This window comes from Nycticebus coucang, chromosome 19 (genome assembly GCF_027406575.1).
Source record: "Nycticebus coucang isolate mNycCou1 chromosome 19, mNycCou1.pri, whole genome shotgun sequence".
NCBI lineage: Eukaryota > Metazoa > Chordata > Mammalia > Primates > Lorisidae > Nycticebus > Nycticebus coucang.
The window spans coordinates 70,121,429-70,193,517 of record NC_069798.1 but is presented as its reverse complement, the minus strand read 5'-3'; the positions used below and the strand labels follow the sequence as shown (position 1 = coordinate 70,193,517).

The 72,089-nt window shown below is 45.0% G+C and overlaps 1 protein-coding gene across 1 annotated transcript; it reads right to left on the bottom strand.

Annotated features, from left to right (window-relative positions):
• Positions 1-24,432: 24,432 nt before the first annotated feature.
• GALR1 (galanin receptor 1) lies at positions 24,433-41,678 on the bottom strand. Its single transcript, XM_053571963.1, has 3 exons — positions 41,009-41,678; positions 36,820-36,885; positions 24,433-28,120 (listed from the first exon to the last, which is right to left on the bottom strand). Exons 1-3 carry the CDS (start codon positions 41,672-41,674, stop codon positions 27,803-27,805), a joined length of 1,050 nt encoding a protein of 349 aa, XP_053427938.1. The 5' UTR covers positions 41,675-41,678; the 3' UTR covers positions 24,433-27,802.
• Positions 41,679-72,089: the final 30,411 nt, after the last annotated feature.

Sequence of the window (72,089 nt, the reverse complement as noted above, 5' to 3'; positions counted from 1 at the left end):
ATAAGGGGGGTTCGGAAATAATGATCTTCATGACGGTGAACTGAGGAAATCTTTGGTGGCGAGCACAGAGCCTGCCTGGTGAGAAGATCTGTGAGAAGCCCTGGAATGAATCCACAGCTGATACCAAAATTGGTACATAGAAAAATGTATGTGTTTAATAGTGCTGCCAATTATTTTTAAAAATGATTACCCCCAGCTAAAGATCAGTAATTTGTAATCTCCAACAAAAAGAAAAATCTCTTACACTTTTTCTTAGTAAAAAATCACTATCTTTAGGAGGTACTTCACACTACCTACAATGTATCTGAGTTAAACTTCTGTAGATGCCAAGGAGCTGCCATAAGAAAATTATCCCCCTAGCTGTTTTTTAATATTTTGAAGTCTTTTTCCCAAACATGTATTATTTTTCCTATCTGATTTTGCAAAAGCAATAAACAGAGAAGTCAATTAAAAACCAGCCATTAAGTGGTCCCTTCCCAGAGGGCCTTAAGGAAGAGTGTGATTGCTCATCCTGGGAGAGAGCTTGTTTCTTTACACACATGGTTTCTTCACCCCCACAGCATTATTGATCAATTCTCTGATATAAAGTTCTCCCAACCCACACTCCTGAAAATAAGCCCAGAAGCAGTTTTTCTTAACATTGGCTTTATAAAAAATGGCAAATCATCGGGTGCTATGTTTTAAAAGAGCATTACACAATTCCCCCAAAATAAAATTCTTTGAAAATATACACAAGACTCAATAATAAAAATGCGTGTGTACAGCAAAGCGAGGAAGCAAGCCAAAGAGGAACTTAATGTCTGTAAAATGCAGAACATTCTGAAACAGCAGCAGATACGTGACCTTCAATGCATGGAAATCCCATGTACCTCTCTAAATTATTGTTATAAGATAAACAATTCTGCAGAGATCATGGCCAGAGAGCTATGAACAATGACAGACTGCATGGAAAGGAGACGGGAAGCAACCCTGCTCCACGGTGTTTGGGTATTCTGTTCTTTTTTTTAATCTACTCTTCAATGGAGCAGAGAGAGGGTTAGGCGGTGCGATCCATCTACCTGCACAGGGGTGGTCACGGCAGCCCTGAGGGGAGCCCCCGCCGTCAGGTAGAGCCAAGGAGTGAAGAACGTAAAACAAGCTGGTCTCTGAAGGTGACTAAGAGGTAGCTAAAGGGTACAGCTTTCTCTCTAGAATCATCCTTTGCTTTAAAAACATCAGTTCTGAGCCCCAATTTATGTTAGATAAATCCACTGGGGCAGGTAATGGACAATTTGTACAGTTGTAAATTGAGTATTTGCAAGCATCAAGGAAAAGCTGGCCCCTGCAACAACTCCAGGTGGAAGCATTTGTATACAAGAGGAGAAACTCATGTTCTCTATATTCCAAGTAGTTACATCTGAAAGGAACCTGCTTCCTGGTGCGTCTGATTAGTAGTGAATTAGCTGAGTCATCACGACCGCTGGAGCTCTGACCGACAATACACAGTTTGTTATGCCTTGAGTGATGATCTATCTTTGACTGGATGTGGACATAACTGCGAAATTGTCCCAGTCAGGTGGGTTAACATGATGCACCTTAACTTATATGAATAATGCTCATACCAGGACCAGTGGCGCTGGTGTCACAGTGCCCACTACCTCACCAGACCCTACGACAACCTGTATGGTGCACACTACCTCACCAGCCCTAGGACAACCTGTCCGGTGTGCCTACCTCACCAGACCGTATGAAAATCCATACGGTACACACTACCTCACCAGACCATACAACAACCCATACGGTGCACACTACCTCACCAGACCGTATGACAATCCGAGGTAGCTTCCACAGACTGCAGGGACTCGGTAACACTGACGTCAAACAAAACTGAACATTGCTTTCCCCAACAAAGTCTCATGCATCAACAGGGGAGACTTCCAGAACTCAATGTGCATTTCTCTTTGGTTTACACATTTAGCTTCAAGAGTCAGTGTGTCAAGGATTATATAACACAAAGGGGTGATCTTTTTCCTCTGAAGCCTTTAAACAAACAAAAAAAAAGCAAACAATGGCGGGAATCAGTCAAGAACCCCATTTTCATTTTCCACCACTACAGGCCTGGTGTAACAAAAAGCACCTCGCCTTTCATTTCAAGGCCTCTAGACTCAATTATCTTTATCACAATGCCTGTATTTAACCTAAATATTCACGATACATACATAGTTCAGAGGTGGGACAGAACATTTCTCTTTATCCCTTCTTGGCTAGTTCTGTAACAATAAATCTTGTATCATTATAAAATAAAAACAATTGATAAATCTGGGTTCATTGATAGAACAAATGTGATAGAAGTCAGAGCTTCTCACTTGAGCGTTTCCCCATTTTTTAAAGTCCAGCATGGAATAATACACAAAGCACTAAGATTCCAGAGACAGGTGTAACTTCACGCTGGTCGTGGACATGAGAGCTGTGCGCCCATCACTGTCTCCTCAGGAGCAGCTGCGGTGAGTGAGCCCAGCCATCCGCCTGCTGCTCAAGATTGAGCCCAAGCGAGTTAGATGGTCAGAAGAGAGTCAGTCAGAGCGTCTCTCCCAGTAACCTACAATCCAGGACAAAGAGACCCAGAGAAGGGAAACCACTCTGGGGAGCTTTATTAAGGGTGGCATCCTAGAGGCAACAGGCATGGAGAGTCCCCCTCCGGTGACCGAGACGTCCAGTGACTGAGACATTGAGACATCAGTTTCTCCTACCACAGCCCCAAATCAATTTTAATTGGATTAAAGAGTTCAATGTAAAGGGAGGACGACAGACTATAAATGTACTAGGGGGAAAAAGCAGAAAAGACTGGCGGACTCAACTGTGCGAAAGTGCAGAACTTCCATCCTCCCAAAGACGACGCTCAGGCATCACCACGTCAGGGACAGAATAATGGACGTCATCAGGAAGCAGGTATCTGAAAAAGTCAAAATGAAAATACACAGACAATCTCAAACCCTTAACAAAACATGCCCTGAAAATGGCCAAAGGATACGACATGCATGGCCGCTTGCAGAGCATGAATTGCAGCTGGCAATCGTGTCTTCAAGAGAAAGCCCTGCGGCCAGGGACATGCAGGTGCCCGAGGACAATCAGCCTGCACTGCGGCCGCAAGGTGGCGCGATGCAGAGGGAGACGGTGAGGTGGACACATCACGGATACCCTTCAGAGGAGTAGAGAAGTGACTATCTAAGGTGGTGATGAAAAGCAGCCTCGTTCAGCCTGAGCCCCAGACAGGGGAGGCAGCATTTCCTGGGAAGAAGATCGGGGGCGAGAAGAAGTGTGGGTGTTGGGTGTCTCTTGTTTATTTTCAAATACTTAAACTGAGATGTTGTGATAAATACGTGAGTGGGGGTTAGTTTTAGTCTGCCTATCCTGGTGGTGTTAGCAATATTTGAATTATTTTCATCCAGAATACATCCTCCAAAAACCACAATGGACAGTGTACAAATTAGGATCAGCACCAGAGTTTACAATTAGCAAAACAGATGCTAGAAATAATTTTCCATTGGCAAAGTCAAGGGTGTTCAAGATACACAATTGGATAGACATATTGCGGGCTGCCCCCCAGGGCACAGCCAGGCGTGAGAACTGACGGCTGCCGAGGCCGTGCCCTCGCAACGGCTCCCCGGGCTCAGGGTTCCTCGCCATGCTGTGTCTGCCGCTCACAGAAAATGCTCTCAGCTAGCCCTGGTTAGAAGCAAGAAATCAGAAGCTCACTGAATTCTGCCCCTAATTTAAATTCTGCTCCATCTATCTTGAGTAAATCTATCACCCAAGGACCTGCCAATGAGCCTGAAGGAACACAGAGACCTTGACTCCCTCCAGAGCAGTCTGGTGCCCACCAGGCCCTGCTGTCAGAGATGTTTCCAACTGTGCAGACTTCAGCTTAGTTCTTGCTTCCATTGTAGCCCACCACATGACAGCTAGTCGGGAGAGAGGAAAACTATAGCCATCATTTACTTCTAAATTAATAAAAGTAAGCAAAACCAAAGAACATTAAGTTTGAGATGCTCTTTAGACTCCCATTAGGCAGGTACAAACAGGCAGCCGTATACACAGATGTAAAGTTCTGAACATACAACCAGGGCCCTGTGAGCTAATATTTAAAGCGATAGGACTGGTGAGTTCACCAGACCAGTAAGTACAGAGAGAGAGAGAGAGAAGGGAGAACAGAGCCCAGTTCTGAAGAGCTCCAGTGTCTAAAGACGATACAGAATCATCAGTAAATGGGCAGTGTAAGGAAGCCACAGAGACTCAGCAAACACCAGGAGAAAATAATGGAAGCAAAAAAAGAAGAGAGGAAAAAAAGAAAGGAAATGCTTCAAAGAAAAGGCATGGCCAACTGTGCCAACAGCCACTTTTTGGTTTCTGTGAGGGCTGGATGGGGAGAGAGAGCAAATCTTGTGCAACCCACAATGTCATGGGCACCAGGTCTGTCTACCTGTCAGCCTCTTTGCTGTCTGTTACATGGCAGATGACCAGTACATTATAACAGAGCGAGAGTGACACTTAACAGTCACAGAAATAGACTTGCAAATCAATATCCTTTGGTCTGTGCATGAAAATGCCCTGCCATAGGCCATGCTCACCTTGTTGGCTTCTTAACTGTGTGCATGAATCCTGCTGAAGTCTTTGCAATTAAAGATCAAGCTTCTCAAGTCAAAAAGAAAAGATAAAATAAAGGGAGTTGAAATACATGCCGTGGCTCAAAAACATCTCTAAGAAAAAAGTAAAAAATAACAAGATGTGAGATATAATAGTACAATATCCATCACATTAAAAAATAATTACGTGCTCTAACTGTGAATGGATGTGTGTGTTTGTTGTTGTTAATGTGCGCAATTGCACAGAAGAAAAAATGTGGAGTGACTTTATAAACCTAGCTGCAACAGTAACAACTACGGGGGGGGGGGGAAAGATGGGTATATGATTTAAGATATATGATTTAAGAATATATGCAGGGCAGCGCCTGTGGCTCAAAGGAGTAGGGTGCCAGCCCCATATGCCGGAGGTGGTGGGTTCAAACCCAGCCCCAGCCAAAAACTGCAAAAAAAAAAAAACAGAATATATGCAATGTCTACTTAGCCTGATGACTACTTATTGAATAAATTGTAGAAAGAAATATAAGTATTAAAGTAATCCATAATCCCACCACCTGAAGATAACTCCAGCTAGTGTTTTTGCATGCTATATAGTCAGTCTTTTAAAAATCAGTGCCAATATTTTAAATATAATTGAATCATACTATACGTATATGCAACCCTTTTTCCTTTATCAGATTAATTTTTGACTAGCATTTTATTTTCAAACAAAAATGCGCTCGGTGATTATAAATACTCCTTTGTAAGGATTTCTCAAAATGTATTTAGTCCCTGTGATTAAAATTTTTCAATATAAGTAATATCACTGGAATAAAAACCTGCGTGTATAAATTACTTTTGGCCTCCAGAACCAGTCCTTCAGGATGTATTTCTGGAAGTGCAACTATGGAATCAAAGGACAGGATTATCTCTGTCTTGGTAATGTTTTGAAACAGCTTTCAAAACAGTGGTACCAATTGATTCTCCAGTGGCAACAGAGGGAGCCACGTCTCTGGCCCGATCAATGCTGAATATTATTTTGGTTTTTCATTTTTGTCAATTTATCATTGACCGGTATTTCTTTGGTACTGCTGAAGTGTGATAAACCTTGTTGCCTATTTATCACACATTTCCATTTCCTGCAAATCACTGGCAGAGCCTTCCTGCTGTGGTGTACATGTTCTGGGAGTTTGAGGTTGTGCAGGCAAGATCTGTTACATTTGTGACAGTTTTCTCTGGCTGTCATATGATTTTTTACTTTGTTTATAAAACCTTTTGACAAAATTGCTTTTTTATGTCCTCAAATAAGCAACAGAAGCAATAGAAAGTCACAGATAAAAATTCCCACTGTGTGTGGGTGGGGGGTGGCCCTGGCTCCAGTTTGCCTGTGGTCCCCCCATCAGCCAGGTTCTCCAGAGAAGCAGACCAGCAGGGCCCGAGGTTGTGCAGACAGAGGTTTATCATGCGAGGCTGGTTGTGAGATTCAGAGGCTGGTCAGCCCCTCCTCGATCCACAGTCCTCAAACTCAGACCCAGGAATGCCGGTGTGGTGTCAGTTCCAGCCCTGGCCCGTAGGCCTGAGGATCAGGTTAGCCGACACCCTAGGGCAGGAGACAGTGGACGTCCTAGCTCAGAGGGCAAATTCACCCTCCCCTACCTCTCTGCTCTCGTGGGGACATTAGAGAATTGGGTATGGCCCACCGGCATGGGGAGGGTGATCATTTTACTCTGCTGATTCATGGCCTTCTCTTCTGGAAACTGAGTCAGGCTCAGGCACGGCAGCAGGAGGAAGGCAGCTCCAGGGAGCCCCAGAAAGCAGAGCAGGCAGGTGCAAAGGGCAGCCTCTCGAGGAATGAAGCTACGTGGTTCCAGTAAGTCACCAAAACACCTGGATGAACAAGGTAGAGATTTAGCAAGAAGGAGAAAGCTTATTAACGACCTGTGCAGTGGGCTGGGCACATCCCAGTGACTGCAGGCCCTGTGGGAAACAGTCTTTAGATTTTATGCACAATTTTGAGAAAGTATCAAACTGCTCCTTGGAAAGTCCCCTACTTTTTTGTTCATTTTCTGATTTGTCCACCCAGGGTCTTGATCAACTCTATTCCTAAAACAGCCCAGGGCAAGCTGACCATGTCTGTCTGACCATACTAGAAGTCCCCAGGGCATTGACCAACCTCTTTCCCAGAACAGCCCAACTGCAGGGTCTTATTCAGTCCCATTCCCACAACAGCCCAGGTCAGCCTGACCGCGCCTGCCATGCTCACGTCTAGCTAACTGCCAGACAATGTCCATTTATCTGACTCTTGCTGCGTCCCTCTTTCTCAGACTAAATACTCTGCAGGTTCTGTGCTTCTTTTCCTGGGGAAGATTATTTTCTAAAACCTCAGAACATTTAGGAAGAATGAATTGCATCTGGAAAAAATTCAAGAGAGACTAACAGCAAGACTTCAGGGATGAAGAGAGGGGTGTCCTGGTCCCAGGGACCCAGCGGCCCCATGTACCCAGCAGAGTGTGGGGGGGATGCTAGTGCAACATCTCAGGAAGCTGGATCTAGGCTCTGGGCTAGTGACTTGTCCACTGACCAGGTGACTGCCAGCATGAGGCCCTGACAGTGAGAGCCCTGTGAGTGACCGTGCAGCTACCCCACCTACTTAGTGGGATGGCGTGGGAGGAGAGAGGAAGCAGCATCAAGTAAGTGGGCTGAAAAACTTACCCACCTGGCATGCCAGTCTGTAGACAGTTCATCAGTCCTCAGTCAGACCCGATGCAGCCTCTGAAGCCAAGTTAGGGACTTAGGACTTCCTCAGGGTCCAGCTCAAATTGGGGCAGGTGAAGCTTCATGGAGTTAATGTCAAGCCATCTGAGAGGTTACGTTCAGAGTAAAAGCAGAAGTGAGTCACATCACACAACTTGCAGTCCTGTCGAAGGGCCAAGGGGAAGGGCGTCCTGCACAAGCCAGCACACCCAGGACTCCGTGCAGGGAAGGTGCCAGAAGCGGGCAGCACGGAGCTCCCAGAGGCCCCTGAGAGGCAGCAGGTGCAGACCCCAGGGTGCTTCCTTCTCCCAGAGTCTGCTCTCTGGGCCGGAGGGGGAAGTTCCAACCATGTGCCATGAAAAGCTGGGCCCACAGACCCCAGAGCTCACTGGGACAGTGGGAGGTGAGTTCCTGGGGGCTTTGAGGCCATAAGTGCCAATGACAAGAGAAGGGCTGGAAACAAGTGACAGGGACTTGTGCTCTGAAGGGAGTGACAGTAACAGAATGGGTGCCTTGTAGCTGGCCCCTTGTACACACATCCTGACTGCACAGATAAGATCGATGTGTTAGTGAATTCCCTGGTAGACTCCATCACCCCCTTTCCCAGCCCTGGGGTGAAGTGCCCAGCTAGGAGGGGAAACGACTCCCTTCCCAGCCATGTCTGCCCAAGAAAGGAGTCAGCACCACCATCGGCTTTGCCCAGCCCGGCATTCCCCACCTGCAGCTCTGGAGCCACGTAACTGCCTTCCTCTTCCTACCTTGGCTGCCAGACCCTCGGTGGAGGGAACGTGGGTCGTGCTGGGCAGCTCCACATCAACAGAATCAGTGGAGCCCCACCAGGTGCCCCAGGCGCCAGCTGGCCTCTGCCCCACCCAGCCCTGGCCCCATAGTGCCACCTAGCACTGTGCTCCAGACGTTTGGGTCCCAGGCTGCCCAGCACTGACCACAAGCTCCCTGCCCGGACCCCCACAAAGGCAGCGGGCTGTCCTCCTGGGGCTCTGCCCAGCTGTTGGCACCAGGATCCTCTGATACTGTCCTTGCAGGCTCAGTCCAGGGCCTCTACCTGAGTGCCCCTCACTGTCAGCTCAAGCTGCCGCCTTGACACATCTCCTGCCACCAAGGACACAAACTTGATAGCTTGTGAAAGATGGTTGGTTGGATCTAAATTGTTGACAATTAGCCGGGCACTGTGGCGGGCACCTGTAGTCCCAGCTACTTGGAAAGCTGAGGCAAGAGAATCGCTAAGCCCAGGAATTGGAGGTTGATGTGAGCTGTGATGCCACAGCACTCTACCAAGGGCTATAAAGTAAGACTCTGTCTCTAAAATTAAAAAAAAAAAAAAAAAATTGTTGACAAAATCGGAACTTGTTTATATAACAAACCTTTAGTTTTCCTGATAGGAAATGAAATGAAAATTTTAGACCAAAGTTGTGGGTAAAGCAGTTTTTAATGACAGCTTGAATTTTTAAGAAAAGTGTCTTCTATCTATTTTTTTGCAGTGGGGGGGTATTTAAAAGAGTTTCTATTGTTAATAGTTGAGCTAGAACAGGCTGCTTTAAGTGGCCTTTAATTAATTAGTGGTAGCCTAGAGAGTAACTTGGTAGCAATAAATGCAAAGTAGGTAGAGAGAAATGGAGCATTTCAGAGACTCTGTATTTGAACTCTATAGTGGCAGGTTGACAAGTTCAGTTTTTAATTTTTTATAGTTTGTCTATTAGGTTAAACATGTGTACAAGATTAGCCAGGAAAGTAACCAGTTGAGGTCTTGGAAAACCTGGCATGTCTTTGAACTTTCGTCTAGTAAATTTAAGAGGTTTTAAAAGCCTCTAAAAGTAAAGCAAGCCTGCAGGGCGAGGTTGCTCACGCCTATAATCCCGGCACTCTGGGAGGCCAAGGAGGGTGGGTTGCCTGAGGTCAGGCGTTCGAGACCAGCCTGAGCTATAGGGAGACCTCCTCTCTAGAAACAGCTGGGCATTTTGGCGCGCACCTGTAGTCCCAGATACTTCAGGGGCTAAGGCAAGAGAATCGCTTGAGCCTGAAAGTCTGAGGTTGCTGTGAGTTGTGATGCCACAGAACTCTACCAAGGGTGACAAAGTGAGACTCTGTCTCAAAAAAAAAAAAGTACCAGTCAAAATACAATTAGATTGATGTCTTGATATTATAATAGATATCAACAATTAAAATAATGGAGTAAATGTAAGAAAAAATGCTAAAATTTTAAAATATGCACAAATGTGGGCCTCTTACTTTTATATTTATCCTAGGGTAAAAAGCAAAAATTTGATTAATTATTTGGTTTTAATGCACTTCACTGTGGTTATGTCTATAAAAGAAAAAAAGACAACAAATCAAGAGAACAAACAGTAGATTGCACTAATTATGGTAAACCCATCGAAAGGAGCACTATGCCATATATCCATTAATTACTTAGAAAGATGATCAAAATTTCCATTGACCAGGAAAGAAAACACAAAGGAATGATGATGACACTATGAGGAGCTGTCAAAGTTTCCATTTGTGCCCTACCCTTATTGTCTTACTTCTATAATTATATGAAAACCATCAACGTATTGAATTAAAAACCTTACTTTAAGTCACCAGAAATAAGCATAGCCCAAAATAATGATGGAATTCTCAGCACTTAGAATAGAATGAATTATATTTAAATAACATGTTTTCTTATTCGTGCAATTAACTATTGAAATCTGGGAAAGTAAAAGTCACTTAAATTCAATGCTCTTTTGAAGTCATGACCGACTTTTCCAAGTCTACTTTCAAAGCTAAAAAACATTCCCAGCAACAAAGAAAGAGTCATTCCCTTTAGCATGAATTTGACACTTCTCTTCAGACACTGAAGAGCCATTTACTCTCCAGAACCCCTTCAGGTCACTCCACAGCGACAGTTATGATGTCCTTTGCAGAAGCTGGCTCCCCAATCATGGTCAAAAACCCAAGACACTGATTCAACTCCGTCTCTCTCCTGTGCTGTGTCTCTGGTTCTCCACTGACCAGTAACACCCTTATGGGTCCAGGAGTGCATGTGGATCTTGGGTGCACATTGAGCATTGAAGTTTTCTTGATTTTTGGTTTTCTTTTGTTTTAATCCTAGAACTTTCTTATGAAGTGTCTAACACAACAAGTATTCTGCAAACAGGCTTTGGTAAACTCAGCAATAAACAAACAATTTTGGCTTCTAAAACTGCAAAATGATTGTTGGCAGGTTAAAAATTTTAAAATAGGCGGTGCCTGTGGCTCAGTGAGTAGGGCGCCGGCCCCATATGCCAAGGGTGGCGGGTTCAAACCCAGCCCCGGCCAAACTGCAACAACAACAACAACAAAAAAAAATTTTTTTTAAATAACTCCCTGTATGATGTAGTCCCTCCTATTTATTTTTGCTTCCGTTGCTTGAACTTGTGGTGTTATGCCCAGAAGTTCCACAAAGACCACACCACCAAACGAGCCAAATTCACAGCAGAGTCTCTTTATGCAAGAGCTGGCTGGCAACTGCTTCACACCCAACACAGGGGTTCAGAGAGCAGCCCCGAGTGCTTAAGGGGTTAGGGTTTTTTTTTTTATTATTATTATTAAATCATAACTGTATACATTGATATGATCATGGGGCATCATACACTCACTTCATAAACCATTTGACACATTTTTATCACAGTGGTTAGGTTTTTAAGACTGGTCTGCATCCTGGTTGGCAGGCAGGCTGCCCAGGTGCATTCGGGTAGGTTAGCAAGCATTGTACAGAAGCAGAATTTTGAAGTTGGTTAGTCATATATCTTTGTTTCAGTACTTTTCCCACCTGGTATTTCTCAAAGCTCAGTCTGGGGACAGTTGGTACTTCCCACTTCCTAGTCCATTTCTCAGGGAGTTTTAGTCAAACAAAAAGTCAGTGGGCGCTTTCCCATCTATCTTGGGAGTGAACCAGACTTACTCCATTTTGTTGAGGGCTTGTGGCCCAGACATTTGCCAAGAGTTAACTGGTATTTTTCCACCTCAGTCTAGGCCTAATAGTGGTATGATGATCAAAAAATCATTGCCGAGGTTAATATCATGGAGACTTTTCCTTCTGTTTCTTTCTACGAGTTTCACAGTTTCGTGGCGTGAGTTGACTTTTGTGTATGGTGTGAAACAAGGGTCCAGTTTCATTCTTTTGCAGGTAGTTACACAGTTTTCCCAACATCATTTATAAAAAAGACTGTCTTTTCCCAATTGTGTCTTCTTGGAAGCTTTCTAAAATATCCATTGACCACATCTGCTCTTTGGGGGTCTTTCTTGGCTCTCTGTTCTGTCCCATTGATCTCTGTGTCTGCTTTAACGCCAGGACCACTCTGTCATTCTGACTAGAGCTTTATAATATAATTTGCCATCCGTAACTGTGATGACTCCAACTTTGTTTTTCTTTCTCAAGATTGTCTTGGCTCTTTGAGGTCTTTTGTGATTCTATACAAATTTCAGAAAATTTTTTTCTATTTCTGTGAAAAATGCCATTGGAATTTTGATAGGGAGTAGGTTGAATCTGTTTATCCCTGAGGGTAGAGTAGACATCTCAGTGATATTAATCCTTCTAATTCAAGGCATAATAATGGCCAGGGGGTATATGAAAGTGTTCAACATCACTGATCATCAGAGAAATGCAAATCAAATCAAATGAAGTGTCACCTCAAAACTGTTAGAGTGGCTGTGATTAAAAAGATAAGAGATAACAAATGTTGGTAAGGGTGTGGCTAAAAGGGAACGCTTGTGAAATGAAATTTGGTAGAACCATGAAGGAAATTAGTATGGCACATTCTCAAAACATTAATAACAGAACCACATGGTCTAGTAGTCCCACTCCGGAGACACACCGTAAGACGTGGAATCGGCCCCTTGTAGAGAGATCAACACTCCCAAGTTTATTGAAGAATTTTTCACAATACCCAAGATGTGAAAGCAACCTAATCATCCACGGACAGACGGATGGATAAAGAAATTGGCGTATTTATATACCAGGGATTGTTATTCAGCCTTTATAGGGGAGACCCTTCCTGTGACAATACGGATGAACCTGCAGGATATAATGCCACATGAAAATGTGCCAGGCACAGAAAAATACAGAAAAGTATTGTACAACCTTATTTATATGGGAAATCTGAAAAAAGATAAAAGATCAAACACACAGAAACAGAGAACAGAAAGTGGTCCTGGGGCAGGGAGGGGATAGGTCACAGAGGATGACCAGCCCAGAGCCTGAGGACTGGAGCTGGTACTGTGCCCGGAGTGCTGAGAGCTGAGCGAAGGTGAGGTGCTGTGACCACACGGGAGGTGGGAGGTGAGGGTGTGCTGCTTACAGGACAGTGGTGATCTAGATGGATGAATGGATAGATAGATAGACAGATGCAGCATGATGCATAATTTAAATAGGTACAATTTTTTAAAGAAGACTTTCTGGGTTGTATGAGCCCAGGTTCCCAGCCCATGCCTGTTCCCCCAGGGAACCTGACACACACACAATAGAAAAGCCACATTGCAGGCTAAAGATTCTTCTCATGGACAACAGCCTGAAAGTGTTCTGCTGATAAAGTCAGAAGTGGAGATTTAATTTATACTCAGAAATTATTTTGATTCAAATAAGCCTTCTTTTCCCAGAGCTGCTCACCAACCCAGGGCCCAGCAGAGCAGGGCTCACCCACTCCACATCCAGACTTCTCTGCTGCAGTGACCTGGCTCCTGGTTTCCAATGGACAGTGACAGCTGCCAGGGCTCTGCAGATGTGTCCAACGGCAAATGCTCCAGGTCCTGCAGCCTTCATCAGGGCTCCTCGGCGCTGCCAGGATGGCACCAAAGCAAACGGCATGGCTGGGTTCCAGTCACCTTGTGTTGGCCAAAATCTGAATTCCGTGTAATTCTCATGTTTGGCAAAATATTCTCCTCCTGCCGTTTTGCAACCATTTGAAAATGTAAAAGCCATTCTCAGCCCGATAACTGGCAGAGGCCCACACTTGAGACTCTAGCTGTGGTGCTGACCTGTGGGACATGGACTTGCTTGGAAGCATTATCTCCATCACATTTTAATTCCTCCTAATAACTCTTCTGATTTAGAACAAAACCTGACGTTGTAATTATCACCTTTTCTTAAGTGCAAGGGGACTACTTTAGTATGATTTGGAAAGGAATACACAAAAATAAAAAGTAAATTTGAGATCTTCTCATAGCCATTACATTATAGCAGAATTCTTTATAGAAACACAGTAATGTTTTATATTTACTCCTGCAGTTCTTATAAAGTAATTATTTAATAAGTAGAAACTGAAACCAAAGCATACAGTTATAAAAATACACACAATGGTGTCAAAGGGAACAATTTAAAAATTTTAAGTATCATAAAGTATTAAGATGATGAAAAAATATTTTATAAAAAAGACACACTAGAATTTTTTTTTGAAATACAATTTAATCTATTTAAAAATGAATTACATATATTTTTTAAAAATAGAACTGTTTTGTTATTTGGCAATTCTAGTTACTTTAACAGACTCTATAGTAATGTGTTTAGATCTGTAAACACTTAGTAGGGTCACAGTATCTGCTTTGATCAACTAATTAGAAAAAAAACTGTATTCAATCAATTGATAAATTAGCTCTTTATATTATAGGAACACAGCCAAAGTTTTAAGCAGCATTTTAAGAAACAGATGAATTCGAAGGTAAAGAATTATTCATTTTATATTTTTCACACCTGCAAACCCAGTGGTTCTATACCAGTAACTGTGAAGGACCATGACTACTCCATTTCTGTTGTCACTTGGGTTTAGGTTGGTCTCTTCTACAGAATATTAGGGGTACATGTGTTTTGTTTACGTACTTTTCTTTTTGCGCAGATTGAGTCAAGGTTATGAGCTGAGCACGTGCCGTACCCAACAGGTGTGAGTTTATCCACCCAGCACCCCCAGCTTGAGTCTCACTGACTTTACTTCCCGCACGCACTTGGGGTTGACCAATCGGTTTCAACACAGTATTGAGGACATGTGTTTATTTTATTATCCCTGTGAAGTTTTACTTAGAATAATGGTCTTCAAAGGGAAAAAAAGTCATTTTATTTTATTATTCTAAATTGATTTATTATTAAATCATAGCTGTGTACATTCATGCAATCATGGGGCACCATACTATATACTGGTTTTATAGACCATTTGACATATTTTCATCACACTGGTTAACATAGCCTTCCTGGCATTGTTAAGACATTTATAGTCTACATTTAGTAAGTTTCACATGTACCCTTGTAAGATGCACCATAGGTGTGGGTAATGTTTAAAGCAGCACACTTCACAATTGCAGAGATATGGAACCAACCCAAAGGGCCATCAATGCATGAGTGTGTTAATAAAACATGGTCTGTGTATACAATGGAGTACTACTCAGCCATTGAAAATGACAAACTATAACCCTTTGCAACAACCTGGATGGAGCTGGAGGCCACCCTTCTGAGCAAAGTCTCACAAGAATGGAAAAACAAACATCGCATTGGAGCGATCATTTATTGGAGCTAATTGATCAACTGTCCTATGCACATCTGATGGTAAAATTCAGTGGAAACTAAGCAGGTAAGAGTCCGGGGGAAAGGAAGGATAAATTCACCCCTGACAGGTACCATGCTCACTATCTTGGTGGTGGACACACAACTTTGCCTCAAACGGCACAAACGCAACCCAGGTAACCAAAACATTTGTACTCCTGTAACAGATAGTACTTGCTGGGAGAACGGGTACCGAAGATCTCATTCTTGGCAAAGGAAGGCACCCCCAGAAAAAGAGGAAAACTAAAAAGTAAACTGAGTGAGTCGGAACAAAGAAAAGTCAGCTGGTTTATGTTTCAGCCAGCCATTGTTAGCAAGCTTCTTGCCTTTTCTGAAATTCTAGCCTGTTGGGGATACAGCTTACAAACATCCTGCTGGGTCTGTGAGCACTCTGAGGAGAATAGTGGTCATAGAAGAGGCTATGACAAGTCCTAAGAAAAGATGCATCTTCTGGGGTGTTTCCTGCCCATTGAACAAGCAAAGCAGACACCCCTTGTGGAGATTTGCATTTGCCTGGGGCAGAGACCAAGGGGGTAGCTCGAGCTCTGAGATATGAGCAGAAGAGCTTATATCCCTTAGAGCAGAGGAAGATCCTCTGTGGTGGTGATGGGGGGAGTATGCCTCCCTCCCACCCATCCCTCAGAGGAGATTAACACTCGTGGTGGTTTTTCTCCACAGAGAACTAGCGGAGCTTAACACCTCCCTAGAAATCTGTATGCGTGACCTCAAGCAGGGGGCTCTCCCGATCCAAGGCTCAGGTTTCAGATTTCTGAAGGCAATAGAAGCTGATATGATCAATCTGAGAAACTGCTGATGTCTTTGTTCCCTCCCTCATCTTACCCTCTGGGCAAATAGACTTCAATGAAATCAGAGTGGAGCAAACCCTCTGGGCCATTGCCAGAATCCCACTACGGCCGAGCTCCCACTTTTAATTCTGCTCTATGTCTCTCGTCTTTCTTTACTGATGCTTCTAACTCCATATTTCTTCAGTCGATGGCCACCAGTTTCCACAGGTCTCAGCAGACGCTGCTCTCAGGGCGGGACCCTAATAGTACTTAGAAATTTTTTTTTTAATTTTTAAAAATTCAAATAGAGGGCAGAAAAATAATATAAAAATAAACATGTTATGGCCCTATAAAAATCAGTAAAAATAAATAAAAGTTGTGGTCAACACCTCTAATACACTATTCATGGCATGGTCTTGGTTTCTTTAGTTGCTAGTTCTGCATCACAGAGTTCATTTTCATGAGAATTGTCCCACATTTTTTGCCTACTCAAAACTCTGGATGTTTTAGCTGTGCTGCTGTTTCGTTGTATTTTGTTACATTCAATGGCCAAATGTTTTCAACAGGAGATTTTTTTAAAATGTTCTCAAAGTTTCTGCTGAGATCATAACAGTTGTTTATCAGTCAGTCTTAACTTTGAATAGGACATAAGGTCATCACGCGTACCTCATTGATGCGAGCTTAAACATGGAAAACTTTTCCTGACTACTTCAAACGTTTTAAATATATTTATTAAAATAAGCAATTTTTTTCTCAACACATTTCTCTCATTCCTGTGTACCTAAGGTGCTCCAAACCGCACCAAGGTAGGTGTGTCCTTAAACGCTCTGATGAGTTTTCCACCTGGACTTCAGGAACAGATGTTTGGTTGTGGACACAGCCCCTGCGCTTGACCATTTGCACTGACCGTGGTGCACTGGGCCACAGGACACGACTGGCTGAAACCTGCCCTTTGGGGGATATTTGGGGAGGTCCCCGAGCTCTTGCTCATACACAGTGTCACCGTGAATATATCTAACTCCATAAGGAGTTACGTCCTTGACATTCTTTCCCTGAAGTTGAACTTCAAGTCAGAAAGTACAAGCAGTTTCAGCTTACAGCTTATGTAGCTGTATAAAGTGTCTCAAAATAGTTTCAACCACCTTGAGTTTTCGTCTCCCATTTACTTTTGCTGTGCTGATGTGTACGGCACGTTGATAGTTTTTAATTCGCATTTCTTTTTTTTTTTTTTTTTTTTTTGTGGTTTTTGGCCAGGGGTGGGTTTGAACCCTCCACCTCCGGCATATGGGACCGGCACCCTACTCCTTGAGCCACAGGTGCCGCCCTTAATTCGCATTTCTAAATTAGCCACACTTCAGGAGATGATTATTTTGCTTATTTTGTGATATGGTCAAAGTCCCCTCAGCAACTGACAGTGTTGCAGAAAATATATGGAAACACTTTTTAAAGAGCTATTGGGGAATCACAGCTTCCAGTACAGAGGGTTGGAACTGAAATGCTCCTTTCCCGCTGCCAGAGACCAACTGAGTGCCAGATTTTGAATTTCCATTTAAGCAGCCCATTCTTCCTACCTTCACCCAGCCTTTCAAGGGCACAGCAGATGTCGTCCTGCCAGGCCAGCATCCTCTCACCTGTCTCTAAGCCTCACACCACAACACGGTTCACTTACTGCTAGTGGCACCTCTGAGCGTGTTCACTTGGCAAGTGTGAACCAGAGCTGTGGTCCCACCTCTCATAAACTTAAATTCTACTAGAGACTCACTGACTACACACACATTTAAAAACTCCAGTGACCTCCTGACCTCTGCAGAGAGGACTATGGCAGAGCACGGGGTGCCCACATGCTCTGAGACATTTAGATGTGACCTGACCTGTGGGCGGCCGACGGGTACCAGCCCATGATCTGCTAGGCACTGGGCCACTCCACGGGAGGTGGGCAGTGGGCATCTGTACTTACAGCTGCTCCCCATCCCCCACATCACCGCCTGAGCTCCCTCCACCTCCTGTGAGATCAACAGTGTCACTAGATTCTCAGAGGAGCGTCACCCCCACTGTAAACTGTGCATGTGAGGGATCCAGGCTGCTCTCTCCCTATGAGAATCTAACACCTGACGATGTGTGGTGGTCCTGAGGTGGTGATGCTGGCACCGGGGAGCAGCTGCAGATACCGATTATCATTAGCAGAGAGTTCTGGCTGCACAGAAACCCCAATACATCACCCCTTGTCTTCCATGAAACGGGTCTCTGGTGCCAAAAATGTTGGAAACCACTGCTGTCAGGCAGGCACTTCTCAGTCCTGCCTTCCTGACAGCCCTGAACTACCCTCTCTTATGGAAACCGGCGCTCAACTTGGCTCTGGCCACCACACTCTCCCCGGGTGCAGCCTGCCCAGAGCTGTTCCCTCCTCCTTCTCCCTCCCTCCTCTGTGCCCCACATGGCATCCCATGACTGCAAATGCAGTTTGTCCCCATGGCGCCCTCTCGCCCCTCTAGTCCCCAGGTCCCTGCTGATCCCCAGACTCATTTCCTCCACCTGCCCACTTGGCATCTCCATTCCGATGTTTAATAAGCTCGTAAAATTGTAACATGTCCAGAGAACGTCTTTGTTCCCCTCCCCAGCCTCCAATCTGTCCTGCACCAGTAGTTCAGACACGGTGGCGGGAAGTTGCCGTGCGCCTCTTTTTCGCTCCTCTCGCAGCCAGTCCTGTTGCTTCTAACTTCTTATCACATCCCAAATAAACCACTTTCCCTTGCCCAGGTCACCAGCATGAACGCCTCACCACCGTTATTTATCATTTGCCTAAAATAAGTTCTCTAACAGGGCTCTGCCCTCCATGGGCAGCGAGAGTGATCAGAAGGATTCCCGTCTGACTGCCACATCTATTTCCCACTGTCAGAGTGATGCTCAGAGCAGAACCCAGAGCCCTGTGATGGTCTTGGAGCAGCGCAAGCTCTGACTGGCAGAGGTGGGTCCTGGCAGCGCCATCCCCTGCCTCTGGGCCAGGCGGGCGACAGGGTAAGGTCTCCCGCCACCTTGGGAAGAGCCTCTGAGCCATGGCTCCATAGCAGGTATAGATAGGCTGTTCTGTTTCTCTTTTTATACTTTATCAGTACATCTTCACTTAAAGAGAAGAGTATCTGGGGAGGTTTGATGGAGGGTAAGCGGTGGGACCACACCTGTCAAGCATATTGCAAGGGTACAAGTCAAATCTATCAAGAATAGAACATAAATGTCTTAACATAATAATTAAGTAAATGAGGTGAAAGCTATGTTGATTAGTTTGATGTAAGCACTCCAACTGTATAAAAAAATCAACACATTGTATCCCACAAATGCATAAATGTATTCATGATCTATATGTGTATGACTTAATAAAAGGGAAAAAAGAGAGAAAAAATAATTAAAAAAGAATATTTATACTCTGAAAGATTAGGAATCACCATGCTTAAGGATCACTAATGTTTTTTATCACATTTATAGAACCACGATTTTACAAAGAGTACTATTTTCTGATGGAAATATCAGGCTTTGATCATTTTAAAAAGCAAGTACATATCCAGGGGCAAAAAGCTAATTATCTAAAATGGAAGAACAAGTTAGACCTTCCAGATTCTTCCCAATAACATTCAAAATTCTGAGCTGGGTCTAGTGATTATTAGTAAAAATAAAGTCCAATAAAATAAAGGCTTACTTGACATTATTTTCCAGGTATAAAAGGAACAAATTAATATTTTTAAATATCCGATAACTTGGGCATACAACACCTCTGCGAACTTTTTGGAACCAAAATTTGCTTGGTGAGATAATTCCAAATAAGGAATCTATAAAAGGAGAAAATCATTTTTAAAAAAATGGTAAGGAATGTATTAGTGTATGTATAGGATTAAGACTTACAAAAGAGAATTTTACATAGTATAGAAAAATGATATAAAGATGGAAGCAGAAAGAGGAAGGTGCTCTAATCTTTTATGAGTAAATAACTCCCATATGAATAGTAAATAGATACTGTCTGAAGCTAAAGTGTGTCTGTAACTATAAACATAATGACCACAATTCCCTTCAACTTTTCATAATCCTTTTTAAAATCGCTGGTTATCAGCTAGCAACTCTTCTGATTTCACTTTATTCAAACTCGAATGACATTAATGGTTGTGTTTATAGAGAATATGTACAGTGTGAGCCAATTTTATAAAAGCCCTTCTCCTCCTCCATCCTTCCTTCGACCTTTTGTTTCTATTTCTGCTTATTGGAGATGTATCTAGAATAATACTCAGAAGACAATGACGGTGGCTGTTTCTCGGTAATGAGATTTTGGACGATGTTTATTTTCTTCTGTATAATTTCTTGTCCTGATGTTAGTCATTTTAACGAAGACATAGACATGTGTTATTTTTCTAAATAAACAAGGGGAAAGATAAAAGGAGAAGGATTTTTAGAGCGTGTCAGTTTGCCACCCCTAATCCACATTCCCCGTAACAATGGAACTGATTTAATTCAGCAACTCTGCGCTGTGCCCTCTGCTTAGGGAAATGCCTTACACAATGGCACATTTTGTATTTGTTTCGGGGGGAAAAAGCAAACTCTTAAATTAGAATACTTTGAGGAACAAATTTTATTTCCAATTAGAGAAAAATGATTCCATTCACAAAGTCCAGAAGGATTTCATGCAGAGCACAGACGGACAGTGACTGATGAGTGCAAACAGTGATTTTGCGTGTTTGGCTTTGTAACTTTACTGAGACTCAGGCTAGAGTTACACATGATGAGTGAGATAAACTTTACAGCCAGCTCTTCTGAGAATAATTGTAACAGCATCAAACATAAGAAAATCCATTCTCAACGGTATTTGCATATCAGTGTTTAAACAATTACATCATTAAAATAAAAAATACCGTACGCCCACTATTTTTATTCCTTTTACTACTTGTGCTACCGGACATATTTAACTGAAAAACTTTAAACAGAGAAGCTTACATTTATCTCTTAGAGATAATAACTTAGTTAAAAATCACTTGTCACGTAGAGAGACATGCATATATTTAATGTAAACATCGAGTTAAAATGAAGAGTCCAGAAGTTCACATATAACGATTTCGAGTACTATTTTTACCTTCTGTGTTTTGGAGAGTGAAGGGACTGTCCAGGTACCTGTTGACACCAAGCAGTTTTGCTTTATTCTTTTGACAGAAAAACTATAATAAAATGCTTACAAGTTAACAAACTCCTTCAAGCCCTTTGTAGCTAGGGTACTATAAGAGTTGAATAGATACTTTGTGAATCTAATCAAGGTAAACAATAAAAATGTGAACGATTTATATTCTAAACCATTTTTTCCACAGAACTGTAGAAATTTAGTGAGGGAGCCCCCTACTCAGCTCTGCAGTTAGCATCTCTGCAGGGGCACCTGGGGGCCTCAAAAAACCAGAAAGTGAACTCCACTTTCACCTCCGAAGCAATTAGATTAGCAGTTCTCAAAATGAGGTCTCTGAGGCAGTAGCAACTCCTCAGACACCACCCCAAATCTGTTGAATGGGAAATTCTGGGGTCCCCCACAATCTGGGTGTGACAAGCTCTTCAGGCAGCTGTGATGTTCAAATCTCTGCTCCAGGGCCAGAGCACAGGTTCTCTCCGGAAAGCCGTCCCAGCTCATTCAAATGTGCAGTCAGGTTTCCCCAGATTCTTCGTTTACATACGAGGGCACCAGTGATAGTGTCTCTGAAAGCAGCTGCCAGTAGAATCCAGCCCAAACCCCAGTGTCCTAATGCACCACAACCATCCCTGCATTTAGGCAGATAAAACTGTTCAAAAATATGCAAAAAAAACCTTTGGATTTCTATGCCTCATTGTCAAATTTTCGATCTTTCTGTGCTGTATGGCCATCAAACAGGACTCAGAAAATGCAAATGTGAAACATACCACTTACACGCACATTTCTAGTTTGTGAATGTTCCTAAATTATCTGATTTTATTTCAAGAGAGTTGCTAAATTTAATTCTTTAAACATGCTAGCCCAGTTTTGAAAATATCCCAAATCTAGGAATCCGTTTACTCACTCAGTGACTACCATGTAACAGTTCTGGGCATGGTGGTTGATGTCTGTGATCCCAGCACTCTGGAAAGCTGAGGCAGGAGATGACTTGTGGCCAGGGATTGGAGACCAGCCTGAGCAAGAGCGAGATCTCATCTCTACAAAAAATAGGAAAATTAGCCAGGTGTAATGGTACACCCCTATGGTCCCAGCTACCTGGGAGCCTGAGGCAGGAGGATCACTTGAGCCCAGGAGTTTGATGCTTCTGTGCGCTATAATGACGTCACTGCACTCTAGCTGGGGGAACAGAGCAAGACCCTGTCTAAAAAAAAAAAAAAAAAAAATTCCTCTGTAGGTCCCATGAGGCTGTGAAGATAAAGACAAATAGGGCATACATATACCACAATTTATTAATCCATTCGTGGATTGATGGGCACTTGGGCTTTTTCTATGACTTAGCAATTATGAATAGGGCTGCAATAAATATTATGCAGCCTTAAAGAAAGATGGAGACTTTACCTCTTTCATGTTTATATGGATGGAGCTGGAACATATTCTTCTTAGTAAAGTATCCCAAGAATGGAAGAAAAAGTATCCAATGTACTCAGCCCTACTATGAAACTAATTTATGGCTTTCATATGAAAGCTATAACCCAGTTATAACCCAAGAATAGGGGGAAGGGGGAAAGGGAGGAGAGGGAGTGGGGAGGTGGGCAGAGGGAGGAGGATTGGTGGGATTACACCTGCAGTGCATCTTACAAGGGTACATGTGAAACTTAGTAAATGTCTTAGCACAATAACTAAGAAAATGCCAGGAAGGCTATGTTAACCAGTGTGATAAAAATGTGTCAAACGGTCTATAAAACCAGCGTATGGTGCCCCATGATCGCATTAATGTACACAGCTATGATTTAATAAAAATAAATAAATAAATAAAGACAAATAGGGCACAGAGCCTGGAGACACCAGGGGACCCCGTGTTGTCACGTCACCCTGAGCCTGCACGGTGAAATTCACTTCTGTTGCCACACGTTCCTACACATACAGCAGCATTCTCTTCAGAAGACAACGTGCCTTCAGTTTTAAAAAATACTTTCTCACAGTCAAAGCTAGATGGCTCTGACAAAATGTTCCAAAACAGCATTTGCTTACACCAATGACTTTCTTCCTCACGAGATGGGAAGATTTCCGCTGTAAATCAGCGTGTCCTCCCCGCCCTGCTTCTGTTTAGCGGTGAGTTGAGCAGAGGGACACCTGCTTATCATCCTGATTCTCGCAGGTCACGCAGACACGGACTGGGTCTTCCGGGATGGTCCTCCCTCCAGAAGGTGCCAGGGGGTCTGATGCTCCCCACACTGGGGAGCACAGACAGACACTCCCAGGTTGGGGCCCAGCCCCGGGACCGTCACCCACTCTACAGCCAGATGGCCCAGAACAAGCTCACTGAAGGACAAGGCAGGGCTTGATGGGGCACAGTGGTCCTCAGAATGACACTAATAGTTTGAGTTTAATAATCAATATCCCATAAGTACCCACGCTTTCGTAATACAGTCGTATAGGCATCACGTAGGAAACCTGTAGAGACACAAGTTCACTCCAGTTCAAGGGCTGTGTACTGACCACCTCTGCCTGAGAGTCTCACGCATCTAAACAGTGGACCCGAGCTGCCCCAGCCCTGCAGAGCTCTCCTTTACTTTGGCTTCTGAAACTGCTGAAAACGTAGAGCCATACACTGTACTTAGAAAGACACAGAAATCTGTTCTCCAGCAAAAAACGTTAAGGGATTCCACCTAAGAGTGCCTTCAAAATCTGTTATCAGATTGGCCCTTGGTATAACTGACTAACCAGGGCAAACACACACCCACATTACACAGGAGAGAAAATACAGCTGAGGTTATTTCTGCAATGTCTCCAAAGTAACAGCCTCGGCCTTGCCCGGGTGCTCACCATTCACTGCCCTGGCCACTGCCACTATTTCTGCAGGTGGACCTAACGTAAGACTCACCAGAGGCTTGGGGACAGCACTTCAGAGGACTCAGGGGAGCGCCCAGCAGAAGCCAGCACAGGGCAACACCCAGGACATCAGAGAAGCAGGTACCTGGACCTATCGTGTGCCCGGAGCTCACTAACGCTGACCGCTGTGCCCACCTCAGGATCCCAGGACAGCAGCCAACGTTCAAAAGGGGAGAGTGCATGAAACTACCACACTAAGGACAGAAGCCAATGTCTGTGACACTTTCACAAGGAAATGAACCAAACATCTCCACTAAAGCCTTACAGTGACGCACACACAACATCCTGACGGAAGCCTTAGAAAGAGCAGCCACTCTCCCTGGACATGCTTGCCTTGTGCAGACACAGCCCACCTCCAGGGTATCTTAAGGATTTAAAGTGTTGCTCAGGCTCAACTTTTCCACTTCCAAAAGAGAAAATATTTAAATATGGTCAAATGAAAATCAGATATAATTACACAATTTGGTAAGTTTTTCTTTCTAAGCCAACAAGTAACTATCAGAATTTTAGGCCACCTACTTTTATTATAAATAACCTTTTAAAATAAGTCATTAAACAAGTCATTAACATCTGCTTGAAAAACAGCCTGATGTGCAACATGTGCAATGGATAAGAAGAATATGCCTTTAATAGAAAGCCACTTACAAATTTAAAACATGGGAAATATTTGCAACCAGGGTAGATCAAAATTTACACTTTTTAGATACTAAGTTTCCAAGGAAGCAGCCACAGTCATAGGTTTTTCCCAATTCACATGATTATATAGTTTTACAAACATACATCAAAAATAGTTTAAAACAAGGACAAGAGGATCTGTACAGTAAGTTATTTTATTCAATGTAACATCAACACAAGCATGCCAGTCCTCACAGGCATCTGCGGCCCTGTTTGGAAAGGAAGTTGTTGCTTGGTGAGCTCCCACCTCCTGCTCAGAACCAGGCTGGTGTTGGCTTTCAAGTAACTTATTGGAATTACCACTGCACTGTCTAAAAGCATCCGAAGGGGCTGAGCAAATGCAATAACCTGCAATGTCACAGTTAAAGCTGAGTCACAGGAGCGCTGAGCCCTGCATGACTCACGCAAGTCAGCAGTCACCACCCTCTCCATGCTGCCTCACTGCGCCTGGGTTGAAGGAGGAATTTAACTATGGTAAACAGTCAAGTGAAAAATTCTTCATGGAAGCGACTTCAGGCAAAAAGGTAGACGCACAAGAGTTTTGGATGGAGCAGGAAATGGTGCACTTACTCCCAATGTGTAAAATAAAGCAATTTTGTTAAAAGCAAAACTAATTTCCCTAAAGGATGCAGAATGTGGCCTCAGCCTCCCACATTGCTGAACATGAACATGGGCAGAACAGCAAGGAAGAATCTGTTCCAGGGGTGGGACACGAAAAGTGCTTCCCACCCCGTCCAGGGGTGCTGCGGAAGACTGGAGTCACTTACACATTGAAGCAGCAAGCGTTTCAGCTACTTAAATATTGCAGAGCCTGGGTCCTTATGTGAAAGCAAAAAGCCCAGAAAAATAACAGCTGTCTGCAGGCACTGAGGCACTGAGACCACGAAATCTAAAGAGAAAGCATCTATTTTCTTTGAAGTAACTTGAAAACATTGTTCTCAGACAGTCTGACGTGAAAGGCACACTCAATATTGCTCTCTAAGCCTGGCTGCTGGACAGAAAGTGTCTACCTGGGAGGCCATCTTTAATTAGTGACAGAAACGAAGGTGCTTCCAAATGGTCATGTTGATTGTACACTGGGAAAGCCACACGGGAGCAGGTGCGAGGCAGCCTCTACACGGGAGCAGGTGCGAAGCATCCTCCACATGGCTCCGGGTAGTTTAAATCTGTTATGAGTTCTTCTGGAAACTTCTTTCATAAAATTTTTTGTTAGTTTAGATTTTTGCAGGATGTAAGTTATTATTAATATCAAATTTTGCTTCAAAAGACTTGACCTCAATTCTGATTAAGAGAAGCTGATAAGAATGGCCATGTGTGGAACATGTGTTCTATAGTACTATAAAATGTAGCAATTTGCATTTTCACTCAGCAAAGACGGGGGTTGCAAGGACCAGTCATGCTCTAGTGCTGGGTCTCTGGCTTCTGCGGTGCCCACAGCGTCTGGGCAGGACCCAGGGAATACACACGGGCAAACGCATTGTGCCCAAGCAGTTTTAACAAGCTTCTTAGAAAAGCAACATCAGTCAGTATATTTATATCGCTGCTTCCATTTACATGCTTACGAGTCAGGGGTGGCCAGGGCACAGCCAGGGCGGAGGAAATCATTCTCATCCTGCAGGTTCAGATGCTCCCAGGAGGCTCTGCTTTGCACAGTGGTACAAATTCACACACAAAGATGTTGTTCCAGCATTTGCAACAGCAACACCAAGCCCCACAAACCACATGAGGTTATCATTTTCCAGAATAAAATATTTCTGCTCCTATATTTTAATAAAGTGCAAGAAGTTTTTTTTGTGCAAAGGACTTAGAATGTTTTTTAAAATACTCACAGATACGCACAGCTTCTTTCTCACCAACAAATATAAAAGCCCCTGAAGGTTCCCATCCTTCCTAACAGTTTTCTTCTGTTCTGTCCAGAAAGTTATTTCTATCATTGCAAATGTAAACAGTTTTCCTGAAACATAATGAGCGAAAATAAACTGATAAGCTAGAAAAGTTAACATCACAAAGGCTACACTGAGTTTATTTTACCTAAAATTTGATATTTCATACGGAGTCCCAAATAGACACAGCTGTGTGCTTCACAAAACCCTTTTTAAAGAAATCATCTCGCTTTCATGTCCTGAAAAAAATACATCAAAGCACTGCAGTATAAAAATTACTTTCCTAATCTGGGGTAATTTAATTTTTTCATGCCACTTCTCATTGTAAACACAAATCAATATGAAGTTGTCATAAAAACTACAATTGAAGCTCAAGTGGTAATGGTTCTAACCCCCAATTAACATTTTCAGAGTGAACAATATTTGGGAGAAACGTGAATTAAATATTAAATCACAAATTTAAAAAAGTAGCAAATGAAAAAGCATGCATTTGTACAAGATAAGATACTTCTGGGTGTATTCACTCACCACATTTGTTTTCTTCACATGTTATCAAAGTCAAGCTATTAGGATGTTTTACTCACACCCCGTGACATTGCTCCACGTGACTTACTGAGTTCTGTCTGGTCTTTGGCCCCTGAGAAATTATTACCCACATGGCATCCTCACTGTCTCCTTTTTAAACTCTCTCTTTTGTGCAGATTCCTGTCAAGGGATATCTAATACCACTGTCAGGTACATAGGTAAAATTTCAGTACCTAGTTTTATTTTCATTTTTGGCTTCCTGTATCAGGGTAGTGGCTTTCAGCACTTTCTTCTGCTCAGTTTAGTTTACTGTACAAGGTCTCAGGTCAAAGGACAGCTGTGAACTGAGGGTGCCTACTGCTGTAGCCAGGGGTCACTGTCCCAACGCTGAGGGTCACTGCTGCAGCTGAGCCTGATCCTAGGGTAAATTCACTGTATCTCAAAGGCAGCGTTGTCCTGAAGCAAAGCACAGCTCACAGCCGGACTGCAGCAACTTTCCTTTGCCCTGAAGAGCTGTCTCCACATAAATGGTCAAAAGTTAAAATTCCCATTGTGTGTCCACAATCATATTTTAAAACACAAAGTTTATAATGGTAGTTCTTCTCTTAAAATTGGAGAATTAAGACATACTTCTTTTGTCTGAATGGACTTGCTTTAAAATGTAGATTTGCAAATATTGCTGACCGTGTGTGTTGAGGGAATCCGTCCTCATTCTAGGAAGAATTGAACTTATCCACAGACTTCTGTTGAACTTTCATCTTTTAAGAGATACAAAACTATACAGTATTTTTGTTTCTGAATATAATTGAGAAATGAAATAAAATTCAAAACCATCTTCACTAAATCTAGGAATTTCCTAAATGAATGAGAGCACGTTTTAACAGAAGGGAAATCTGATTGAAATAGTGTGCACCGTGGCGCTGCGCTCAGACGCGGCCTCCCCACCGCGGGACTCAGCCTGAGCGGCGCGGTCTCCTTCACACGTGAGTGCAGTTGGTGGACGGCGGGGTGTCCATGCGGCTCTTATTCTCCCGGTTCTCATTGACAGACAATTCTTGGCGAATGTGACACTTGAACACTTGCTTGTAGGCCTTCCTGAAGTTTTCCGAGAGGAACGCGTAGATGATGGGGTTCACCGAGGAATTGCTGTAGGCCAGGCAGTGCGCGGCGATCCTGAGCAGGAAGGACGCAGGGGTCAGCGGGAAGGAGCCGAACTCGGCCCAGAGGTGGACCACGTGGTGTGGCAGCCAGGACACCCCAAAGACCACGACCACCACCAGGATCGTCTGTGCGGTCTGGGGGGAAGGATGGGGGAGGAAGAGGAGGGGGATGGAGAAAAGGGAACAGAGGAAAGGGAGGAGAGAGCGCATGAAGAGGAGGAAGTGGAGAAGGGAGAGAGAGGAGAGGGGAGGGAGAGGGGAGGGGAGGAGGAGGGGCAGGGGGAGGGAGAGGGAAGGGGAGGAGGAGGGGCAGGGGGAGGGAGAGGGAGGGGAGCGAGATGGGGAGGATCAAGGGAGGGAGGAGAGGGAGGGGAGGGAGATGGAGAGGAGCAGAGGAGGGAGAGGGAGGGAAGGGGGAGGAAAGGGAGGGGATAGAGAGGAGGAGAGGGGAGGGAGAGGGAGGGGAGAGAGGGAGAGGAGGAGGGGCAGGCGAGGGAGAGAGAGGGGAGGGAGAGGAGGATGAGGAGGGAGAGGGAGGGAAGGGGGAGGAAAGGGAGGGGAGAGAGAGGAGGAGAGGGGAGGGAGAGGGAGGGGAGGGAGAGGAAGGGGAGGGGAGAGAGAAGAGGAGAGGGGAGGGAGAGGGAGGGGAGGAGGGGGAGGGAGAGGGAAGAGAGGGAGATGGGGAGGAGCAGAGGAGGGAGAGGGAGGGAAGGGAGAGGAAGGGGAGGGGAGAGAGAGGAGGAGAGGGGAGGGAGAGGGAGGGGAGGGAGGGAGAGGAGGAGGGGCAGGCGAGGGAGAGAGAGGGGAAGGAGAGGAGGAGGGGGAGGGAGAGGGAAGAGAGGGAGATGGGGAGGAGCAGAGGAGGGAGAGGGAGGGAAGGGAGAGGAAGGGGAGGGGAGAGAGAGGAGGAGAGGGGAGGGAGAGGGAGGGGAGGGAGGGAGAGGAGGAGGGGCAGGCGAGGGAGAGAGAGGGGAAGGAGAGGAGGAGGGGGAGGGAGAGGGAAGAGAGGGAGATGGGGAGGAGCAGAGGAGGGAGAGGGAGGGAAGGGAGAGGAAGGGGAGGGGAGAGAGAGGAGGAGAGGGGAGGGAGAGGGATGAGAGGGAGAGGATCACGGGAAGGGAGAGGGAGGGGAGGGAGAGGGAGGGGAGGGGAGAGAGAGGAGGAGAGGGGAGGGAGAGGGATGAGAGGGAGAGGATCACGGGGAGGGAGAGGGAGGGGAGGAAGAGGAGGAGGGGCAGGGGAGAGAGAAGGAGGGGAGGGAGGGAGAGGAGGAGGGGCGGGGAGGGAGAGGAAGGGGAAGGAGAGGAGGGGTGGGGAGAGAGGGCAGGGAGAGGGAGGGAAAGGAGAGGAGGAGGGGCAGGGGAGGGAGAGGAAGGGGAGGGAGAGGAGGAGAAAGGGAAGGGAGAGAGAGGGGAGGGAGAGGAGGAGGGGCAGGGGAGAATGCATCAGTTACAACAGAACAAGAAACCAGCATTTTAAAATACACTCTAAACAATTTTTATATATTTTATGAGCTTGAAAAGGATTCTAAAATCTGCTTTAAGTGTTAATTTTACCTTCATGTGAAATTTTGGTTCTTAACTCCTTCAAGACCTGTGGTTACCTTGCATAGCAATTATCGTAGGATGGATGTGAAATGCGTGTAGACTATAGAAAGCATGCTTTGAGTCAGGGAAAGAGAAATGTATAAAGATTAAAGGCTCGCTTTTAAATGACTGAAACATGTCCAGCCTGGACACACCCACGAGCAACGAGCCTCAGAGAAACACTAGATTTGGCTGCAGAGAGTCACCTCCACAGACAGTGTGCTCATTTCCCCTCATTAAAGTTTGACCCATTAAAGACCAAGTTAATTGATACACAGATGTGTCAGAGTCTGTGGACTCATCAGCCCCATTTGTTTTCTTTTATTTTAACCATTTACTTGCTGTTCCTAAATCAGAAATACTTGGAAATCACAGGAAGGTCCTAGGAGATTTCCACTGAGCAAGTGACAGGAGGATGTGGCCTCTGATGAAGGACCCCAGCACAAGAGGACGGTCACCTCCTATGCACTGGGATGCTCTGCATGTGGGTGCCACCTCCATGACAGGCGCAAAGCCCAGGCCTGGTGCTAGGCCTTAGGACACCCACACCTGTCCCCAGGTACAGAAAGGCCACAGCCAGGCAGCCAACTCCGTGGTAAATTGAAAACTCTGTCTCTAAGGGTTCAAACAAAAGACCATGTTCTATTTTTTAAAACACCTAATTAAAGGGGTCTAGTAATGTTTAAGCTACAAAATACAGAGCAATCGGTCAGTTCCTTCTTTAAAGGCTTTGTTGACCTCTGAGTGAATTTCAGGAGCTGTGCAGGGCCACCAGTGCATCATTTCTCAGGGTGCCCTCAGCCCCTGTGAAGCAGGTCCTCCCATGACCCTGGGGTGTAGGTGGAGGAACAGATGTCCACAGCACCAACAGCTGGGTCCACGTGCTGCCTGTCCACTCGCAGAAGAGCCCAGCTGCAGGGACAGAGCAGCCACAGCCTCGAGCTGTGGCCAGGAGCTGTGTCTCCACTCTGGCAGCTGCATGGGGGAGTGAGGCCCCTGGGAGCCAACTTCAGCTCGGTTCCCTTCTTGGGTTAGACAGGACGCCCCTCACGCTCCCTGTCCACTCTACTGAAGGCTGAGTGGCACCTATGTTCAGCCTCTGTACAGACTCAGTGTTAAGTAGCCTGTTTGTCATCCTCCATGGGTCCACATGCGCAGAGGGCACAGTAAGGTCCACCGCGGCCACCAGTGCACCTTGCCTCCTCACAGAAGCAGTCTGACCAAGGTTGATTGGGGGGAGGGGCAGAGAGAAGGGAAGGAGAGGAGGAACGGGGCCTGGCCAAAGTCTCAGCCTCCTTGTGACCCACCAAGGGAAGACTGAGGTGCAAGGCAGTGACTTCCTAGGAAGCCACTGTCACCATGGATTTCCCCCAACAGGACTTTCATAGAGGAATAACAGCCCATGCTGCTATGGGGGACAGGCCCATGGCAAAAGGACACATCTCACTGCCTCCCATACACTAGAACTCTCATGGTGTAGGAGACACAGCCAGAACACAGTGTGAGGCCCAGCTCTTCAAGGACGGGCAGGCACCAGGCAGCACACTCAGACGTGAGTGCGAGTGTGAACTTAACAAAGAGTGGGGCTCAGGAGACAGACGGGACTGCAGAGGAGACAACCAGATGGCAATCAACTCCAGGACAAGTCCCTGCAGCCAGGAGGGCAGAGGTGAGAGCTGAGCTCACCTTGGACTCCCTGGACTGGGCCTGCCCCCCGGCCTGGCCGGGCGGTAATTGGCTATACAACCTGCAGAAGGGCGTGAACTCCCTGAGCCCAGCTCCTCGTCTGCAAAGGGAAAAACCATTGCAATGCTTCCCAGAATCTGCCCATCCACTTAGACACTACAGACAGCTCAGAAATAGCAACCTGAGTATAGGTTTTGTAGGGTATAAACTTACTTATTAAAGCCACTTACTGCATGACGCACATGCAGAAATTGCTCACGCGTACTAGGGGGGTATCTGCTCCCCATCTGCTTATCCATTAGCCTGTGAGAAGTGCCATTCTCACATGACTTTGTCAAAACAATCCAGATATAGTTACACTGACAAATAGAACTGAAAATATTGTCTTCTCTTCCCATGACAGACCATCTCTCCACCTCATAAAATGATTACCTCCTGAGTATTCCATTTCGTTGCTCCTTTTAGGAAATTTCTACTAAGCACAAAGCTTAGGGCAGAAATCAGCCCCATTAGCTTATGGATAAGACCCACAAGCAAATGGCAGTGTGCCCTGAGTATGGAATACGGCAGTGTCTGTGACTTTGTGTGTCTCTAATTCATTCAAAACTGATCTTCTCGAAGCATAAAGAGTCAAGTTCTTTTTCTTTTTCTACTCTTAGCTTGAAATGGGGAGGATTACAACTCGTGGGGTAGCACTGGGAAAGAATACTTAACAGTTGTTCTCTAAGCCGTCAGCACACATCACATCACAGACTGTTCCCGAGGGAGTGTAATGGGGTATTTGCCGCACGGGCTATGCTCCCAGCTAAGCGTCTCTGGAGATCACTATTTCTCTAGTTTTTTCAAGCGTCCCTGCCTACTGATGGTCTCTCAGCTGGAACACAGTCGGTGCAGGCACACAGGCCCTGCAGTCCTCCAGCAGACACCCTCTCAGTCCCAGCTGCACCAGGGGAGCACACCCCCCCCATGCACAGCTGGAAACAGCTGGCCAGCTTTGCCTTCATTGTCCCTGTGGGCCTGCAGGCCAGGAGAACCAAGAAGCTGGGGCAGGGAAGAAGTTCCATGTGGTAAGAAAACCTTACTTCTGGGCTCACTGCTGCCTCCAGCCGGTCCAGCTCAGAGAAGGAGCCTGACATACACTAGCTCAGACCTGGCCAATTAATAAGGACCATGCAGGAATCCCAACCCCGGGATTTCAGCAGGTAACTAAATCCCCATTACCTGGCACGAAGCTTTGTCAAAAATTCAGATATCCAGGCCCATTAGAGACTGTTAGGTAGTTCCCCAGGGAGCCACCTTTGCAAAAGAATCAAGAAGGTATTTGGAAAACCACTGATGAATTACACAGAAGCCACAGGAAGGCAAAGTTACCTCACCCACCTCCTGTTAAAGACCATCAAGGCTTGGGACCCCAGGCTGAAGCAGCCCTTGTCCATTCTCAGAAGGATGGGGTGGGGGCTGCTTCCACCTGCCCCTTGAACTCAGCAGATACCCAGCGAGAACTCCCCTCTATGGAGAATGAGGCTGATCTTTTTCATTTTTAACATTTTTTCCCTTTTTGATAAGATCATTTGTCTCCATCAGACGTGGAGTTTTGCCCGGAGTGTGTGCTGCTCTCCTTACGTCCATCACAGAACAGAGAATCTCAATGTTATCTTTGGTAAGAAAAAGCCATCATTTAAAATTATGTCCTAAGCCTCTGTACTAAATCTTACTATTCTTGAGAGTAAGTCAGCCCTTTATCGGCATGGTTTCTTTTTGCTTCTTATGCTGAAAACATCTAAATAATATCAATCTCTCTGCTATTGTGAGATGCTCTTTTCAAGTCATCTGAGACATCTTTCTTCAAAGAACTTTACTCACAAATAACGTCTAATGGAACTTGGTTGGGAAGAAAAAAGTGTCTAAAAGATGAGAATGATAAAAAGAAGCATTTCATGAATTAGATAAATGACAGCCAAAAAGCTGGCGGAATTACTTCAAGCAGAAAAAAAAAAAACTGACTAATAAAAGAATCCAGTGGCTGATAGGACATACAGAGATCATTTAATCCAATTTTCCTCTGAGAAACAACCACCCAGTACAGTAGTCTATCCCATTTTTAAGGTTTCTAAGGATTATTTAAGAAATTTGTTTTAGCATCCAGTTAGCCTTGTGCCAGAAACATTTCTTTATGTCTAGCAGAGTTTAAGTAACGCATATTATAATCAATGACAGGGCTCTGTGCTATTATTTATGCAACAGATATCAGATGCCTCTTTGGCACTTTTCTTCAAACATGGAGAATAAATATGCACCCCATTTATCATGAAAGGTCAAGTTCCCTGTCTCATAATAATTACAAGTATTGGGGCAGCACCTGTGGCTCAAAGGAGTAAGGCGACGGCCCCATATGCCAGAGGTGGCAGATTCAAACCCAGCCCCGGCCAAAAACTGAAAAAAAAATAAATACATACATACATAATTACAAGTCTTAACAGGAAAACTCTTAGGGACAGAGCCATGGTCTAAAGGCTCATGCCCCACCCCCAAATCATACTTTGAAACCTACTCACCAAGGCAATGGTATTAGGGGTAGGGCTTTGGGGAGGTGTTTAGGGCACAAGGGTGGAGCCCTCAGGAGTGGGATTAGTGCCCTCATGAAAGAGACCCCAGTGAGCTGCCTGGTCCCTTCCACCCTGTGGACACAGAGAGCAGAGGCCACCTATGAGCCAGGAGAATGCCTCTGAGTCTGTTCACACTTCATCTTGGGCTTGTAACCTCCAGAGCTGTGAGATAATAAGTCTCTGTTATGGATGAGTCTGTGGTGTTTTGTTGCAGTAGCCTGAAAAGATGAAGGCAGGCAGACACAGCAGAGAGACAGGGAGCTCTGCTCAGCCACTGAGAGGATGTGATGGCAGCAAATGGGACTGAAAGGAGCAAAGCGTCTGAGTCAGTATCACGTCCATCCACACCTGTCACACCAGGGACTCGTGTGCTCCGGGAACAATTGTCTGTGCTGAGACCAGGGACACACCACACAGATGGATCCACTGCTGGGCTCCAGGCTCCTCCCGCCAGTTCTCACTGTCTGCTCTGCGCCTCTCCCCTCCTCTCCTCTGCCTCCCTGCTCCCCACCACCCTTTTCTCTCCACCCCTCCCTCCACTCCCTGATCTTACCCTCCCTCCTGTCTGCTTCTTAGACTCACACACACCACAAGCCCCACAGCGTTTATTTGTCCTATGCAAACAAGCAGGCAATTAAATATATCAAAAGAGAAGCGACATCTGTTCAATGGCTCTTAAGGGTCAGAGCCTGCAGGAATAGCAAAGAAAATCTCCCCTCCTTCAAATGCTAAAACCTCCTTATATGCTAAGAATGATCAAATGATAATTTTATATAAATATACATTTATTTGATATAGGAACACAGACATTCATATACACACATAAACCTAAATATTTGTGTAGTGTGAATCTGTGTTTATGTGCATATGACTAAACAAAGTAAACTAATCACTAATCTTTAGGTTTTTATTACAAAATAGAAAGTTTTCTAATTATTTCTTATAAGACCTATTTTCCTTTTTTAGCATTTTGTTCTTCTCCAAGAGCTATGTCATGTCTTCCCAATACTAAAACGAGCTATGGACACAAATAAGATTCAGAACGTGTTAAAGAAATGCTGTGCTTCTTTTCTTGTGGCAAGCAGAAAAGTGTTTTAAATCATTCATGGACATTTACCTCCTATCCGTGGTGTTTTCTCTATTAAAGCTCAGCCCCTCTCTAGGAAACTGACGGCTCCCTCCTCTGATGCCCCAAACACCCATCTCGCTGAGCTCCTGGTAGGCCCCCCAGGCTGTCTCTTCGGGTACAGCGTCGGCTTCCAAACCAAGCCAGTTCTTAGAGTCCCTGGGTCCTCTCAGTCCTACACATGGTAGGTGCTCTGAAAACAGCTGTCCAGGGGAATGTTATAAACTATCCTTAATTGCTTTAGTGAGTCATTTTCTTAGGATGAGAAATGTGGTTCAAGGGAAAACCAAATACATAGATTAGAAAAATGGACAAATTTCACCATAGCAGCACAGTATTGAACACAGAGGAAAACGACAACTTTTAAAAGTTCCTCCACTCATACAACTGAACTCTTGGTCATCTCTGATAAAGATGAGCCTGGAAGCTTCCACGAAACATACGTAATGATTGTTCAGACCTGAGAATAGATGGACAAAGCAAAGCAGAGCACCTTTTACTCTCAGGGGGTTACCCTAAAACTGTACAGCTAATACAAGGCAACTTTGTGCTGCCAGGAGGGAAAATCGTAATGCTCATGCTCTCTAAGCAGTTCTCTGCCACTGCCGTCCACTCAAGAATGAATGCATTTTCAGCTACTCTGTTGTTCAAAAATAAGAAGAGTCCTGAAGAGGATCAAAACTATAATATCTGCAAATTACATATGTCATTGATCATATATATATATACATTTTTTTTTTTTTTTTTTTTTGAGACAGAGTCTCACTCTGTTTCCTGGATAGAATGCCATGGCATCATCACAGCTCACAGTAACCTCAAACTCCTGGGCTTGAGCAATCCTCTTCCTCAGCCTCCCAAGTAGCTGGGACTATAAGAGCCTGCCAGTATGCCCAGCTAGTTTTTCTTTCTTTTTTTTTTTTTTGGCCGGGGCTGGGTTTGAACCCACCACCTCCGGCATATGGGACCGGCGCCCTACCCCTTGAGCCACAGGCACCGCCCGCCCAGCTAGTTTTTCTATTTTTAGTAAGATAGGGTCTCACTCTTACCCAGGCTGGTCCTGAACTCCTGAGTTCAAGCAATCCACCTGTCTTGGCCTCCCAGAGTGCTGGGATTACAAACGTGAACAACTGTGCTCAGCCCATAATAAATATTTAGAAGAAAAAACAAGGTATTTCAAGACATTATTAGTAACATGTGTGAGTCAAAATATCTTGTTATAATCTCTTCTCTAATCCCATTGGCTAATAAACTCACTCTACCTTCTAAAACCAGAAATTACATAGGGATTATTCAAGTCAGAGTTATTTTAATCCAGATTCATGAAGTATTTGTTCCACAGATGTAAAATATAATGCTCACCAGTAAGTGAGGTGTTTTCATGTTACTCAAAAGCTTCATCAGGCTCGGTGTGTGAAAGGACAAAGGACAGTGGTGACGTGCCTTCTGAGCATTCTCCATTCTATAATTCTTGGCCCTCTGGGCAACAATTAGGGTTACCTGAGCCTCTGGAATCGTTTGGGAGATGATAGTAAATGCAAGAATTATACTGCATGCAAACTATATAGGCAGAAGCCCTGCACTCTGTCCCAGTCAATCCAAACACACCTCCTGCCGAGGCGCAGGATCAAAGACACACACACACTCGCCTCTCCAAACCGGCAGCAAGTGTGATGCAGGACAGTCACTCAGAGCCGCCTGCTCCCACCTGCGACTGCCGTGGTGAGAGGCAATGACCCTCAATGCCACAGCCTTGGGGATGTGAGGACAGTTACAAAGAAACACAAACTGAGCTCTAAAGACGGCATCTATTGCACACGTTTGTGAACTTACTTTTTTCTTGGATGCTTCTGACTTCTTTGATATATTCTTCAACTTTTTATGCAAATGATTAAGGACCTGAAAAACACAGACTAATAAAATCAGTTTGCACCTCTCATCTCACATTCAGAAATGGCAATGTACGCTTTGTAAAATCATTAAAATAAGAAAATACATCAGGGGACAACACAGCGGTGAGTAAGAATTGCCAAGTGCATCTGCCTTCCTAACAATCCGGAGCACCCAGGAGGACTGGCACACTTGGGTCTGCATGGACGGCTGGGCGTGAGCTCCAGAAAGAGGTGTGCCTCCCCTGCCCCGCACGTCCACTGGGCTCTATCCCACCTCAGCTCCCCCCAGCAGTCTACATGGTAACAATCGCCAGGTCCCCACTAAATGTTAGGCACAAAATAGATCCCAGATGGGTCAAAACTGGAGACCTTCCCTCTGGGCATTCACTGTCCAGTGTGGAAAGGAAGCAAGTGATCAGGTGTTCCTTCCTCAACAGCCCCACCAAATGTCACCAACTTCATTGCAGATCTCCGTAAAGCAGATCACCACCCGCCGCCCTACTCCTCCCACTGCACTGTGCTTTTAGGCCGCTTACCTTTTGGGAACTCAATGTCACTGATGGTGTATGGTCTGTTTCTGTTTGCAGAAACTCACATCCCTGTCAGGTTTTCTCCTTGAGACACATTCACTTCCTTAATGAAAGAAACTCTTTTTATATTCTCTCCAGTGTCAGACTTAGGAGAAATGATATGGAAATGTTTCCCATAGAGGAATTTATGATACAAGTCGGTCTTACTCAACAGCGCCACCCCTGCCGAACCATCACTTGCATTTCTCTCAATATCCCTTCTGGGGGGAAATCTAGAGGAAACTTAGCCTCTGATGACTTAAGGGACAGTGTCTGCTGAGTGAGGCCACTGTCCAGCCGCCACGGGCTGCTGAGTGAGGCCACCGTCCAGCCACCACGGGCTGCTGAGTGAGGCCACCATCCAGCCACCATGGGCTGCTGAATGAGGCCACCGTCCAGCCTGTTCTTTGCTCCCTCCTCTTTGGTCCCTTTGCCTTTGCCCAGTAGCACATACATTAACAGAACTGGACTTACTGCCACAGCCTCTCCACTCAGCTGGTGGCGGCACTCCTGGGGTAATTAGTCATGTCCTATTCGAGAAGCCTCAAGACATATTTCCTAGCCTTCCAAGCCCTGTGAGGGCTACCAGCCTGGATTGGGTGTGTTCTGACACAAAATTCCCACCCGACTGGACTCCTTCTTACATTCTGAAGCAGTCTAGTGCCCTTTACAAACAGACAGGTCCTTACTTGCCGCAGGAGCACTGGGGACAGCTCTCAATGCATCTGCAGCATGTCAGCTCACTGTTCTGCCAAAAGAAAATAGGGTACTAGCAACTGAATGTAAGGCAAAGAGAGACAGGATCTTCTTTGCAGGAACAATCAAGAATATCTTGCAAAGGAAAAGGAAAAGGCTGGGGCAGGCTGGTTCTGCCTGAGAGCACAGGGCTGGTGACAGTGAAGGACAACCCCAGCCACCGAGGGCAAGGGACACGAAAGAAACTAGAGAGACAGACAATGACATCAGAGAGGGATCAGAGCACATTCCCCAAATGTCACCAGCCTTGTTATGAGGCCTAGGACACCTCATTCCTCCCAACAATAGGTTGGATAACAGCTCAGTGACCTCGTAACAGCCGCAAATATCGAATACTGTTGAACTGGCAATGGAGAAAACACTGGGGCATATTTTTCTCAACTCTGTTTCTCTTCAGTAACTCACACGGTAAGTACACAAGATGACACACTGTGATACGTCCCATCTAAGGTTTTGGCATCAAAGAGGAAAGACTGCAGGTGGCCATGGGAGGTCCTGACTTCTGTGACTGCGTGTCTTCAGAAAGTGGTGACAAGCAGTGGTGCACTGCCATCACTCTGCAGGTTTTAGGGCATGTGAGGTCCTGGCTCACACCAGGTCATGTTGGCCACACCCTGGGGGTCAAGAGCAACTGAATGGGGTCAGCACCTCAAGAGTTTATCCCCATGGAGACTAAGAAACTTATAAGATTTGGGAAGCAGAAGGCAACTCTGGAATGCCATTCTCTTATTGACTTTCAAAAATAAAGAAAAACCACACTGTAAGGTCAGGTGCCTTTTTGACTATCTGTCCTTTTTTGTGTGTTTGCCATCAGACCTGGACCTTGGATAAACAGTGAGTTCTGAATCTATCTCTCAAGTACAATGTCCTTAACTGGACAATGAAGACTTATAACCAAAGCAAAGAGAAGGAACTTGAAAGATCGTGTCACCCCTACTCATTTATGGAAGCTCTAGAATGAATCTGCAAATATTGCCTTGAATTCAAAATATTTCCCAGCTATACTTAGAAGCAAACTATTTCCCTATTGTAAAAATCCAAATGATGATGTTTTTATTAAATTTTAAAAACTCTTTCCAAACTTTGTCTTCTATATGACTTATATAAACTCTGAAATGACAGAAAGATAGCCTAATGTACCCCTCCAAGTTCACCTGGTCATTTCTGTGGAGAGGATTTAAGTTATTTTCCTAAAGACTCTGGGGACATAAGGAAGAGTAAGCAATGCCAGAATTAGGAATTTAAAAGCCAAATGTTTTCAGAATCCCTCCATCCCCTTCGGGAGATTGGGAATACCTTGAAGCCCTTCCACAATCATTCCTCAGCTTCATTGTCTGGCTCAGTTCTTTTCAACTCTTTCTTTGTCAAAGAGACAGGAGCTCATAATCATGGAGTGCAAATTAAACTGTGCAAATTAAATACAATGGTGCACACATCATACAACTGTGCTGGGTACAACAGTCTTCGTTTTGCATATGCAGAGGCTAAATAAATAAACCGTGCACTTCCCAAATAGCTAAACTAGGGTTAGTTTGTAAATGCCCTACCTCCACCTCTCTGGGTGGGCATTCTGTGAGATAATCCCCAAAATGATACTATTCAAAACAGACACTATCTGTATGAACGGCACAGGGGGAGCAGGTGGCACTGGTTAAGCATTTTGCTGTGGGAAACTACCTTAGAAATGGAAGATAAGAAACTGTTCTGCAGAGGCTGGCTGTTTATTTATGCGAAACAGGATGAGAGAAAGAAGCTGGGTGGAAATTTCAGGCCCTGCTCAGGCACATGCTTCCTACACAGGGGAGGGCACTCTGGGGAGGGCATGCGGCTGGGGGGGTCCGCCCCATGAGCCCCACGCCACAATTATTAAACATGTACTCTATTCACTCAAACATAAATGAGTTAAGTCAATGGCTTAAGACTTTTTGATCTGTAGAAAATCTTCAGATCTTGTGTAATTAATGAAAGAGAACATGAGCTTACTGGGGGCTGCCTGTGAGTAGAAGGGGAGGACTCCATTTCCCCAAGAAGAAGACCCCACCCCACCCCCCAGGAGGAGAAACACCTCTCTCTAGGGCTGGGGATGTAGGTCCTGCACCTGAATCACTCCATGCTGTTTACAAGACCTTTCTAGAAAGGATTGAAACTGGGAAACGCAACAGCTCGAGTCCACTCCGTTCAGAATTCTCTGCAGATTCGATTAAGACTCTGGGAAAAATACTTTCACCATTTGGGTTTGTAAAGCTAAATTTCAGAGCAAAATAAAATCGGAAGCTCTGTCCCTGAGACAGTCTCCCCCAGAAAGCACAAACTGCCAGCCCGGGGAAGGGGCGGCACCCAGGGTGGCCCGCGGAGCCTCAGCGGAGCGCAGGGACCAGGACCGACCCCCGCTCTCTGCGATTCCTGCGTCGACGCCGCGCGGGCTGCCCTGGTCCGAGTTGCTGAACAGAGCGTCTCATCCGCGCGGAAAAGTAGGCGTGGAGCGCTCCCGGACAACCTGGGGCGCTGAGGGCTGCCGGCGAGGAAGGGGAGCCACGGGCAGAGAGGGGCGCGTTGTTTATCTGACCGCTAGAACCGCACGGCCAAGTCCCCAGCATGTCTCAAACTCCAAGTAACTTTCGCGCAGCAGGAACCGGACAAGGGCGAGCTGAGGCGAGGGCAAAGGGAGTGGGAAGGCGCCCCGTGCAGAAGCATCCCGAGCGCCGCCGGGCTGACGGCATCGGGCTTGGGACACAGGGATGCGGGGTCCCCGGCGCCCCTCGGCCCCCTCCCCGCCCGCGTCTCGGCCCCGCGCCCCGCCCCCACCTTGGCATAGCAGAAGCAGATGAGCAGGAGCGGAAGCAGGTAGCCGAAGACGAAGGTGCACACCACGTAGGCCTTCTTGTGCCGGTGGTTGGGCCACTGCTCCCAGCAGAAGGTCTGGTTGCTGGCCTCGGGGCGAAAGAGGCGCTGATGGTAGGCCACGGGCGAGGCCATGGCGATGGACAGCGCCCAGATGCAGCCCACGCCCAGCAGCGCGTTGCGGGACACCCTCAGGGAGGAGGCGCGCCGCGAGTGCACTATGGCCACGTAGCGGTCCACCGACATCGCCGCCAGGGTGAAGATGCTGACCAGCATGGACACGGTGAAGAAGAAGTGCACGAACTTGCAGATGAAGGCGCCCAGCACCCAGGTGGGCAGCGCGTACACCGTGGCCTGGAAGGGGACGCAGAAGAGCAGGTAGGCCAGGTCGGCGACGCTCAGGTTCAGGATAAACAGGTTGGTGGTGCCGCGCGGCTTGCCAGGCTTGCTGCGCGCCAGCACGGCGATCACCAGGCTGTTGCCCAGCACGCCCAGCGCGAAGATCAGGCCAAACACCACCAGCGTGATGAAGTTCTCGACGCCGATGCCGAACAGTGGCCTCTGCTCCGCGGCGGGGGGCTCGGGCCCGCTTCGGTTCCCCTCGCTGAGGTTCCCGGCCGCCAGCTCCATGGCGCGGGGCGACGCGGCGCTACGGGGAGGGGTGCCTGCCGGGGAAAGTGGGACCAAAGGGCGCCGGGGGTCCCAGCCCAGATCCCTGAGAGCGCGAGTTTCAGAGCCCAGACTCCCCTGCTGGGCACGACACCGGGCGCCGCGGCCGGCAGCCTAGCCTGACGACACCGTCCCTGTGTGGGGGCCTTCCAAGAGAGGGCGGGGACAGGAGCTGGGAGCTGGACCTTCTCCAGAGAGGGCAGCGGTCTTAGAGCACTGGAGTCCCCTGCCCCTGCGCCTCCCCCCGCTGCGTCGCGGGGAGCAGGGAGGTGTGGAGAGCCCCCTCTCGTCCTTACAGGCTCCGGGTCCTTGCAGGCGATTTCCCTGGCTCCTGGAGCGGCTCCGGGCTGCACCTGTTGCTCCGTGCGGTTCCTTCCCGCGCCGCTCCCAGCGCACCGCGAGCGTGCAGCAGCGCACCGTGCGGCTCCTGTGGGGGCCTCGCCCTGCTCCCCGCCGCCCGCTGCCCGGAGGCCCGGCCCCTCCGACTCCCCGCGGTGCCCACAGGGCGAGCGCTCTTTTCTGTGCTTCCCGGCGGAGGGCAGAGTCCAGCGCTCTGCTGAGGGCCTCGCTGCTGCCAGTGAGAGGTGGAGACAGCCCAGCCGAACCCCCCGCCGCCGCACTAATCACAGCGTGCCCGCAGAGGCCGGCCGGATCCAGTAGGCGGGTAGCCGCCCACCTCCCTCCCGGCTGGAAGCCGCGCGCTCCCCGCGAGGTGCGGCCCTGCCCGGTGCGCGGGGCGGGGCAGTGGAGGGCGCTCCGAGGGCCGGCGACCGACCGGGGCGCAGGTCTCCCCTCGGGTCGGTGAGGGCGGGCGCGTCCGGTCCCAGGAAAACAGCTTTGGCACCGCAGGCTGGAGTTTTGTAAAATTCGCGGCCTAATCCCCTCCTGCGCCCTGCAGACCACTAGGGATGAACCCAGAGCGAAACGGGTGGCTTGGGGAAAACCCGGAGGGGAAGGTGCTCAGCTGTTACCGCTCAACAGTGCTTATTCTTGCTGTGTTTCACCGACCTGAGTGAAATCCGAGGGAGCCCTGACAAATGAAAGATTTTTTAAGTGGAAGAACACCCCTCCTCACTAGTGACTGCGGGGAGTGTGACTGTGCCCGCAGGAGACCGCAGTTTCCCAGCACTGGCGTGGTCAACACCGGAAGCGTCCTCTCCGCGATCCTGGGGGTTCCCGCTGGCTGGAGAGCTGCGGTGGCTTCGCTCACTTGCAGTGTTTACGTGGATTGGATCTACTCACTTGCCGAAACAGAGATGCGCTTCCCCCATCCTCCACGGGGCGATTTGTTGCCCGCCGCGGGCTGGACACGGTCTTGGAGGGGAGGGATAACACAAAGAGGCCCCTGGGTCTGGGGGACAGGTCTTCACACCCAGCAGACTATTGTAAATAAAGAACACACGGGGAGGAGGCAGGGCCGGCTGCCTTGGGGAGTTTGGGGGGTCAGTAGTATTTCACTTTTCTATCTCACTAGCTCTGTTGGTCCTCGTTCCCAAAAGCAATCTGATGCAGTTGGTTGAGCGTCTGCTTTCTTAGCCTAGTGCTGGTGTTGCTCTGAAGCGGTACCTGGATGTTTACCCGGCCGTGCAGACTGCGCAAGAAGCAGGGGGCCAGGGTCTGCTTCTGGTGAGGCCTGGGCTGCTTCCCTCAGGACAGAGGGTGAGGGAGCAGTGTGTGCAGAGGTCACACCAGCAGAGGCACAGGGCTCCCTTTAACAAGGAGCTCTTGTGAGAACTGAAAGAGTGAGAACTCATTGGCCACAAGGAGGACAGGACCTGAGAAGAATCCACCCTGATGGCCCCATGGCTCCCATCAGGCACCACCTCCAACACAGGGAACAGATTTCAACACGAGGTTTGGAGGGTCAGACACCCAAACCACAGCACCTACTGTGCGTCTTTCCTGCATTCACTGCCCCATTTAATACACATGGTTCTTTTGCTGGACAATTCCTTGCAAGAGAATTGTTCTATTCACACATTTCCAGACCATAAAATTGAGTGTAATGAACTTGTTCATTTGCTGCATTTGAGAATGCGCTCACCTGCCCTGAGAGGCTGCCGTGAGACCTCGCCAGCTGACTCATCATCACTGTGGCCTTTCCCTGAGACCATCTCTGACCCAGGCTTTGGTGGGGTCGTGTGGTGTTGGGCAGCTATGTTGAATTGGAAGTTATTTGCAATATGATTTTGGAGAGTTTATTATTATGAACTATTTTGACATGGAACAGATATGATGAAATTATACTGAATACCAATGTACCCATCCAACTTAGAATAATTTTAAAAATTATCAGTAGAGTTGAATTCACTTTTATATCCTTCCCCTTCACAACCTCCACCCTTCCTCCCCCATACGTGCCATCTCCCGGGAGCCTAACTTTGTTGTCCATTAGCTTTTTTTATACATATATCCCAAATCCATATGCTCTTAGACAACCTACAGTGGTAGTGTCTTTTCTTCTTTAAGATTATGTGGTTGGTATTGGTGTTATGATACACGCTTTGTTTTGTCTTCACCTTAAAGTGTAATTTGTCTGTTATTACTATAAAACATCATTCTTCTTTGCTTTCTGTTTGCCCTTTATGTATTTTGCAGCCTTCCCATATCCTATGATTTAGGGATATTTTTTCAAGATAACACATAACTGAATTATTTTAAAATATATTTTGACAATCTCTAATTTTTTAACTAGCGAGTCTAGTTCATTTATATTTATTGTTATTACTAATCAATATGGATTCATTTTCAACATTTTATTTTGTACTTTATTTTCTATTTTTCTGCCTCTTTTTTCTCCTTTGGTCATGATGTCTTTTAGGTTGGATTTTAAAGTGTTTTCTCCTTCCCTCTCCCAACCTTTTTGGTCTATTTGTATTATTTTACTGGTTATCCTTGACCATTTTCTATGTGCCAGGAACTATTTTAGGGTGTAAAGATAGAGCAATTAACAAAAAGTCCCTTCTTACATAAATTTTATATTTTATTAGGGACAAGATATTTAAAAAGAGACATAACTATAAGTGTCCTGTGGTGAACACTGTGATGAAGGAAGACAAAGGATTTAGAGGATATTAGGAAACATGTCTGAGAAGCCTACATTGGAATGGGAACATGAAGGGAATAAAGCAGGAGGCTTTGAACTGGAGTGCAGAGCATCCTAGGAGCAGCAACAGGAAACAGCCTTGGGGCAGGACATCATGTTTTAAGAACAAGGAGACTGGAAACAGATGTGGAAAAGATTTGTAAGCCCTGAGATTGGAAAAGATTGGTTGGAGAAAGAGAGGATGGATGAGAATCAGCTTTGAAGAGCAGGGAAAAGCTATGATCTGACCTGAGATTCGCAATGATTCCTCTGGCAAGGGAGCTGGCAGGGATCATGACAACAGGTGGGACAGGTGTGCTGGGAAGAGTTTGGATTCTGGTATAACAAAGGCTGAGCTGGCCAGATTGGTTGGTGGGTGGATTTAAGGCAGAAGGGAGAGGGAGAGAACGGATGATTCCTCTGGTCCAGTCTGACGTCCTGGAGACAAGAGTACCAGGCATGAAGCTGAGCCCAGGAACAAGGGGGAAGGTTTGAGGTGTGAATTTAGACACTCATCAAGCACAGGGTTGATAGAGTTCAGCAGGCTCAGTTAGTCCTGAGTTAGCTGGAGAGGTCAGAGCAGGAGACAGGGACTAAGAAACTACTAAACTCCATCAATTTAATAATGGTTAGTAGAATTCGAAGTTAATACCTGTCATGTTCCTCCCCCAGTCAGAATGCCCCAGGATACTGTTTGTGCCTACTCCCCCTCTCACCCTATCTGGCTTGGCTGTCCAGCCGTCCATCCTTACTGTGGTTGATACAGGCTGTCCAGCCGTCCATCCTTACTGTGGTTGATACAGGCTGTCCATCCTTACTGTGGTTGATACAGGCTGTCCATCCTTACTGTGGTTGATACAGGCTGTCTAGTTGTCTGTCCTTCCTGTGGTTGATACAGGCTGTCTAGCATCAGTCCTTACTGTGGTTGATACAGGCTATCCAGCTGTCCATCCTTACTGTGGTTGATACAGTCTGTCCAGCTGTCTGCCCTTACTGTGGTTGATACAGGCTGTCCAGCCATCCATCCTTACTGTGGTTGATACAGGCTGTCTAGCTATCTGTCTTTCCTGTGGTTGATACAGGCTTTCCAGCACCAGTCCTTACTGTGGTTGATACAGTCTGTCCAGCTGTCTGCCCTTACTGTGGTTGATACAGTCTGTCCAGCTGTCTGCCCTTACTGTGGTTGATACAGGCTGTCCAGCCATCCATCCTTACTGTGGTTGATACAGGCTGTCTAGCTGTCCATCCTTACTGTGGTTGATACAGGCTGTCCAGCTGTCTGTCCTTACTGTGGTTGATACAGGCTATCCAGCTGTCTGCCCTTACTGTGGTTGATACAGTCTGTCCAGCTGTCTGCCCTTACTGTGGTTGATACAGGCTGTCCAGCCATCCATCCTTACTGTGGTTGATACAGGCTGTCTAGCTGTCTGTCCTTACTGTGGTTGATACAGGCTGTCCAGCCATCCATCCTTACTGTGGTTGATACAGGCTGTCTAGCTGTCTGTCCTTACTGTGGTTGATACAGTCTGTCCAGCTGTCTGCCCTTACTGTGGTTGATACAGGCTGTCCAGCCATCCATCCTTACTGTGGTTGATACAGGCTGTCTAGCTGTCTGTCCTTCCTGTGGTTGATACAGGCTGTCCAGCACCAGTCCTTACTGTGGTTGATACATGCTATCCAGCTGTCCATCCTTACTGTGGTTGATACAGGCTGTCTAGTTGTCTGTCCTTCCTGTGGTTGATACAGGCTGTCCAGCATCAGTCCTTACTGTGGTTGATACAGGCTGTCCAGCCATCCATCCTTACTGTGGTTGATACAGGCTATCCAGCTGTCCATCCTTACTGTGGTTGATACAGGCTGTCTAGCTGTCTGTCCTTCCTGTGGTTGATACAGGCTGTCCAGCACCAGTCCTTACTGTGGTTGATACAGGCTATCCAGCTGTCCATCCTTACTGTGGTTGATACAGGCTGTCTAGTTGTCTGTCCTTCCTGTGGTTGATACAGGCTGTCCAGCATCAGTCCTTACTGTGGTTGATACAGGCTGTCCAGCCATCCATCCTTACTGTGGTTGATACAGGCTATCCAGCTGTCCATCCTTACTGTGGTTGATACACGCTGTCCAGCTGTCCATCCTTACTGTGGTTGATACACCAAATTCCTTTTGCTTGTCAGACCCACTAGCTGCTTTCTGCACCTTCTTCTGTGCATCTTAAGCTCTTTCTTTCTTCTTAGAGAATTTATGTGAAAGTTATCTTTAGTGATAACCAGTGATAAAAATTGCTCATTTTTCCTCTGACCCTGGTGCTTAATTGGCCCTTTACATTGAATGATGGCTGGCCAGATGGACAGCTGGCTTCTCTCAGTGCCCCAAAGATGCTAGGTTTTATTTTGCTCTCAAGTTGGCTGTCACGCTATTTGACATCCATTATAGATAATGTGGCTTTTTCTCTATTTTTAATATCTTCTTTTTATCATTGGTGTTTATAACTTCACTCTGATTTGTTTGTGATGGTTTTCATTATCCATCCCTTTTTGTCAAGCTTCTGAAGCTGAGGATTAATATTTTTTGTCAGTTCTGGAAAATTTTCAGCCATTATCTTCTTGAATATTTTCTCTCCCAGCCCCTGGCATTCTGTCCTCCTGGAGTTCAGGAGAGGTGTGTTTGACTCTGCGCTCTTCCCTTCATCTCTCTTTTTTCATACTTGGTCTTCTCATCTGCGCTGATTTATTGGCATTTCTTTAGCTATCCATCCTTCTTCTAACTATTCTCCTCAAGTTCTACTAAATTGTTTTTCCCAATGTACCAGGACTATTTTGTAACATTTTCTTTCTCCTTGCTCACGTTTCTAATTATCTCTCATTAATTCAATTATTTTAAATGTGCTGATTTCATATTCTGAAAATTCTAATATCTAAACTCCTTGGAGTCTAATTATGCTTTTATTATTTCTACTGAATTTCTATTCTTAGAACTTGTTTACAACTTTCATTTTTGTTTTTATCCTTTAGATTTCTCTTTGCTCAGATTATATCTGTGACAATTTCATGACACCCGAATTAAGAGTACATTCCTACGAACGTATTTTTATTTACTTCTGTCATTTGTCTCATGGCACCATTACTCAGGACACTTTTAAGTTAGTTTCTGGGCTTGATATGCCTTGGGAGACATAAAGGTAAGTTCAAACTTTATAACCTACATGATCAAGGCAATGTGGGCACACATCCTTGGAGAAGCCTTTCCCACGCACCTGGCTCAGAGGCTGCAGAGTTCTCTAGACATTTCTGTGGGGAGGATGGTGCATTGCTCCTTAGTATTTGCTGCAGTCCCTGTTGGAAGGTAACAGGACTCTGCCTTTATCATGCGGCTTTCTATCCAGGGCCAGTGGTGGAAATGAGTCAGACCCATTTCCTCAGGCTTTGACCAGAGAAGAAGCTGTGCAGGTGCTGTGAGATCACACCCAGCTCCAGGTTGGAGCTGATTCCATTGGAATCGCTGCTGTGCTGCTGACAGCTCTCCCTCTCCAGGGGACACATGTGGAATTCCAGCTGACCCCCGCCAAGATGCCTCACAGGCAAAGAATAAACCTCCATGGCTATAAGCTTAATCTAGCACAAACTGACACATGCATTCTTTTGCCACAGAAGTTTTTACAAGTGACTGTTTTATGGATGGCACAGCCTTTCAAAGATCTGGGACTTTAATGGTGATTTCAGTTTCAATTTTCTATTACAGTTGAACGCAAGACCTAGCATCTCCTAATGGAAATTTAAAAAGTAAGTAGCAGATATTATGAGTGTGAATGAACTGTTCAGTGCTCCTTTCCCAGACTCATGAGAGACTGAGTTTCTCAGCCCGCTGCTGTTGGACAAGTCCTCTTGTTTTGTTATGTTAAATATGAAAGGATAAGAAATGTCCAGGCCACGGCAGGGAGGAGCCCACTCACAAGTGCCCCATTTGGGTGACTGAGGAAGAGGCTCCGTGCTTTGATGGGGACCCAGGAGGTGCAGCCGGCTAGATCCCTGCGCCACTGTGTGGAGGAGAGTCTGCTGGAGCAACAGCAGCACTTTCTATAGAAATGAAAAGCTAACTCTTCATGTCTTAAGCTCTGTAATTCTTGGAATTTCCTGTTTATTCAAGCTAAGTACAGCCTATCTTGAACAATTCCCTAGGGTTTTGGCTAATAAATTTGCCAAGAGTCTCCTGGCTACAATAGTAGTGTCCATTTAGCACTATTATTTTCAGATCTTTCTCTTCTTTTGGACTCTAAAAGATTTTCCATTCCATTGAAAACTCAAGTTCAAATATGGGTTCTACAACCCGTATTTGTAGACTCAAGTTCTTTTTTTTTTTTTTTAATTTAAAAAAAGTGTCTTTTCAGTATAGGGTCCATAATATCGGTAGAAAATTATGTATGAAAAGTTGCTTTTCAATGGAATTTACTTCTATATTATAAATATTAAGATTGAGAGAATTAGAATAGTATCTCCAGAAAGAATGTGAAAAGTTTCATGAGAACATGAAGAAACAAATTTTAAAAACAGACACAGACACACAGGCGTCCTATTCAGATATTTACCATTTATGTATTTTCCTGTCGTAGGGCACCATAGAATTCAGTGTTGATTTCGTGGGTTTTCACCATGTTGGTCCTATGTACTCTGGTGCCGCTCCTTGGAAAATATGGAGGGCTTAAACTTACATGCAACCTGCAGAATGAGTACCTTGAGTTTCAAAGCACAACATGAGTGTGGGTGTGCACTTCTGCCTCTCCACTGCCTGAGCTGTGGGAGACCCTTCCTGCCGGTGCCCTGTGTCCAGACCCTTGCTGGCCGCCTGCCCAGCCCTCGAAGCCTGGCTTCAGGGCCCTTTCTGGAACAATGCCAGTATTCCGAAACTCCCGATCCCACACTTTCTATCCTCCCAGAAGTTGTTCCAGCCAAATAAATGCTCTTACCCATGGCAGACCCTGGTCTCTTGTGATGTTTCTCCTTTGTATGTGATGTTCCACCTGTCCGAATGCCACTTTTCTGGCTATCACACAGAGGACAGTTTTACTTATCGTCCAAGCACCATCTACCATGCTGTCTGACTGATGGGGTCTTTTAGGGTTCCCTCCTAGGGTGAGTCTCTCCTCCTTCCACGCTTGCACAAAACTCTGTCTGCACCTGTCCAGTGTCTCTGCAGCGCTTGTAATTGTGTGTTGCAAGGGCATGGCACTCTCGTTCAAAACATCACAGAGGAACATTCAGGTCTGATCCAAGATTCGCCTCTCTCTTCTTCCTGGAGCTCGCCTCTGTTCCGGAGGCTTTCCCAGTCAGCTGGGCGTCTAGAGAGAAGCTACTCCCTCTGCTGAGGGGCAGCAGCCCTGGTTTCTGGGTAAGTCTCTGTCCCCCTCATGCACTACTGACAGCCCCCCATGGTTCATGGCCTTGGTACCCTCTCTGCACATGCCAGAGGCCTCCCTCGTGTCCACAGGGAAGAGTGTGGAGCTGGCCTAGGACACTGCTGCTCACTCACTCTGGAGGTGCAGGAGAGGCCCTGCCAGGTGCCCGGCTGCTGTCTGGTGGCAACTGCACAGGAGCTTCCAAGGTCATGAGACTGTCTCCTCGGGGTTTTGAGAGGACAAGGGGCGACTGGCCCCTTTGGTTCTGCCTTAGTCTCCACACAGCCACACACCTTCTCTCTTCCAGTTTCCTCTGCTCCTTGTCCAGCCCAGAGAGGGCTACACAAGGCCCATGTCACTGATGTCCTTGACGCTCTTCCCCACTCTGAGGGGCCCAGAGCACATCACTGCAGCCTCTGGACCAGCTACACTGCTGTCAGTTCATCTCCCCCAGACTTACCAGTCCCCTGAGGTAACAAATTCATGCCTTTCACAAGTGAATTTCCCTTCAGTTTCTGTAGCCAAAAAAGACCTAATAGAGCACAGCTTCATGGGAAATATGGATAAAACATCTTAGCTATTTAGATACTTACCCTAAACTTGAAAAAGTAAACAGGAAAGAAAAAATAATGAAAAAAATACTACAAATGAAATGGATGAATATTGGAAACCAGGTATTTTTGGTCTCTTCCAGATTAAATCTTTTTAATATTTTATTTTTTACTCTAATTATTTCTCTTTATTCAACTTTAAGGTAAGAGTCGTTATGTTTACCTTTAACATCTCTAAGAAAATAGGGTTCAAAGAACAAGGAGAGGCCCCAAGATGTGTGGTAAAGATCATCCCCTTACAGGTTATTTCTTCCTCTGATGCATTAATTCATTCCATTCATTCATTTCTTCACTGAAGAAATTTATTTAAACTTAAATCTCTGCACAATTCCTTCCTCTAGGAATAAAATGTAAGAAATTTGCACCAAAGGGTGGCGCCTGTGGCTCAAAGGAGTAGGGTGCTGGCCCCATAAGCCAGAGGTGGCGGGTTCAAACCCAGCCCTGGCCAAAAACTGCAAAAAAAAAAAAAAATTTGCACCCAAAAAGGATTCCTCTGTATAGCTTTTTCAAAACAAGCATATCTTCCTGAAGTCTGTGGTAAGCCCACAGAAAATTGCACAAATCATTAAGTACACAAATCAGTAGATTTTCGAAAGTCCTTTCATGTTTAATGAAAGCTTTATTTATTCACCTTCCTCAAAACTCAAGTCCATATGCTGGGTACTGCAAGAAAATCAAAGGGGAGAAAAGCAGAGATCTTGAAGAGAAAGTCATCTGCAGGTCTAGAAAGGGATCGTGTCCTGGAACCCAAAATCTACGCAAGGCAGAAACAAAACACCTCCAAGTAGTGCTGATGAGGGTCCTCGTCACGGCTAAGCGAAACACTCTTGTAATAACTGGGACAGTGGTGAGTGTCACTCATGAACTAATTCCTAACTGGCGACTGCTAATAAGCCCCAGAGGTGAAGGCTGGTTTGGATTCTTCCAGCACATCACAGAAACGCCCACGCAGCTTGTAAGCATTTTCTGGCTAATTAAGCAGAAGAAGCGGCCTATCTTCTACTTACATTATTCATATTTTATCTTTAAACATTATATTTGAACTTGTTCTTTCTGAACAACATACTGTACTTCTCTCTTTTCCATCTTTAAAGTCAGTTTGGCTTCCAATATTTATAGGTATTAATGATTCCATCTGGCCCATCCTACCTATGAATCTACTCCCTACCCCTCCGTTTCATTGCAAAGATTTGTGTTAAAATAATCAGACGGGAGGGCACTGTGTTCATCTCAGGTAAAGAAACGAGAACCCATCTCCTGGGCCTGCCTTTCCTCCATTCTATCTGAGAACAGAACGCCTTGCCCAGGCCCTCAGTGCCAGCCAGGCCCTGGAGCAGCCTCCCCTACACCCTGTTATTGCCCCTGACATAGCACGAGAGACTTGTCTGCTCAGGACTCTGCTGCAGCGTCCGCCACTCATCATAGCCGGTGGGACCAGGGGGAGGCAGAGAGGTCAGGGGAAGAAGGCCCAGCTGCTACCCGAGTCACGGTCACCTCTACCACCACTGTGCCACCTGGGCCAACCCGTCATTCCCTCTGGGCCCCAATTTCCTCACCTGAGGAATGAGAATCATGATCTTGGCATTGAGTTTGCTGGAAATTGCCTTTCTGTCTCTCATTACCTTGCTGACTTACCTGAATATTTAATGTGTGTCTGAAATTATGTAAATAGTGAAATGCACAGACTCCAGGACAACCCTCCATCTTACCTCATGTGCTTTCACAATGAAAAATGAATATGTTATTTGTAGAAAGCATATGTAATATGAGAGGCTAAAGAAAATAGCTAAACTATTTTTAATTTTTTTAAACATCATAGAATAACTAATCCAGGGAGAAACTTCACCAGTTCTTCTGTCCTGTCTTCAAGCCACCCTCCCTGCCTGGCAACCACCCGCTCATATCCGCACACTTGTCCCTGAGTGAGTCACCCGGGACTGACTGTTATCTACTCATGCCTAAAAGGACGGGAAAGCTGGCCACATTGTCTCAGTGTCAAAGAAGAAAAGAAGCCTCTATCATTCCCCCCATAGTTTATTTCCCATTTTTGTCAGCAATTTGAATCAGAATAGCTGTCTCACTAGTCAAGGCTGTTTCAAAATAGGCTTTGGAGAACCGTGATGCTTTCTCCATAACATATTCAGCAGCTGAAAAGATACCCTTCCAGACTAAAAGGCTCAAAATCTCTTTCCAGGCAAATAAACCTACCTAGCTCTATAACTTAAAAAGCACCAAAAATTGTACATAATGATCTAAAGCCTGGCGTGGCCTCAATATAAAGGCATTAATGTGGGAGGCTTTTCCCTACTTGGTGACAAATAGATGAAACAAAAAACGTGTGCACATGTAGAGTGGGACCCGAGTGTGGACAGGGCACCTCCCTCTGCAGAAAGGGGAGGAGGCCCGTCCACGGAGAGAGCCCTGGGGCCGCGCTCTGGACACCTCAGTGTCGCCTGCACAGCTCGGAAGCATCAAGGAGCAGGTTCTGCACACTTCACACTCTTTTAATCAGGTAAATGTGGAACACTTCACAGATGCAAGCGTTTGCCTATTTTGTGTTCTTATTATCTGTTTGTGGTGTGGAAGAGGAAGAACCCCCAGACAGCCCAGGCTGAGTCTCTGTGTCACAACTTGGTTCTCTCAAGTGACAGAGCAGTGGAGAGAATGACGAGTCACAAGAATGACTCAAAGCTTTAGCTGAGAACTTCATGGAGCACCATAGGTTTAGTGAGGAAAACAGCCCCCATGGGCCACCTTGCTGTGTAAACACCTATTGTGGCTGGTTCACGTGGCTGATGCATCTGGTGTCGGACTCACGGAAAGGTTACATGCAGGGCCTGTGCAGACTCCGAAGAAAGGGAAGGGCAGAGAGACGGCCAGAACCACCAGCCTGCAGGTGGGGGGAAGGTTGAAAGTTTGCAAGTCCCCCCCCAGGGAAAGAACCGTGCCCGGGGGCCCTCCTTGCTTCTTGCTTCCGTGCCCCGCCCAGGCAGTGCACCCAGGCCAGGCGCAGACACTTCCTGGCGCCCAGGTAACCCCGCTAAGCTGACCTGCAGGTGTGGGGGTTGTGCTGGTGCCATCTTCCTTTGCCTGAAATGCTTTTTTGGTGAAACAAAGATAACAATGGTCCCTCTCACAGGGAATTGCTTGAAGACTACATGAGCTAATGGGTGTAAAGTGCCAAAAACGGTGCCAGCTACACAAGGAATACATGCCGTTTTCAAGGAATCCATTCAGTTTGTAATGTGTGCATCTTAGGATGCTTGGAACTAGCACAGTGGTATTTTATCCCTTCTCTCTATATTTACAATGTAGTTGATCCTTCTTGTGTGTGTGAGATAAGATCTCGCTCTGTCGCCCAGGCTGCAGGGCAGTGGTGTCTTCCTAACTCCCTACAGCCTTGTACTCCTGGGCTCAAGCGATCTTCCTGCCTCAGTCTCCCAAGTAGACCATCACATTGGTCTAATTTTTCTATTTTCTATTTTACAGAAACAGGATGCCTCGAATGTGCTGTGGGACAGTTGAGAACTGGCCGACCGTTCATGTGGACGCTGGTCGAAACTAACTGCATCATAACCACTTTGGGGTTTTTGACCCATAGAGTCTCAGTGTAGCTAAAGGGACAGGTCACAAAATGCCCCCAGCTGGGTGTTGGGGACGTTTCTGAACTTGGAGCAGGTATTGGCTATACAACATCACGCATGTACAAAATACCACTAAGCTGTGCACTTTAAAGCAGTTATTTTATCTCATGTGAATCTCAGCTCAATTTTGTAAAAAGGGCAATGAATCAACACTGTAAATAAACGGTCATCTCTTTCATTATCTTTAACCAAGTCTCAGTTATTACAGCACAGCTTAGTTTTCTCACTGAGAAGAAAACGGCCTGATTTTGTAAAGGGTCACTAGAACTTGAGGGTCTCAATTTGCTGTCTGTCCTACACTGTGGGGTGTTCCTTTTCATTATGTGCTTTTTTTTCTCCCTCTGGATGTGCTTTATCTGGTTTTCTGAATCACTTAAGGCAGCGGTTCTCAACCTGTGGGTCGTGACCCCTTTGTAACAATGAAAATACATCCTGCATATCAGATATTTACATTACGATTCATAACAGTAACAAAATTACAGTTAGGAAGTAGCAACGAAAATAATGGTTTATGGTTGGGGGTCACCACAACATGAGGAACTGTATTAAAGGGTCACGGCATTAGGAAGGTTGAGAACCACTGACTTACAGCAAAGGTGTAGCTTCGTGGTAAGATTGTATGGTGGAGATGTCTGGGACGATGGCCCTCCATCCATGCTGACCCCTGAGAAAGCAGCAGTGCAAACCTCCCGGCCACGGGTGGCATCTCCACGCAGCCGCGAATCAAGGTATTCTGAACACAAATATTCTCAAGGGTGAACCCCTTCCAGAAGATTTTCAGATCAGTCAGAGGAACCACTGTTCTATGGCAGCAATAACCTTAAAATTATGTGTCTTACATATTAAAATTGTAAGTTGAAAATGCTTCTTGAGCCCTAGGCCGGAGAGTGGATGTTGTGATAGCAGGGATGACATTAATCTTCTTGTATTTCTCCACCAGAGCTCTTGAGTGGTGCACTGTCACTGAGCAGTAACATTTTGAAAGATATCTCTCTCTTTTTTTTTTCCTGAGTAATAGGTCTCAACATTGGGCTTAAAATATTCAGTAAGCTGCACTGTGAACAGATGTATCGTCATCCAGGCAGAATAGATTTAACATCATCCTGAGGGGCCCTAGAGTTTTCAGAGAGGTGGGCGAGCAGTGAATTCAACGTGAAGCCACCAGCTGCTTCACCCACAGCAAGAGACTCAGCCTGGCCTTTGAAGCCTTGTGGTCAGTCGCTGACTTCTCTCTCTAGTGATCAAGGTCCTAGATGGCGCCTTCTTCCAGGAGAAGGCTGTTTCATCTACACTCAAATCTGTTTAGTGCAGTGATCTTAGCTAAATCTCCTAGGCATCCCCTGCTGCCTCACTTAGCACCTTCATGTTACAGAGGCAGGTTCTCTCCTCAAACCTCATTAACTAAATTCTGCTAAGGTCACGCTTTTCTCCTGCAGCTTCCTCACTTCTCTCAGCCCTCACAGAATTGAAGAGAGTCGGGGCCTTGCTCTGGATCAGGCTTTGGCTCTGGGAAGGTTGTGGCTGGTTTGATCTTCTGTGCAGACCATTCAAACCTCCTCCATGTCAGCAATGAGGCTGCTTCCCTTCCTCATGGCTCCCCCCCTGCCTTACACCAAGACTTGGTATGTCGTGAGCAATTAGCACATTTCTACTGATAAAGTGTTGACATATGAGGGTGTGTGTTGCCAGGCAAAGCTCTCCTCCTAAGCACGCCTTGGGAGAGGATTCCACACGCAGAGTGCAGGAAACAACTGCTAAAGGCAAAACCGTGAGCAAAGAGGTAAATAACTCGAGTCTGAGAAACCAGAAGTGTGAGCTGAGAAGGGGCAGCCACCAGCTGACACAGGGGACAGCCCCAGAGAGACGCCACAGGCAGGACGGAGGGGAGCTTCAACAGAGGCATGGACTGTAGTCGAAAGTTTCCACCAGGCCGGGAAGGATGAAGATCGGAAGCAGATCACTGACGCGGGCAATTAGGTCGTTGTTCATTAAATAAACGTCAGTCTGGATGAATTTTTTGAATAGTTACAAACATAGTGTTCAAAACATTATGTGATCTGCTTTATTTGCTCAATCCTGAAATAATTGAGGACATCACTATAAATTCTTGTCAGCTCTCATTTTTAATACACTGAGTGAGACATGACAATTTACTTTGTCATCCTCCTAATGTTAAATGTTTACATTGAATGAAATATTGATCCCAGAGCCAGAGATGTTGGTGCGGATGTGGAGAAAAGGGCACACTTCTACACTGCTGGTGGGAATGCAAACTAATACGTTCCTTTTGGAAAGATGTTTGAAGAACACTTAGAGATCTAAAAATAGACCGGCCATTGGATCCTACAATTCCTCTACTAGGTATATACCCAGAAGACCAAAAATCACATTATAACAAAGATATTTGTACCAGAATGTTTATTGCAGCCCAAATCATAATTGCTAAGTCATGGAAGAAGCCCAAGTGCCCATCGACCCACTAATGGATTAATAAATTGTGGTATATGTATACCATGGAATATTATGTGGCCTTAAAGAAAGAAAGAGACTTTACCTCTTTCATGTTTACATGGATGGAGCTGGAACATATTCTTCTTAGCAAGGTATCACAAGAATGGAAGAAAAAGTATCCAATGTGCTCAGCCCTACTATGAAACTAATTTATAGCTTTCATATGAAAGCTATAACCCAGTTGTAACCTAAGAATATGGGGAAGGGGAGAAAAGGGGATGGGTGGGGAGAGGGGTAGGTTGGGGGTAGGGAGGGCAATTGGTGGGACCACACCTATGGTGTGAAACTTACTAAATGTAGAATATAAATGTCTCAACACAATAACTAAGAAAATGCCATGAAGGCTATGTTAATCAGTTTGATGAAAATATTTCAAATTGTATATAAAACCAGGGCATTGTACCCCATGATTGCATTAATGTACACAGCTATGATTTAATAATAAAATAACAATAATAATGAAATATTGAAAGCAAGGTCATGGTGAACATTTGTGCTTATAGAAATTTCTTATGATACTTTGTCTCCTTAGGATAAATACCTTAGAAATGTAGTAATTTTATAAATGGCACTTACAGCCAGTGGCAGTTAAGCAAGTAGTTCTATTGTTTTCTACTAATTTAATATAACAATCTCTTTTATTTATTAAGATAGCTCAACAGTTGTACCAAAAGCTATGAAATAAATCTCTCATGTTTCATGACTTAATGTTCCAACCGGCTTGTTACAAGGAAATTCAGCTTAATTAATCATAGAAAATTAGTGTAACAATAATCTCTTTCCATGGTGTAGTCAGCAAACTGTCTAACAGGCAACAAAGTATCATTGGGAATTATACAGAAATTAGGGTTTTCCTGTGATTTGAAAGAAATGGCACATCAGCTCTTTCTCTCGCCCAGGTACATCAGGTTTCTCTGCTCTCCATTAGACCACGGAGAAGAACATTTATGAGGGTAATTTTAAAACAGAGACGTGAAAGTAGAAAATAAAATGGCCCAAAATCCTTTTGCCCTGGTAACCTGTGTTGACATTTATAACAAAAGTAACATATGCACATAGTTAGTGTAAATAGCAATGAAAGATATAAAGGTGAATCTATCTAGAACAGCCAAATTCATAGAAACAGAAAGTAATAGCGGTAACTAGGGGTGGAGAAAGAGAAAAATGGAGAGTTATTATTATGTGGACACAGGGTTTTTCAGCTTGGAAACACGAACGTGTGGAGATGGACAGTGGCCATGATTAGGCAACGTTGCAAATGTGCTTAATGCCACTAACAAAGACAACATACAAAAAACCTGAACGGAAAAACTTAACTCCCTTGTCTTTCCTCACTCCCAAAATAATCACTGAAATGGACTAACAAGAATTCTTTGGGAAAAAGAAAATTACATGAACCTAGTCCCTTATATATATATGATTATGAAGCATAAATATGTATTTATTTACAGCAACAGTATAATTATCCAAAGATCTGGGTCTTGCTTCTCTTTCTCTTAGTAACATTTATTGAAAAAATTTTACTGTCAGCAAATGAAGATCTATCCACTTTATTTTATCACCTGTATCATTGCCAGCTGTATGAATTACCACGATCTTTCCAGGCTCTTAGGGATGGATATTTAGACTGGTTCCTTGTCTATAGATCCACAAGATATAGGAAAAATGGTAGGTATTTCCAAGTGCACTTGTGAGGTTTTTAAAATAATAACGATGATGCCGAGATGGTGGAACCATGTTCCTCTTGATAACGTTGGCACAGAACTGAGGCTGCGACCATGGAGATGAGTGACGAGTGGCTATTTAATTTCTCACAGAGCTGGGAAGCAATCAGATCACATTTCTAATTGCCCTCTAATTCTATTTTGATCAAACAAGAAGCACCTACTGCATTTTGTCATGTGAAAGTCACTCTCATATACTAGTTTTGGCCCAAACTCTCAGGAAAACATCCCTTGACATAGTTGCCAGCTCTGGCTGGGAGAGGTGCCTCTGGGGAGGTCAGCACTGCCCTAGTAAAGATGCAGACCACAGCGTCCCCCTGCAGAAGCCCACCCTGTGAAGGCTGCCCCTTCCCTCTCTCCCTGGATCCCTTTCCTCCCCACCATGCGGGGGGCCTGGGCCAAGATGGCCATGTGTGTAGACGGTGTGGTGGGAGCTTTCAAGGCCATTTGGCTCACAGGCAGCCAGGTGGGTCCCTGGGGCCTTCATGGGGCTCCTGGACCCCTCTGCACAGCCACTCTCTGCCCTTGCCCCGCCTGGCCGTGGCCCACCTCTCCAGCCCTCCACCATCCCCCTTCTGATTGTGGCTCTCAGCAGAGGCTACCCCAGTCCACTCCCACCAGAGCCCAGATCCCAGATCCACCCTGTGCATCCAGTGGGCGTAGGCAGAAGGGCACGGAGGCCCTGGAGGCCTGCTGGGCTTCCTCACTCCCTCAAAAATTGGGGCAAAATGTGTGCATTATACACCACAAAATATGATACCTAGTGCCCACTACATGCCTGGCTATGTCCTGACTAGAGTTATGACTAGATTTATACTTTAAAATGTAAATCCACAGCAGTGTCCCCTCTAAGGAGAAGTGTGGAGAGCAGGCAGAGAGCACCAGCTGCAGAGAAGGGGCAGAGTTGGTGGATTCTGCTGCAGGAAGGAAAGGACGGGGCCTCTGTAAGCCGCCAGTGAGCGCAGCCCCATGTGAGCAGAAGGCCGCCATGCAGAGGCTAAGGACGGCTGCACGGAAGGCAGGGGGGAGGTCAGTGGCTGGGCTTCTGAGCCCCTCTCACGGATTCAGATGCTGCTCTAATTTCAGTGGGATACTTTGTAAATTTTTAGGAAGGACAGTCACAGGGATTCAAGTTTTTCAAAGTGATTCCAGCGATTCGGTGGACGATGAATGGCAGGAAGCCGAAGTGAAAACGTGACCGCCATCCGGATGAGCATCACAGGCTTGGCTCCAGATTGTAGCAACACAAGTGGTAAGAAATGGTCAGATTTGGGATATGTTTTGGAAAGAAATTCAGGGCAGTTCCCAGTGTTTTGGCCTAAAAAATTTGGATGGTGGTGTCAGTTCCTGAGGTCAGGGAGGTGTTGGAAGAAGCCTGTTAGAAGATACGTCGGTCATTCTGTTGTGGGCGTGGAACCCTGCAGGTGCTTCCAGATATCTGTGACCAGCTCTGAGGACAGATTCCAGTGGCCCCGTGTGGTTTTATAATCGTCTCCCGCTCGAGTTTTAGATTCTGAGGCCAGCGGGGCTTAACATGCAGAACCTGATACTACTTGACCTTTTAGAGTTGTTTCTCCCAAAATGGTGAAATTCTACAAGAAAAATACTTGAGACTCCAAAGGCCCCTCCCACACTTTCTGATGCCAAGGCTGCCCATACCCCACAACCTGGTCCTGAGCATGTGGGCCCTTGTCACCTTCAACAGAACCTTCCCCAGGGTACAAGGCCCCTCTTTAAAGAGCCTGTCCTTGCCCTCAGTGAGCAGGAGGAGTTGAGGTGGATCCCCTACTCTCTCTACAGGCATCTTTTATGTTAAACCTTGCTTTCTTCCCTGACAACCCTTTACCTCAATTGCTGTCTGTCTGTGCCGTGGGTAACAAGCCCCGAACCCCCTTGTAGTTTAGGACACATCTGTGAGAAGCCAGACCAGGAAGAGTCTGGGAACGTTCAGGCCACACTCATACCCTCAGGGGTTTGGGGACCCTGCACCACCAGCTAGCAAGGGCTCTGCCAGTTCAGTGCCCTGGAGGCTCTGGGAGGGGAGGAGGGGGACGAAGGTCATTCCTGTTCCTCCGCCAGCTCTGGTCTGGTGAACCTGGGTCTGGAAGCACAGGTGTCTGGCACGGTGCCCCAGCATCCTTCCTGATGACAAAGGTCTGATGTGGCAGGAGCCCCCGGTGACCTCTGGACCTCGTCTAACAACACCTTCTGTCAGCCAGGGACTTGGGTGTTCAATTCTAACATCACCCAGCACATCCTGTTTACAGGAGAGATGGGGCTTTTTAAAAAAGTTAGTTATTTTGAGCTGATAAATGATAACTGGGGTACAATATGACATTATGATACACGTATACATTGTGAAATTATTTCAGTAAGGCTAATTAGCAGATCTATCACCTCAAATACTTATCATTTCTTTGTGGTGAGAATATTTAGAACCCATTCTTCTAACAATTTTGACATACACAGTACAGTGTTATTAACTGCAACAGGTCACCAGAACTTAAGCCTCCTGTCTGAGAGTTGGCCCCTTTAGCCGTGTGACTCTCTGCTTCTACATGTGGATGAGATCAGGCGGGGTTCTCTTTCTGGGCCTGGCTTAAGGGCCTCTTCTGATAATAGCAATGAGTTGAATTTGGAAATGAACATTCCTAGAGGGTCCTGTGGGTTTAGTCATAAATCTTTTGTGACTATTTTGACTTACCTAGGAAAGGGCTATCCTTAAAAGCAATTTTAGAAACACATTACTGATCAAACTCTCATCCCACAGATGAGTGGCTATTTGAGCCAGGCCTGGGAGGAAAAGGAGATGGTGTTTACTATTTAATATAAAACTTGAACTCTGAGCCTGATAATCTTATAATTGAGAATACCATAAAATATTCTCAGAGGAAAAGCTCCTTTTTCATTACATAACTGAAAATAGTCCATGAAAATGGCCTAAATAGAAAGCTTCTCATCTCTATAAAGCACCACAGTGAGTGCAGGAATTAAACTCCAGGTTCAGGCCCAGCTCTGCCACTCAGCAGCTGGGTGACTTTTAGAAACTTAATTTCTTCTCTGCCAGGGTCTTAATCTGTGCCATGGCGATGACAATTACAATAAAAACCTATCAGGGCCACTCAACACAAAATGAACCTCACCTACTTAGTCCATTTGCATTGAACTGGGGAACCCAGGGAGGCCGAGACCAGCAAGCCCTCTGCAGGGAGAGACAAGCCCGCAGACCCCTCCAATGTTCCTCACTGGCTTTTATTGAAATCTCAGGCATGATAAAATACAGCACAGTGGAAAGCTTCAAAGAGAGAGTGAAGGTTAAGAAGCAAGGAGTTTATCTTCAACTGTGTGGTTGAACTCCCAACACATCCTGCTTACTACATTTCTATCTGGCCCTAATCTTATCCCTGCTAATATCTGACTCAGTGCCTGCAGACCAGATGGGGGCTCAGATCTCACTGAAGGGCCACACACATCTCCTGAGAATTATGGTGCTTCTACCAGCCACTCTCTCCAACAAGCCCTATTTTTCCAAAAGCTCAAATGAGAAATATTTCAAAGATGTTAATATCATTCAAAGTTCTCTACCAACCTTCATTCCACAGTCTAGCTTTACTGTAACAGGTATAAGACAATTGTCACTAGAAAAATTAAGTTTGGGATAGATTTTAATGTATACCAAGGAATTGTTCCTACATTCTGCATGAAAAAGGTTGCCCAATTCACATTTGGGATAATTCATTTAAGTTAAACAGAAGTGGTTTCTTCCATATACCAATGGGCAAGAGACATGAATAGAACTTTCTCTAAAGATGACAGACGAATGGCTAACAAACACATGAAAAAATGTTCATCATCCCTATCTATTAGAGAAATGCAAATCAAAACAACCCTGAGATATCATCTAACCCCAGTGAGAATGGCCCGCATCACAAAATCTCAAAACTGCAGATGCTGGCGTGGATGTGGAGAGAAGGGAACACTTTTACACTGCTGGTGGGACTGCAAACTAGTACAACCTTTCTGGAAGGAAGTATGGAGAAACCTCAAAGCACTCAAGCTAGACCTCCCATTTGATCCTGCAATCCCATTACTGGGCATCTACCCAGAAGGAAAAAAATCCTTTTATCATAAGGACACTTGTACTAGACTGTTTATTGCAGCTCAATTTACAATCGCCAAAATGTGGAAACAGCCTAAATGCCCACCAACCCAGGAATGGATTAACAAACTGTGGTATATGTATACCATGGAATACTATTCAGCCATTAAAAAAAATGGAGACTTTACATCCTTCGTATTAACCTGGATGGAAGTGGAAGACATTATTCTTAGTAAAGCATCACAAGAATGGAGAAGCATGAATCCTATGTACTCAATTTTGATATGAGGACAATTAATGACAATTAAGGTTATTGGGGGGGGAGCAGAAAGAGGGATGGAGGGAGGGGGGTGGGGCCTTGGTGTGTGTCACACTTTATGGGGGCAAGACATGATTGCAAGAGGGACTTTCCCTAACAACTGCAATCAGTGTAACCTGGCTTATTGTACCCTCAATGAATCCCCAAACATAAAGAAAAAAAAAGTGGTTTCTTAATAATTCTAAAATAGGCCAGGTATGCTGGCTCATTCCTGGAATCCTAGCATTCTGGGACACCAAGGCAGATGGGTCACTTGAGCTCAGGAGTTCAAGACCAGACTGAGCAAGAGCAAGACCCCCACCTCTAATAAAAATAGAAAAAACAGCTGGGCTTCATTGTGGGCACCTGTAGTCCCCACTACTCAGGAGGCTGAGACAAGAGAGGATCTCTTGAGCCCAAGAGTTTGAGGTTGCTGTGAGCTATAATGATGCGATGGCATTGTACCCAGGGTGACAGAGTGGCACTCCATCCAGACAAAAAAGAAAGGTATATAGAATAATAGTAAAAATAATAATTCCAAAGCTAAACTATGCAGCCAACATCAAATTCCAATGAGTATAAGGGAGTTTGAGTCCTGCTGATAATTACCCATGTTATTTTAGTCTCTCTTCCATCAATGTATCTGCCTCTGGTCTCTACATCTGTCTTTTTCATTTCTTCTTCAAGGATTTTAACAAGCCATAGTTAATAGCAGCAGCAGAGGCATCTTTATTTGAGAACAAATTCCAGTATAATAACTTAGATGAAGCAGTCACATGATTAATTCTGACATTCAAGATTGTGTGCTTTTAGCAAAGAGCTAATATTTTATAAAGTATCAAAGAGTATGCATCTCATTTGCAGCCTCTCATGAAGTCTCTCCCACATTCCTACAAGATATAAAACTTTCAACAGAGCTAGAAGGGAAGAAGGAACAGCAGTCAAGCTGTTTACTGACCTATAAAGGGAAGTAGACTTGCCAGAGTCATCATGAACCCCAAGTCGTCTTCACGTGAAGAAAGGAAGGACAAACCAGGAATGTGGATAGGCATTTCCCGTGGCCTGAGTGTTGGGTAGCACCTTCCAGAAGCTGCCCTCTGCCTGCATTTCCACCCCCAATCCTTCCATATTCACTCACGGAAGATCCCAGACTTTAAAAATCAGGGAAAGAAATGAGAACGAGGCCCCAGACAGGAAGGGAAAGGGACATAGCCTTCTCAGGGAGGGGCCTGAGCTCTGGATAACTTGGTAGACAGGCAAGCTGGGATTCCTAATTGCCAAAATGTTAATAAATTCAGAGTATAAAAGACACATAAATTGGGGTTAGAGAGTGATACCTCTCTGTAGGTAATCTTAGATAAATTCAGAACCAGATTGAAAGCTCTGAGGAGCTATGGGACCTCATCACATACAGGGAGAGAGAACAGAGACCAAAAACCATCATGTCCAAATAAGTCTCAATGTGAGTCTGAGCAAGAGAAAAACTGTGTAACGAGACTGAGAAAGTGACCCTCCTACACAGCATCCATGCTCAACAATCTTCAATAATGAACCCAGTGCAAATGGGTCATCCATTGTTAGCTATGGAAAGAAAGGGAGCAATGTGAAAGAGAAAGATGCACAAAAACCACTAGAAAAAAAAAACAGGAAAAATCACTTCTTATTACTATTCCAAGAGGTTCAAATATATATTACTTTCACAAAGTAAAATCAGTAAGCTGTGAAATGGACTAATAAGAGATCAAAATGTGTTTACACCTATTAGAACCTATCTACTTAAAAAATAGATCTAGGAAGGTGTTCCAGAACTGGGGGAAGGGGGAGAAGAGTAGGAAGGAGAAGAGAAATATGCGAGCAGAAGTGGGGTCTGTGCCATCCCACACCTAACAGCAGCCCTCAAAGAGCAACGAGAGAGGGAGGAATTGCCAAGAAATAAAGAAAAGCCACCCTCAGTGGACTGAAAATGAGCTTACATTTTCAAATTGAAAAGATCCGTTCAGAGCCAAGAAAGTGAATTTTTAAAGTCTGACCTATGGACACACTCCAGAGAAAGTTAAGAACAGGGAGAGGTGATGGCAAGTTCCCTAAAGAAAAAGAGGCCTCCACGTACAAGCGAGGAAGTGCCTGGTCCTGACCCTCCTTCTGCAGCAGGCAGGCTCAAGTGGCTTCCTCTGCACCCATAAAGTCATCAACCGCAGGCAAGGCTAAAATAAAGGCCCCTTCATATATGGAATAATCGGAAATTGTCCCCCTTTCATAAAACTAGTTGAGGACTGTATAAAGGGTGACAGAGTATTATTCACAAAAAAGAGAGACATTATGATGCACAGTGTCATACGGTGCTGGGTACATTGAGGTGTGTCACGGTCATGTTTTTCTCTTGTCAATGACAAAGAAAGGGCAACTAGAAATTCACACACAAAAATAAGATTCACAAGGCTGCCCATTGTCTCCACTGCTCTTTAACATTGTAATGAAAGTTTTAGCCATTGCAATTAGGGAAGAAAAGGCGATCAAGGGTATCCATATAGGGTCAGAAGAGATCAAACTTTCGTTTTTCGCAGATGATATGATTGTATAGCTGGAAAACCACCAGGGATTCTACTACAAAACTCTCAGAAGCGATCAAGGAATACAGCAGCGTCTCAGGTTACAAAATCAACATTCATAAACCGGTAGCCTTTATATACACCAACAATAGTCAAGCTGAAAAAACAGTTAAGGACTCTATTCCATTCACAGTAGTGCCAAAGAAGATGAAATATTTGGGAGTTTATCTAACAAAGGACGTGAAAGATCTCTATAAAGAGAACTATGAAACTATAAGAAAAGAAATAGCTGAGAATGTTAACAAATGGAAAAACATACCATGCTCATGGCTGGGAAGAATCAACATTGTTAAAATGTCCATACTACCCAAAGCAATATACAATTTTAATGCAATCCCTATTAAAGCTCCACTGTCATACTTTAAAGAGCTTGAAAAAATAATACTTCGTTTTATATGGAATCAGAAAAAACCTCGAATAGCCAAGACATTATTCAGAAATAAAAACAAAGCAGGAGGTATCACACTACAGGACTTCAGACTATACTGTAAATTGATAGTGATCAAAACAGCATGGTACTGGCAAAAAAAGAGAGAGAGATAGATGTATAGAACAGAATAGAGAACCAAGAGATGAATCCAGCTACTTACCGTTATTTGATCTTTGACAAGCCAATTAAAAACATTGGGAAAAGATTCCCTATTTAACAAATGGTGCTGGGTGAACTGGCTGGCAACCTGTAGAAGACTGAAAGTGGACTCACACCTTTCACCATTAACTAAGATAGACTCTCACTGGATTTAAGATTTAAACTTAAGACATGAAACTATAAAAATACCAGAAGAGAGTGCAGGGAAAACCCTTGAAGAAATAGGTCTGGGTGAGTATTTTATGAGGGGGACCCCCCGGGCAATTGAAGCAGCAAAAATACACTACCGGGACCTGATCAAACTAAAAAGCTTCTGCCCAGCCAAGAACACAGTAAGTAAAGCAAGCAAACAGCCCTCAGAATGGGTGAAGATATTTGCAGGTTATGTCTCCTACAAAGGTTTAATTACCAGAATCCACAAAGAACTCAAACGTATAAGCAAGAAAAGAACAAGTGATCCCATCGCAGGCTGAGCAAGGGACTTGAAGAGAAACTTCTCTGAAGAAGACAGGCGCATGGCCTACAGACATATGAAAAAATGCTCATCATCTTTAATCATTAGAGAAATGCAAATCAAAACTACTTTGAGATATCCTCTAACTCCAGTAAGATTAGCTCATATCACAAAATCCCAAGACCAGAGATGTTGGCGTGGATGTGGAGAAAAGGGAACACTTCTACACTGCTGGTGGGAGTTAAAATTAATACATTAATTTTGGAAAGATGTTTGGAGAACACTTAGAGATCTAAAACTAGATCTTCCATTCAATCCTATAATTCCTCTACTAGGTATGTACCCAGAAGACCAAAAATCACATCATAACAAAGATATTTGTACCAGAATGTTTATTGCAGCCCAATTCATAACTGCTAAGTCATGGAAAAAGCCCAAGTGCCCATCGTCCATGAATGGATTAATAAATTGTGGTATATGTACGCCATGGAATATTATGCCACCTTAAAGAAAGATGGAGAATTTACCTCTTTCATGTTTACATGGATGGAGCTGGAACATATTCTTTGTAGTAAAGTATCTCAAGAATGGAAGAAAAAGTATCCAATATACTCAGCCCTACTATGAAACTAATTTATGGCTTTCATATGAAAGCTATAACCCAGTTATAGCCTAAGAATATGGGGAAGGGGAAGAGGGAGGGGGAAGGATGGGCAGAGGGAGGGTGATTGGTGGGATTACACCTGCGGTGCATCTTATAAGGGTACGTGTGAAACTTAGTAAATGTAGAATGTAAATGTCTTAACACAATAACTAAGAAAATGCCAGGAAGGCTATGTTAACCAGTGTGATGAAAATATGTCAAATGGTCTATAAAACCAGTGTATGGTGCCCCCTGATCGCATTAATGTACACAGCTATGATTTAATAATAAAAAAAGAAAAAAATAAGATTCTACTAAGGCATCATTTTAAACAACTGATGTCTTTAAGGGAAAGAATTTGTGTCATGCTGTTGACACCTGGAGCACTATCTTTTTAGTAACTCAGTGGTGCTAAATTAGTGGACAGAGAAAGGCCTGTCTTTGCTACTGAGCTCCAGCCCCTGCTCTGACAGCGCTGCCCAGGGAAGAGAGGCGTCTGAACGCTGACCGTCTAGAATAGGTCCCGACTCTGCCCTTCACTACAGTCAGTGTCTTCATGGTAGGATGAAGGTAAAAACAGCAGTATCTCACGCACAGATTGTTCAGCCCACCTGACACAGACAATATCAACGCAAATGCACTGTCTCTCTACATGATATTGAAACGACGATCCTGGGTAACTTAGAAACAAATTAAACCCAGTATTATATAAAAGGATGATTCATTCAAAAATGTTTGTCAAACAAATGCTTATTGATCAATTACAATAAGTTAGGATTATTACAGTAACCTACAAATGGCTTGTGTAATAACAGTTTAATCCTGTTGATTACATCAATAAAAGGAACATAATGAGTAACATTTTAAAGCTTTGTACTAAAAATAAATCCCTACTTCCAATTTTTTAAAGGCCTAACCATATTCCCTAACATTATGAAGCACTGGTCTAAGATGCAGAGACGGCATTGTGTACACGGGCAGACACTGCCACTCAACTCAGAAACAAGGCAAGAACGCCCAGCACAGCGCTGCCCCAAACCTCTTTATATTTGTTACCACACAGAAAAATAACAGAACACGCGTTTCACTCAACAAACTTGCCAGGAAAGGAACTAAATTTGCCAAGAATATAGGAAACAAGCTCTTAAATTGCTAGGAAAGCAAAAGGAAGCAAGTTTTTTGGAAATCAAGCTGTCAAAATATCCCAAAACTCATATGATCATGACATAACAATCACATTAGCAGTGATTAATCCTAAGGAAAACAGTTGATGACTCTCAAAAATGATTTATCGTCAAAAACACCTTCTGGGGGCAGGACATGATTGCAAGAGGGACTTTACCTAACAAATGCAATCAGTGTAACCTGGCTTATTGTACCCTCAATGAATCCCCAACAATAAAAAAAAAAAAAAAATGTTTACAAAAGGTCTGATTAGTAAGGTGAAAACTGCAAACTAATGCAATTTTTGCTGTTCTAAATAATTTTTAAAATAGTACTTTAATAAATTGGAATATGATTTAACCTATTCAGGATCTAAAAAAAAATTTCTCGATATTATGTAAAAGAAAAGAAGGATCCAAAAGCAAATGACTAATGAAATAAAACACAGCAATGAGAGTTTAAGGTGGAAAAGTAATAACACAGAGCAGCCTTTACAGACATGAAGGGCACACAATTTACAGCTTTTACCCACAGTGATGAAACACACAGATACAGTAGGAAAACACCCTGTGCAGCATTTATTTACTTGGAAATAGAAAGCAACTACAAGTGAGCCAGTAAGGATGAAAGAAAATGAAGTGGCTCTGACCCCTCTGCAGGATGGGGTGCGGGGTATAGACCGCAGATGGGTCTGTCAGGCTCTGCAAGAAGTCTCCTCTGTTTTTCTTTTGTAATTTAAACTATTTTGAGCAAAGGGAAATATAAGAACTTCCTGACACAATTCTACTGGATATGTAAGCAAAACCAACATCTGGACAGAAAAGGAATCAATAAAACAATTTAGTTACCATTAATGTAATATTTAAATGCTAGAATAGACTAGAAATGATAACAAAGTTGTCATTTTTATGTATGGGGGTAATTGTCTAAACACGTACAGCCAATAGCTAAAAATGCATATAATTTAAACAGTTCAATAAAGCAGTTCAATATAAAAATTTAACACAACAGAGGAATAGCCTCCCATGGACTAATCAAAGGAATAAGTAGACAGTTCTTGTCACCAGGAAATACGTAGGCACACCGCCCGGACAGACAGCAGTGAAGACCAAAACTCTAAGTGATTCTCCCAAAATTAATCTCTAATCTCGATGCACTTTCAATCAAAACTTCAAAGCAATTGGCGAGGTGGCTGTAACTTCATCTGGAAGAGTACACATCACTACGAGCAGCTGAGTGCTGAGAACTCAGCTGACGCACAGACAGTGGACTCATTCCCAGAAAGACAAAAACTGCAAATCTGACTCAGCAGACAACCAGACAACCAGAAAAAGAGTAATTTAATGTATTAGTAATTAAGTTTAATGAAAACTACCCATAACAACCTAATTCATATTTTGAATTCTCCCCAAATATGAAAAGAGATAACAATTCTTCATAAATTCTGTGCAAAAATAGAAAAGGAGGAAATAATTCTAATTCATCTTATGATGGCTCTATTACTCCAGGTAGAAAAGAGTTAACATTTCAGGCCTGATCACAGTGGGTAGGAAGGCCTGCTTACCTGATAGCCCTATCCTGCATTTGGATTTTGAGGGGGTTCCTAACACCATTAACGGCTAAGAGTGGTTCACCATTCCTGAACAGTTGGTTTGTGCAGACAATGTGCTTAAAGCTAAACACTGGCTTTCCTGAGAGTCTGGAATTCGGGTACCTACTCATCAGAGGATCGGTCCCCTGAGAAGCCCCAGGCACCGATGTCCCTGCTAGAGGCCTTGCTAGCACAGGGATTAGGGCAGACTGGAGCCGGGCCAGGTCAGCAGGTGCAGAATTGGCTGTTCTGTTGAGTTTCCAGGTGATGCTGCTGGTGCCGGGACTGAACTTCCAGAACCGCCGACCTTGTGAGCCCACTTTACCTCATTCCCTTTTTCCGTTCCATTTCATCAGACCGGGCTTACAAACTGGACTGTTCAATCTAACCACCACAGAGAAATTCTTAAGAAGGATTTCTTAAGAGAAACCCTGCCCTATTATCAATTTATTCCAATATTAACTAATATCTAAGATAATATTTACTATCTAAGATATTATTGATTTCCCCAAATTCTATCACTTTCTGAAGTTATAAACATGACTATATAACTCCACAGTTTCCCCAAATATAATGTTTTTAAGATAAAATTTCAATTGTTATACCAGAATAGGTCAAAATGTTTACAGTCATTAATTTTTTAAGATTGTCAAGTTTCTTCTGCTCAAGTCGCTTTGACGTCACAGAGCCATTTGCTAACGTTAGGTCGGGAGCCTGAAGCTAAAACCAGACGCTGCCCATATGCTGTGCCTGCAACATGCCTTCTAATTACAGCAACAAGCCCTCCTGCAGAGCTGGGAAAAACTGCCACTGAAGGGGAATCTTCAGATTCTTCTCTTCTAAGGTAAGCATATAAACCATCTGAAAATATTTCTGCCCCCACACATTGAGGCTTGTTTCTTCAGCTTTTGCACATGATCTAAAATTAATAATTTGTGGCCCTGGCTTTGTCTGTAAATAATTGGAAGGTGATACAGAATGGCCAACCCAGAAGTAGCTCTGAATAACACTGGCCATCTCAGGGAGGCTGATTAACCAACTCTGTAATTACACAGACTGAATTTGCATCTAAGATGTTGTTACAGAGAGTCCATGGCAAATTTGCACAATTAATGAATACAGTTTGCATTAGTGCAAAACATAAAGTGAAAATCATGTCCAAAGAAATTCAGTTTCATTAGTTTCAAATGTTTTCTTGCTTCCAGTTTTATCTCCTTTCCAATCCAATTCCTCCCCCAAGGAAGAGTAATTTTTTTGAAAAGGTAAAACATTGGCTTGGCACCTATAGCTCAGTGGTTAGGGCACAGGCCACATGTACTGGGGATTGTGGGTTCAAACCGGGCTTGGGCCTGCTAAATAATAATGACAACAATAACAATAAAATAGCCAGGCATTGTGGCAAGTGCCTATAGTCTCAGCTACTGGGAGGCTGAGGCAAGAGAATTGCTTAAGCCCAAGAGTTTGAGGTTGCTGTGAGCTGTGACACTACGGCACTCTACTGAGTGTGACATAATGAGACTCTGTCTCAAAAAAAAAAAAAATGGTAAAATATTCTTTTACATTAAATCCTCTTGGGCTCGGAATGAAGCTCGTCCTCCCCAGTGAGAGCTGAAACCTTCTGCACAGTCTGACCCCTCAGCTGTCTCCACCAGCTTCCACCCAAGGCAGCCTCCCACACAGCACTCTCGCCCCACCAATAACATTCTTCTTCCCATCTTCCCCGTTTCCCAAACAGTTTCCAGCATCCTGGGTTCTGCATGGACGTTTCCCAGCCTTGTTCATTGCCAGCGATCTAGGTTATAAGATGTGACTCCAGGAAGATGCTCTCAGCCTCGTCTGGGTGAAGTTCCCAAATCACATTCTTCTCTGCCATCCCCCTTCTATCACAAAAAACCTATGGCACTGGGTTTCCTACCTGTTTTTGGAATGCTTATGTAGCTTGAAGAGGAATTATTTCTAAATGTATGT

What these genes read in the sequence shown, in the direction of transcription:
- GALR1 (XM_053571963.1), bottom strand. Translation starts at nt 41,674, where the DNA reads ATGGAGCTGGCGGCCGGGAACCTCAGCGAGGGGAACCGAAGCGGGCCC. An exon ending in TCTGCTTCTGCTATGCCAAG is followed by an intron (nt 36,886 to 41,008) that starts GTGGGGGCGGGG and finishes TGTGTTTTTCAG; the next exon opens with GTCCTTAATCATTTGCATAA. An exon ending in CAGAAGCATCCAAGAAAAAA is followed by an intron (nt 28,121 to 36,819) that starts GTAAGTTCACAA and finishes CCTTCCCCCCAG; the next exon opens with ACCGCACAGACGATCCTGGT.